This window comes from Solenopsis invicta, chromosome 1, assembly GCF_016802725.1.
Source record: "Solenopsis invicta isolate M01_SB chromosome 1, UNIL_Sinv_3.0, whole genome shotgun sequence".
Lineage (NCBI taxonomy): Eukaryota > Metazoa > Arthropoda > Insecta > Hymenoptera > Formicidae > Solenopsis > Solenopsis invicta.
In genome coordinates, this window is record NC_052664.1 from 1,982,599 (window position 1) to 2,054,687 (window position 72,089).

General features: G+C 30.6%; 3 protein-coding genes and 1 pseudogene across 3 annotated transcripts; all 4 read right to left on the bottom strand.

Annotated features, from left to right (window-relative positions):
• Positions 1-4,488: 4,488 nt before the first annotated feature.
• On the bottom strand, positions 4,489-42,853 carry LOC105199688 (fatty acid synthase). Its single transcript, XM_039447343.1, has 8 exons — positions 42,832-42,853; positions 12,802-12,948; positions 12,371-12,724; positions 8,431-11,606; positions 7,744-8,212; positions 7,249-7,588; positions 5,650-7,148; positions 4,489-5,081 (listed from the first exon to the last, which is right to left on the bottom strand). Exons 2-8 carry the CDS (start codon positions 12,905-12,907, stop codon positions 4,708-4,710), a joined length of 6,318 nt encoding a protein of 2,105 aa, XP_039303277.1. The 5' UTR covers positions 12,908-12,948; positions 42,832-42,853; the 3' UTR covers positions 4,489-4,707.
• Positions 34,012-35,165, bottom strand: LOC113005386 (annotated as a pseudogene).
• LOC120358707 (NADH-ubiquinone oxidoreductase chain 1-like) lies at positions 35,484-39,381 on the bottom strand. Its single transcript, XM_039453750.1, has 3 exons — positions 39,242-39,381; positions 36,776-36,847; positions 35,484-35,508 (listed from the first exon to the last, which is right to left on the bottom strand). Exons 1-3 carry the CDS (start codon positions 39,379-39,381, stop codon positions 35,484-35,486), a joined length of 237 nt encoding a protein of 78 aa, XP_039309684.1.
• A 5,302-nt stretch (positions 42,854-48,155) lies between the features above and the next one.
• On the bottom strand, positions 48,156-53,316 carry LOC113005388. The gene is made up of 3 exons (XM_039447429.1): positions 52,634-53,316; positions 51,620-52,551; positions 48,156-49,895 (listed from the first exon to the last, which is right to left on the bottom strand). The coding sequence occupies exon 3, from the start codon at positions 49,878-49,880 to the stop codon at positions 48,894-48,896; it is 987 nt and encodes a 328-aa protein (XP_039303363.1). The 5' UTR covers positions 49,881-49,895; positions 51,620-52,551; positions 52,634-53,316; the 3' UTR covers positions 48,156-48,893.
• Positions 53,317-72,089: the final 18,773 nt, after the last annotated feature.

Sequence of the window (72,089 nt, forward strand, 5' to 3'; positions counted from 1 at the left end):
ATCGTGGCGGAATTATTCTAAATATCTCGTGACAGCTTTGCGTCCCAGAAACACAACAAAAACCGACCGCGCTTCTTCTGTCTAGTCGATGTTCCTTCGGCCAGCTTCTCAAGCTGAAAAACGGGCATAACAATATAATACATACGTTTGCATTATTTAAAAAAGAGATAAAATCCCTTCTTGTTATATCAATTTAAGGCGATGCTGGAGTGACGGTCGAACTCCAACGGTCCTACGCCATCTACTAAGTGGAACTAAAAATGTCAATAATATCGATATTTTTAATTCCATTACCGTTTGAGTTCTATATACTGTCCTTATCTTTTCAACAAGCGAAATCACCCAACTCAGTACCGAATACTTCGAAAGGCATCCTCGGGCCGTCTTGTAGGCAAATGAGTTTGCGCGAAACAATTTTTTATTCGACCTGTTGGGTTTCTGCTATTAAATAAGGACGTAATTTGTTGGCAATATACATTGCACTTTGACAAGTCTCTTTTCGTTGCATGTAACAAAAAAAGATTGACGTTAGACTAAATGTTTAGCACACTTATAGACATGTCGTAAAAAAATTATGTATATAATACATAATATTAAAATTATATTTTCATGTCGAACATGAATATAGCAATATTTTGTAGATAATATGGATTGAATTCTTTATTCCCATCGCCCATTCCCATAAAACGCAAAAATTTTTCATAGCTTTTCCATTCTCGTTTGCTTATGTTTGCCTATTAGATAGGCAAATACAAACTTAAAATATAGTCAGCACACGATAAACGCCTCTGCTATTTAATTAATAATAGTCAGCACGGGAGGGTTTCGATAGCGCACATCCCGATAGCCCATCAACGTCACACATCTCCCCTTTCCCCCACCACTAAGTGGTCCAGAAACCGCCTATAATATCTACTGCAGCGGCAACGTGACGAGGAAATGCAGGCGCTGCTTCGGGAGCGCGACGAGAGACTTTAGTTGTATTTTTGTAGAGCATTAGTGCACGAATACGAGACGATCTTCTCGGTCGTAACAATATGTTATAAGAATAAATTGCACATAATTCTAGCTTTAGCAGCATATAATCCAAGATAGCCATGCTAAGAAATCAAGTTTAAATTGTTAGGGAACTGTAAGTGCTTATAAGTCCTTGAGACCACAACAACAAGCATGACAGTGCCTTATGAGGGAGGTGTTACGTTATATGCCACGTGCAGTACATTATATTATGCAGATGTTCCCAAAATAAAGTTTAAATTATAAACATAGAAACACTCAAAAGGAAGAAAAGTCTTACACCAATTTAAGATATTTGCTATTTTTATTGCTATATTTATTTGCTATAAATTATTGACTCAAAAAATAAAACATTTGAACTAATGTGCGTTAACGCCTCATAAAATCTAGCACTTAAAATTAGGGAGCCTCACAGGAAGAGTGGCAAATTATGTTCATTTCTATCAATGCAGATTAACTTTAATCGTAGTTTAATTAACTTTTTATCTTTTTCTAGTTTTAAGGATTAGACAATGACAAATAGTAGGGGAGTTTGAGGAGTTGTGAGCCGGGTTTTGTTTTTGAACGATAACTACTACAAAAGTTGATATTTTACGCACCTGAAAAGTTGGATTCTCTAGTACACCTCAAAAGGCAACTACTGGCTTAAGAAGTTTATTGAAAAGCATAACAGTTGTAAAATTTTGATGTGTTTGAAAAGAGATGTATTTTTTAAATTTTCAAAAATTTTGGGGAGTTATAAGCCACAACTTAAAATGAAAGATAATGACATATTTTGGTGATTATTTTTTATTTAAATTGAAGAAAAAAGAAAATCAAAGTAATTCTGATAAAAAAATAAAGTCCGTATAATCTGATTAGTCCGATTCGCAGTGAACACAGGTATAATAGTCGGTTTTTAAATTGGCACATATTTCAAACAACTCGATCGCATTCATTACAATGTATGGAATTGTTTTTGTTTAATTTCTTCCCGCCAGTGTGGCCACTTAGCGATGAAACAAAATCGCCCAATTTTGCATTTAAAGCGGTTGAAGAATCTGGTTTGCTTCATTTAGTTTCAAAATATAGCGGGTCAATTTGCACCTATCGATGTTATATGCTCGACCAACGGACTGCACCGCTTTCTTCTCAATCGTCACCTCTTTGATGGCAGCGACTATGGCATTAATATCGATCGCTGGCTTACTAGATTCACTTGTATACTTATGATGCGGCATGATGACTACAATTAAAACATGAAGAAATTACGAAAACTACTAAATTCACTATAAAATTGCACATCCAAATTATGCATGAATTTTGCGAAATAAGCATGAAAGATGTTAACTTAAGTTAAAAAAATGGCAAAAATATAGTGGCTCACAACACCCAAAAGTGGTGGCTCACAATTCCCCAAATGCTGCGTTATCAAAATAGTCACATAATAATTAACACGTCGAATGTTCATGCAAAATTCCTTTTGTGCATTGAAACGGTAGTACACCAGTAATAATTTTGTAATATATTTATTTTTGCAATCAGCTCAAAAAAATAAGTAATATTACGAATACATATAATCAAAAAAACTTTATAAAAAAAATTAAAAATAAAAATCTGGAGAGAAAATTAGATTGTGTGTTGACGCGACGAGTGCTAGTCAAAAAGTAAGATTGCATGAAGAAAAAAATTTTACCGTAGATGAAACATATTAAAATTTTATTTATGGCCGACTTTGATTGCAGGCTCACAACTCCCCATGGCTCACAACTCCCTAAACTCCCTTAAGTTAAACGTAAATTAACTTTAATCTCGGTTTAACTTATTCTTTACCTTTTTCCAATTCTTATAATTAAAGAAAGATAAAGAGTAAGTTAAACTGATTGTGAAATTAAAGTTAATTTGTGTTAGTAAAAATAGGCATAATTTCTGCAAAAATGCGGCACGCAATTTCAAGGAACATGTAAATTTTTCTAAATTTATCTAGAACATTATTATAGAACTAATTGTTAGTTTTATCTTGAAAAAATGGCATATTATTCTGTCAAAAAGTGATAACTTTCGATCCCGAAATCATACATATTTAGGAGAAGATAATAGTGAAGACGATATGAGATTGTAAATTATGAATTAAAAAGATAAATCTTTGGAGTCAAATGTCTTTTTTTTTATTACAAACGCTTATACTTATACTCATACAGCACAGAAAATTTCAGCAACATTGCAGCAACGTTGCAATGTTGCAGATTGCAATGCAATGTTATGGAGACATTGCAGAAACATAAATTAACAATATGCTTGCAACATCGCATGGCATATGTCAGTAATATTCCGGAAACATTGCAATATCATAATTTTTTAATAAAGTAGTGGCAATAAAGAGCCAAAGTAGAATATTCGCGTATAATAATATATTAATTTAACTCATCCATAATTATTCATCCGCATATAGCAAACTAAGGTCGGGCAACGTTACTAAATTTTCCGCTGAATTTCTACATTCCTTAAGAATACAACCGTCCATATATCGACTGTATGTCGACTCATCCAAGTCAGGTTTTCAAAGTTGATTGCAAATCGACTTTGCATAGACGTCTGCAGACATCCTTCAAATGTTGACTCTAAGACGTCTAGAAAAAGGCATGCGGTCCTGTAGTGCTGTGTGCATCATAGTATTGTTAAGAAACATCAATATTTATATCAATAAATGAAATAGGTCCTTATATGAAGAAACCTCGATCTACACTCCAATGAACAAACAATATTTTTTAATTGTTTTTTTAATAAAATTTGTTTATATTTAATTTAATTATTGTATTATATTGATATATATTTTATAATTGTATCTTATTTAAATAAATAAGAGACAAGTTATGCCAGATGCTATTCTGCATTTGCAAAACTAGTAAAAAAAGCTATAATTTTATATTTGTTTATATAAATATTGTGCTTTAATTATATATTTTTTATTTTTTTGATAACGTATATTGACCTGATCTATCAGTTATATACACATATCAGCATAAAGTGTTCACAGGTCATCATGAGGAATCAGTTTTCCAATTCTTATAATTAAAGAAAGATAAAGAGTAAGTTAAACTGATTTTGAAATTAAAGTTAATTTGTGTTAGTAAAAATAGGCATAATTTCTGCAAAAATGCGGCACGCAATTTCGAGGAACATGTAAACTTTTCTAAATTTATCTAGAAAATTATTATAGAACTAATTGTTAGTTTTATCTTGAAAAAATGGCATATTATTCTGTCAAAAAGTGATAACTTTCGATCCCGAAATCATACATATTTAGGAGAAGATAATAGTGAAGACGATATGAGATTGTAAATTATGAATAAAAAAGATAAATCTTTGGAGTCAAATGTCTTTTTTTTTACAGCAAGTTCAAAATTGTAAGACTTTATGTCCCGAAGTAAAGCAATTAAATTTTAAAAAATTTGCTGGCATTGTTTTCTTATTAAAATATAAATATTAAACTTTATTTCCTAATAAAGGTTTTTTAAATTTTATTGATTTGTTCAAAAGTTACAAATATTTGAATATATCACTACCACACCCGCAATTTGGATTATATTATTTTTTTTATACTTTCTAATTTGCAAGAATAAACTAGTAAAAATGTGTAGTTTTACAACATAATGTATAGCTTTACAGTATAATATTTAGTTTTCATATTTTTGTTATATCAAGCAAAACTTATGCGCTATCTGTCGAAGATAATTCTCGCAGTTTTGTAATGGTTAAGGCACGGATCTCTTGCGCTGATAATACGATGTTATAATTCTCCTCAAGAGTCTGTTTTATCTCTGTGCCCATTAGCGAATCCATACCTAAGTCGGTTAAGGTAATATTGGGATTAATCGAAACAACGTCTTTGATGCCTAAAACATTGACAATGGTTGCGACAAGATCGACATTGTTGCCATCGTCGGGTTTATATTTTTCAGCTAAAACCGAAGAAGCCAGTACTGGATGCGGTTGTTGAAGAAATACGTCAATCGTTGCGAGACAACTCGATATGCGTTGTGGTATAGTACCGAACACTTTGGCGTCGTTACCTCCCATCATTTCTGAAAAATTAAAAATGTATAAGAGAAATTGTGTATATATAAAATCAATAAACTTCAAACGTTATATACATTAGGTATCGTGTCATTATAATTTTATAAATTATATTTGGAAAGTACATAAAATAAAGATTGAAATTTTATAAAACAAAGAAAAGGCAAAAGAAAGATTTGGAAACGATTTATTCAAGAATTTTATTAATCCTCAGCTGACACACTGTATTGGATTTGATATTTTGCCACACATGGGTGTACGTCACACGACCATCTTTAATTGCATATAATATATTTTGATATCTAATGCATAGAATTTGGACAATTTTTTCTTTAATCGAGACGCCAGAAGATTAAGTAAAAGTCTAAATAGGTGCGAAAATCGAGAAATTGAACATATTCAAAATATTTAGAAGAGCAGGAGTGAACGATTTATGAATGCCAAGCATTTTTGTAAAGCAGCTTTGTTGTACGACACCCAGTATATTAGCTGAGGGTTAAAGCAGAGAAGATTCCTGTTTTCTCGAAACAGGTATCTTCTATCATTTAACAAAATTTTCATATATTATTATATTACCAAAGACTAAGCCAACGTCTCCAATGGCACCCCATTGAATGGCAAGACCAGGTAAACCATTAGCCTGTCTCTTTTCCATTATTCTCTCCATGGCTGAGTTTGCAAAACCGTAGTTGGTTTGACCAATGTTACCGCGACTGCCTGACAAAGATGAAAACACCACAAAATAATCTAGCGATGGGCAGAACATTCTCGATATTGCGTCTAAATTTTTTGTAATGTTGACTTTTGGTGAAATAACCGCTTTGAAATCGGCTTCTTCCAGGTTTTCGAATAGAGCATCACGTATTACGACTGCCAGATTAAATACACCACCTACCGGAGCCAACCGATTGCTTTCTTGGATCAAGCGTTTAGTACCTGATAATGTCGTAACATCTTCTGTGAAAATAATGATTTTTACGCCGTTTTCGCGCCAGCGACGCACACAAAATTCTTGATAACCGGTGCGTATGCCTGAGCGTGATACAAAAACAATGAATTTGGCGCCACGGCTGATCATCCAATCGGACAGTTCCAAACCAAACCCGCCAAGACCGCCGACCAAAATGTATGATTTCTCCGGATTCATGAAAGTACGCGGAATCGCTGTTACTGTCTTTGGCGTTGGTATTATGCACTTCTTCGGTTCCTCATCACGGATTTTCAGTAGCACTTTACCGAAATGCTGGCCCGTAGCCATAAATCTGAATCCCTGCTCAAGCTGTTGGTTTAAAAAGACAGTCGATTGGAGCGGACGTACCGCGCCATTCTTGATTCCTTCTGAAACGAGTTTTACTAGTTCATTCTTTATCACTTTGTCCTTTTCTCCCACGTCTTCTCCGAATAACGTGTCCAACAATATACTATGGAAAAAAATATTGTTTGAAAACATTGACATTCTTATATGGTCGTCATTCGACAAATACTTGCCGACTTCAAGGAAACGGCCATAACACGCGAGGCACCGAATGCCAGCTTGCCATTTCTCCTCTGGCAATGAATTCATTACAATGTCGACTCCACGTCCTTGTGTCTCAATACAAATAAATTGTTCAAAACTCCTATCTCTAGAATTGCCGATGTGTCTGTCGTTCAATCGCGGGAAGACTTTCTTGAGATATTCTCTCTTCTCCGGAGTATCGACCGTAGTGAAGACTATACAACCAGCATGCAGAGCAATGGCAATCGCTGCTTCACCGACACCGCAGTTACCAGCATGGATTAATACGCTTTCGCCTGCTTTTAACTGACCCCGTATAAATAGAGCATAGTAACTAGTAGCATAAGCGAAAGGTATTGTTGCCGCTTCTTCTAAAGTCCATTTTTCAGGTACATCCCAAAGAAAATCAAGATCCGCTACTACAGTGGTCGCTAATCCTTTAGCTTTAACTATGCCCATTACGCGATGACCGTCAACGTCTCTCCCGGAGAATTCAAATCCCAATACGCACTCTTTCGTAGCCACATTCCGTGGCAAGACGTCTGGTGGTAGTTTGCCACTCGCCAACATGATATCCCTAACATTTGTATAATTTATTTTTTTTTATTTTAGTAGAAATTCCGCATTACCTAAATTTTCAATAAATTATTTCTAAAGAATACTAAGTTGAAACTTACCTGACGTTTATTGGAGCATAGTATACGTAACAAAGTTTCTTATTAAGAAAATTTTGATTTAATGGGCTTTTAATCCATTTCAAGGTGCTGAGGTCACCCCTCTTCAACGTATTGGCATATACATGATGCACCTTTAAATAAGATACATCCAAAGGTACGTGTCGATAACTGCCCCATTGTCCTCCTTTTAGCACATTGGCAGTCAATCCTTTGTTTAACTGTTCTGTGTAAAACTTCTCAGATAAGTCAAATTTGGGAGCATTCTTGTCCTGGATAAAAACGTAGCGCGCATTTGCATTGCCTGCTTCGCGTCGTATGCAAGACATGAGTCCGACTAAACCTATGAATAAAAAAAGATTTTGATTCAATTGCTTTGATCTTATTTGAAAACTTAGCATTACAAGGCACTTGAAAAAAGGTTTAAAGGTTTAAAATAATTTTTTATTGATAATATTTTATAACATTTTATCTATAATATTTTATAATAACGCTTACCAAGCGTTTCTTCATCCTGGGATACAAAGAGCACTTCTTGATTTTTGCTATTACATTTCTTTAACGTTGTTTTTACATCCTCTAACCACGAGAGATTTTTGTCTGTGATTTGTATTACCATCGGTTCTCTCTTTTTTTCCCGTTTCTTTAGCAACAAGTAAGTTTTTCCTACCGGATCAGTTTGTTTCCCAGCCAACGATAGATCATTTTCTTCCAACGCAGTCTTCAAATTCAAGTGCACAGCATTTTCTTCCAGAAGAATGAAACAACCAGGTTTTAAAGCAGCCACCAAATTTTTGAGAATAACGTAAGACTTATTCGACAGAACATCCGCCGCTATAACAAAGTGCACATCCTGAGCAGGAGGTACGTTTTTCACATCGCGCATTACGACGTTAGCATTCACGTTTATTTCATTTAAATCCTGTATGTAATTGTCGACAGAAGCTGCGATTACTTGTAAATCAACCTGTAACAAAGTGATTTTGTAGTAATTTCAAATACTGAAGAGAAGATGTCTTGAGAAATTACAAGTTACAAACAAGAAATCACAAACAGAAATAAATGTTATTAAAAATATGTTAAAATTAATGGAATAATTTTGTACGTGACACTAGAAATTTTGAATTGAAAAGTATTTTTTTTGAATAACATAAACAATACATTAAAATTTTGCAATACACTTACGATAGGCGATATCAGTTCATTATTGAAAATATCGAATATGATGGGCGCCAAAAGATCTTTCGCAACTCGTTTGCCCGCAACTTCTACGGTTTTCAGTTTCAATGTCATCATGTTTTCACACATTATTTGCAAAAGGACAGTGAGTGCCTGTATTTTTCCTCGTTTTAGATCGTCTAGACTATGCTCATTTTCATAAGGCACAAAAGTGTATCGCTTATATTTAAGATTAGCTTGAGTATGTTGTCGTTGAGGTGCCAAAGAAAGTTTTAATCCTCTGAGTTCGATACCACCCGATTTAATAATTTCGATGTCCTTATAGTGATACACTGGTAATCCACCGTCTTTTGGTAATTCTTCCACCAATTGTTTGTGAAGAATAGGATCAATCGCAACATATTGGATACGCCTCGGTACATACATTAGTCTATGACTAGCAGATAAAATGCTAAACTGAAGCATAGTATCTATGTACGGAATCCACTGATTAAACCAGTACAATTGACCAGCAACGACGTAGTTATCGCAAGATTTAATTCCTTGAAAGATATCGCGATATTCTAACCCGCGTAATCTCAATTCCTTATAAATATCTTTGGAGGTCAATGGTAAAATCTCGTCGTCAGTAAGCGTTATTGATGGTGGCGGCAAATTCAATTGATCTTTTGCAATAGCCTCGGACACGTGGACGCTTCCGCTGACGACGATTGTACCAGCTTCACAGATTTCAAAGTCGCCCGTTCCCTCAAAAATGGTTATCGAAAATTTCACCGTTTCCTCCTTTGGCACAATAGTGGCTCGTTGAATGCGTATGTCCTCGAATACTACTGGCAATCTTTCAAAATCGGTACCACGTTGTTCCGCCAAAGTTTTCCATACTAGCAGAATATGCCCAGAAACTGGAAAATATACTTGTCCGTCTACCTGATGTCCAGCTAGATATGTATTTGTTTCTTTTGACATATTTATTTCGACTATATGCTCTCCCGAGTGGCTTGATGTTTGATTGAAATTAGGCACATCCCACACGGTGGAATGGTCCCACTTGACTAGAGGGCCGATCATCGGTGTTCCTCTACCGACCGGAAAACTTATTGGCGGATATAATTTTGCGATATCAGGTTGCGCACCTGCATTATACATCTCACCCACATTAGACAGCAGAAAGGCCAGATTGTCCGAATGATTCCGTTTGTGAAGACAAATACAGTTTACCGTTGGTGGTAACGATTTGCGCATAATAGCTTGCAGCAAACAGTGCGGCGCAATTTCGATTGTTATTGCGTTCTTTGGAATATGCGCAATCGCTTCTTGGAAGAGTACAGGAGAGAGAAAATTATTTACGTGATACGCAGACGAGCTAGTCTGCGCGAGTGAACTGCCCCATGCAGACTCGGGGATGGAACTAGAAATCCATCTGGCTGACCTTTGCTTCGGATTCGGGATTATTTTGTCAAGAGACGCACGTAGCTTAGACCCGGCCGAGGCGATATACTCGCTATGGAATGCAAAGCCGGAACTTTTCACCATCTTTACGAAGATATCTTTGCTCCTGAGCGTTTCTGCAAACTTATGCACAGACTCAGTCGGACCGGAAATTGTGACCAAGTCCTTGGCGTTGTGACAAGCTGGAATGATATTTGATGGGCATATCTTTTTGGCCTCCTCCCAACTCAAACCAACTGCCGCCATAGCGCCCGATTCCAACTTGGACTCCACAATCGCCTTACCTTTAGAATAAGCCGCTAAGACAGTTTGTTCTAATGTAAACGCACCGTCAGCATATGCACACGCTATTTCTCCAGTGGAATGTCCGATTATACCATCCGGCAATATACCTATTGATGTTAAAACATCTACAAGAGCAACCTGCATAGCCGCGATAGTCACGAAAGAATTTATTACGTCTTCGAACATTTCGTCAGTGGCGTTCATGATAATATTCATGAGGTCGATGCCATGGGGTGCTAACGCGTCCGCGCATCGTTGCAAACTACGTTGAAAAGTTTCAATGCCGAACAATTGACGTCCCATACCCGCCCATTGCGTGCCCATACCGGAAAATACGAACCAAATTGGACGCCTCTCTTTGGAGCTCGTTATCTCAGTCACTTCACGTGTGCCATCAATGTTAAGTATTTCGTAGCCGCGAATCTCATGGCCGGAAATATCATTATTATGAATCATTCTTAACAATGAGAGAAACTCATCGTCATTACGATGCTCTTTTACTTTATCCAGTAAGGTGTGCACCGCTTCCGTGGTTCGACCCGATACAACAATCAATTTCGGCAACAATTCGATGATGTTCAATGTCGATGTCAGTTTTGGTTTGCTTTTTGGATTGCTCTTTAGAATAATGTGTGCATTTGTGCCACCAAAACCAAACGAGTTAATACTCATAAGACCACCGTTCCACGGTGTGGCCTTGTCGACCACTCGAATGCGTCCTTCCTTTAAGGCAGGAATGTTTGGATTCGGTGTTCTAAAGTGCAAATTGGCCGGTATCACGCCTGTTTCCATCGCGATTAATACCTTGGCAATCGAGCATAATCCACTGGCCGGTTCTGAGTGACCCATGTTGGATTTAACCGAGCCTATTAGTAAGGGAGTCTTCCGATCTTTGCAGAACAGTTTGTCGATGGAAGTTACCTCCACCCTATCTCCTACCTTAGTACCGGTGCCGTGAGCCTCCACATAACTCACGTCCGCGGGATTAATTCCTGCCTCGGTATAAATATCACGTATTAATTCATACTGCTTTTCAGCATTGGGATACGTAATACCTTCGGATTTGTAGCCGTCTGTATTTGTCTTTGTTCGAACTACTGTCGCGTACACTCGACGCGCATCCTTTGCTTTCTGCAAATATATTGCCACCACCGCCTCAGACCTCACGATACCGTCAGCCAAAATGTCAAATGTTTTACATTTGCCATCTTGGGACAGCATATTTAATTTTAGACACTGCAGTGAGACGTTCGGTCTCAAAACGAGATTCAATCCACCGACAATTGCAGCATCGCACTCGCCGGCACGTATTGCAGTTACAGCTTGATGTGTTGCATACAAGGAGGAGGAACAAGCTGTATCTAATGCGTGACTAGGTCCAGTAAAGTCAAATGCATAGGAAATTCTGTTGGCGAACATAGATCTGGAACTGCCGAGCAGATTGTATCCTAGAAGCAAGTGCAAATGTCTCAATTTATTTTTAGCAAATCGTGTCATCTTTCTAATGCTATAAGATATTTATAATAAATATTGAAATATGAACATAACAATTATTTACACGTAAACTCAAAGAAAAATTATGTTAAAAAGAAAGAAATTGCTTCTTTACTAGATTTTTTTCAAATTAAAATGAAAGTATTTTTGAACAGAATAAAAATTTATTTGGTTTCAAAAAATAACGTTATTGGTTTTTTTGTAATAATTAAATTATTTATTTAATTTATTAATTTATTTTGAACAAATAATTTTTTAATTCAAAGAAAATATTGATAAGTAATGTAAGAAATAATTTAGTTCTGATTATTTTAATATATATCTTTCATTAAAAATAGATTTGCGTTGTACAACTGAACTATTTCTTTTATTATTCTATTAAAAAAAAAAAATAACCAAGAAATTTCTTCAAATTATAGAAACTTTTTTTTAACCGTATTGTAATGCTATACTGTTTTAATCATAACAATCAATTTCTTTGATTCAAATTTTTTTTAAGAAACTTTTCTTTGTGTAATATAATGCATCGGTACCATCATAGTTATTTTCGTATTTTTAAATAAATTTTTAGATTTCTAGAATCTATAATTGTAATAATTTCTTAGTTTTCTTTACGTTTACATGAAACTTGAACAAATATCGTGCTCCGCGACAGATAGGAAAAATTAAAACAGTTGACTGAGAAAATATTTCGACATCATTTTTCATAGTTACGCACCATTTATGTTTTCTGGATCCCTCAACCAAAATTCATCCGATTCCGAGATAGAGGTACCGACGAATACACCGGTACGCGATCCTCTCGCGGTCGTAGGATTAATACCAGCGTCAATTATGGCTTCATAGGTTGCTTCCAACATTAAACGAAGCTGCGGGTCCATTGCATGTGCCTGTTTGGAATGTATTTTAAAAAAAGTGGCATCAAAGTGACTGAGGTCTTTTATCTTGCCAGATCTGGCTGGAAGCCCATAAAGTCCTCTTGTCCAACGCCGCTCGTCATCTGTCACCATATCTATTTCGTTCATTAAATTTTTTTTAAACTCATCGATATTAGTTGATTCGGGTACGCGGCCTGGAAAAAGTGTTTATTTAGCCGATACGTCACGCTCTCATAACGTTCCAGCAAGTCGTGCCATAATGGACAATTACCTGATATTCCCGTAATAACAATGTCACTATCGGAATACGGTATTTCATTTTTGATCACGGACTCCTGCGTCTTGGGACTATTGACACTTTCTGAATGAGCAACCATTGCCTTGTCGTAGAAGAATCGTATTAATTTTTATTCTGGCTCTGCAAAAATAAAACCAATTTGACCTTTTTACGTCTATTAACACAACTACCGAGTCAACAAAGTGCTAGCAATTTGCTTATATATTGCTACAATATCGCCGGATTTATAATACTGCTAAAAAAATTTCTTTAGTTTTTCAGGATTAGGGACAGTACAAGCATCAAATTAATAATTAAATCGATTAACAATTTCTAATTTTAAAAAATTACATTTTTATTTAAAACAATACAAATAATACTTTTAAGAATTAACTTTTAATTTAATTTAATTTAATTTAATCTCTTTTAATGCAATTTTTAATTAATTAATTTTTTTATTCAATTAAAAAATTTTTTTTAATTAAAATTTTTTTATCGGTATTATTTAACTAAACTTATCAAAAATTGTAAATGTTGTTGATGTTTGATTGCTATCGATGATCGACGTCAAATTGTTGGAAAACTTCCACGTCAAATTGACGTCGATGTCTCGACTTGGAAACGTTTTAGATGCTATCGACGTCAAATTGACGTCGATTTGACCTATCATTTCTCCCTGGGAATAAATTACAAATTCATAATGTATCTACGAAACTGATTTATTAATTAACAAATTTACCACATTTACATGTTTTGGACTTACTTATCTCTCGTTAATATGTTACAATTCAAAATACTATAATAAACCACGTACGTAATTAAAAGATGCTCATAGATTAAAAAGAGTCCGCGTTAACAAATGATCTTGCAAGGCATTGATTGTGTCATTGAATTTATATCATTCTGCACATCACAAATGTAATTTATAAATACTTTTGTTTAACTGAACGCGGTTAAAAAAATTTTTCGAAACTGTAACTTTCCAGAGCAAAGATTGTACGAATGCTGAATCGAGGTAACGCAATAACATTGTATACAATCTTAACACATCTCGATTAAATGTTTGTCTCAAATATAACAAGCCTAAAGGCAAAAAAACTTATATACAAACACAATTTCTATACTTAAACAAATTTGTTATTTTAACGAATCTAGAATATTTGAGTAAGTATCGTTCAATTAAGATCTGTGTCTTTTTTTAGATTAATACCATATTTTTGTTCTTTAATATGGATCATCTTCGACACTAATCTTTTTTAATAGTTAGATTCTCTGTCCAATATTTCTACTTTCCGCCTTGCATAATCATGTGTTAACGTGGACTCTTTTCGACCTAACAGTAATTTTTAATTAAGTACATGATTTATTATAGTATTTTGAATTTTAATGTACTGATAATAGACAAGTAAGTCCAAAAAAGAAAAAAAAAAATACGTATATATTGTATATGTGGTAAATTTGTTAATTAGTAAATTTGTTAATCAGTTTTGTAGATACATTATAAATTTGTGATTTATTAGATATGTAAAAAGATTTGACTCGACATTGTTTACTCTTTAAATTTGATTGTTAAATATTTCGAGTTTGATTATATTTATTGTATTTATATTTTTAGTTTAAGAAGTTTAATTTTGAATATTTTGATTTATAAAGGATAAAAGAGAAGAATAGAGTAAGGCAAAATAATAGAAAAAAAATTAAAAGAAGAAAGTAAAAAATAAATTAATTTAGAAAAAGGAAGAAAAATGAAAAGAGTTCAAAAAAACTAAATTACATTTTTATGAATTTTCTTATTATTTACTTATTCGTACTTTGTGATATCACAACCTCATATTTTCTCATTCTCTAACACTGTCTCACTCTTATAGTCTCATTCTTTTGTAACTTTGTGTTCTCGCTCACTTTTTCGCTCTTTTACAAATTGATTCTTTTGTGTCCTTTTAGTTTAAAAAAAAAAACTAAAAAGAAATAAAAGCTTTGAATAGTTGTATAAATAAAAACATTTATTTTATATAATTAAAATTAAAATTTCGATTTATATTACCATTGAATAACGTTCCTTTTTTAAATTAAATCATTGCATAATTTAATAATTCAGTCTACATTTAATGTCCAAAATAATTAATAATTTTATTAAAATATTATCACTTAAAATTAAAGTACTAATAATAACATTTTTTCATATAATACAAAAAGTATTAAAAAAAATTATATCTTGTATTTCTGTTAATTTACTCATATTTTTTTTACTTATTATTCTATTTTTTTATTTTATCATTTATCTTTCATGTTTCTCATGCAACATTAGATTTTCACACACACAGACACACACATACATACACACTCTCTTTCTTTCTCTTTTTTCTCTTTGTAATTATTTATATATTTTTAGATAAAAAAGTTAAATATTCAATATTTTGTTTTTAAAAGAGAATAAGGAAAGAAGGGAATAAGGCAGAATAGAAGAAAAAGAGGAAGAAAAAAGAAAAAAATTTATTTAAAAAATTAAAAGAGCGAAAGAAGAAAAAAGAAGTTTGCAAAGAAGTAGAATAAAATTTTTTTAAATCTTATTATTTGCTTTCTCGCACCTATTAATTTTTCTTTTTTTCTTTTAATCATTCTACTTTGATTCTCTTATGCATCTTTGTGTCATTTTCTCAGTTACCTCTCTTTTCTGTATTTCTCTTTCTCTTTCTTTATATAGTAATATAGCCTCTTAAAAGAAAATTTGTTGGTTTTGAAATTTCTTATAAATATTATAAATACAAACACGTAATTGTTTCTTCTAATTATTATAAATAATTTGGAGATATACTTTGCACATAAAAACACAGCTAAAATTTTTTACAAATAAATATTAACATTTATTGTTATTATATGTTTCAAGAAAGAATCGAAGAAGCCATTCCTGAAGATTTAAATTTTATTATGTTTTTATAAGTGTAAAAATATTATTTATATATATTATATGTAATATCATATATAAGATATTTTATTTAATAACATTATATATAAGAATTTTATGTATATATGATATATAAATAAAGTTTTACAGCGTTAATGATAATATTAATGATTTAAATAAAATATGATGATAACAATGATAACGATGATGATTATGATCAGGGGCGGCGTTTTGTATGTGGAATGATGGAGTACTCCACGTAAATTTTTAGCATGTGGAATTTCCACACATGTATATTTGGCATGTCGAGCTACATATAATATAAATTTTTAACGAATAATTTAGATTTTTTTATGGGTGATATCTTAATGAACAATACTGTACACTCTGATTGGCTCTTGGAGAAATGTTTTTTCTTTTGGACCAATCAAATGTGACAAAAGTTCTAGTCATGCGTACGGGGGAGTCCCGATAGCGCACAAGACCGATAGCACACAACCACTTACAGCGGCCGATGCCTAGAGTTTTTCTCTAGGTTAGATAAGTCCCCTGGGTTAGATAAGTCAAGATGATTGGTTGGTGGGCTATCGCACCGTACGCTTTTAAAACCTGTCCCATGCGCACACTCAGCGCAGCGCTACGAACCACGAGTGTAGCTAAAACGTACTTGAAAGATACAAAAGAATAGGGCTTTACATATATATACATATGCTCAATGCATACAGCACGCGTCAACGCGTTACGCGTGGCGAGGTAGCCAATCATATTTTTGCTTTTATGGAAATAAATAAAAAAGCAAAAGAATGATTGGCTATCCGCCACGCGTAACGCGTTGAAGCGTCCTGTGTGCATTGAGTCATATGTGTTATGTGTACAGTCGTGTTCATTATAGTTGCGACACTTTTTCTTTGATGGTTTTTGGAATGTAGCCTTGCTCATCGAGCGGCGAACCTAATTGGCTGGATCCACAAGTAAGAACCAATCATGTCCTCAGCTCTCGTTATAGTTGCGCGTTCAGAAACGTATCTAAGAAAAAGTGTCGCAACTATAATGAACACGACTGTACAGTCGTAGTCATTATATTTGCGACACTTTTTCTTCGATGGTTTTTGGAATGTAGCCTTGCCCATCAAGCGGCGAACGTAATTGGTTGGATCCACAAGTAAGAACCAATCATGTTCTCAGTTCTCGTTATAGTTGCGCGTTCAGAAACGCATCTAAAAAATAGTGTCGCAACCTTAATGAACACGACTGTACGTGAATTCTGACCTGCTCAATGTGTGCATGCTATTCAATAATGAATAAGTTTCTTACTGTGGGACCCAAAAGGCTCAAAAGAAAGGAAGAAGAAGAGAGCGATAGAATGATGATGACCGTAGAGTCACATTCGCAGTCTACTATGAGAAGAGATACTGAACGCAATGTTCTAACCTCTATTTGTCCATTAAGATCGGATCAAAATATTGAAAAAAGTCTACAACACAACAGTAAGTTTATTTTATTTTTCAGAATGTTGAAGACATTTATTCTATTAAAGTTAATAATTTTTAAATATGTATGGTTGAGTCTCGTCATAAAATAAAATCATATATGATACATAATTTAAAATATTTTGGAATATAATTTAAAAAAAAATGTTTTAAATTAAATTTGAAGATTTTTATATATATTATTTACACATTATATTTATTTATCGTTAGTATCATTTAAGATTCACGTGAGACATTTTATTCAAATTTATATAATTTTTTTTTTTTTTTTAATTGATGTTTAGCAGGGGTGTATGGGGATACACCGTAGAGGTAGTACCCTTTCACCACAACGGTCGCATCAAGCATAGATGGTTGCTGGTGACTAGTACTCACGGGGTACCCAACTCTCACTTATGGCTTCAAGCGCCACACCCCGGTAAGCTGCATCGTCCTGCAGACTAAACTAAGTGAGGGTAGTCAGATATGACGAGATTAGTAACGTCTGACCCATAACAAGCGGCTACGAACAGCGTCTGTTCTCGGAGTTAGGGGCGGCTGAAAGGATATCGAAGAAGGCCACTTCGGTGTATTTAATTTCCCAGGATATCACTATGGCGAGGAAACCAATAAAAACGGCCCTTAGTCCCGGGCAGCCCTTAGATGGGCAAGGGGTGCGAAGAATCTCCCGGCTCAAAATACTAAAGTCCAATCTGCGTATATCCACTTGGAACGTTAAAAGTCTCTTCGCTGCGAGGAAAGGGATGAAAATCAAGTTTATGGGAATAAGTGAGCTAAGATGGCCAGGAGGAGGCACATGTGCCCACGAAGGTGGAACCCTTTACTTCTCGGGAAGTGCTGAAGACGACCGACGACACAGCAATGGTGTTGGAATTCTAGTTGACTCGGAATTTGTCAAATAAGTGAAAGGATTCGTACCCATCTTGGACAGAGTCATGCTGCTCTAACTGCATAGGCAGCCATTTGATATTAATCTTATACAGATCTACGCTCCTACCTCGGAAAAAAGATACGATGACGATGTAGAAGTCTTGTATGACACTATCAAGGACACACTTCAGGACCTACAAAGTGACAACGTCAACCTAGTCATGGGGAACTTTAATGCCAAAATAGGGCAAGGAAGAAGAGCCGATATCGTTAGGGGAAAGTAACGAGAGAGGCGATAGACTTTTCGAATTTTGTCAAGAGACAGAAATGGTAGTGACCAATACATGGTACAAATTACCAAAACGTCGCCTCTACACCTGGAAATCGCCTCTCGATGGGGGGAGCAACCCGGAGCCAGTGAAGAACCAGATTGATTATGTCTTGATAAACAAACGCTTCAGAAATATGGTAAAAAGTATCAAGGCGTACCGGAGCAGATATTGGATCGTAACCCGTTTGGTCACGGACCTGACGCTAAGGCTGAAGTGTGTCAGGAGTGGAACTGCCGTCAAAAGAATCGATGTCTCGAAGCTGCGAAACATTGAAACGAGAGAGAGCGCCACACTTGACCTCAATAGGAAACTGATCCGAATAAAGGAAATAAACCCCACGGACGTAAATACACAGTGGAGCGAAGTAAAGCGGGCTCTCCTTGAGACCAGCGAACAACATCTGAAACCATCAAGACATACGAAGAAGAAATCGTGGATGACGGACGGAATCATGGACCGAATGGAGAGGCAACTGCTGCTCAAGAATATACAGGAAGAATACAGGAGAGTACAAACCCTGATCAAAAAGGAAATCAGGATAGCAAAACGAAAGAGAAGTGCGAAGAACTAGAGTGGCTTATATCGAGGTACGACTCGTTTAATATACACAGAAAGGTGAAGAAAGTGGCGAGTTTATATAAAAGACGTGTACCCGTGTCTATATGCGATAAGCAGAACAAGGTCATCTTAGAGGAGCGCGAGATTAAACGTACTTGGCAAGAGTACGTGGCCGGGCTTTTCGAAGACACCAGATCGGACATCCAAGCTGGAGCGGAGGAGCCGGAGGGCCGTGTTATACTCTAATCGGAGCTGCTGCATGCCATCACATCCGCCAGGAGTGGGAAAGCCGCGGGTCCATATGAGATTCCAATGGAACTAATAAAATTAATAGACGAGGACAACATAGAGACGATACTAGGACTATTCAATAGGATATACAACACCGGAGTAATACCAGAAGAATGGCTGATACCAACGTTTGTTATCATTCCGAAGAAGCAAAGGCCAAAAAGGTGCGCGGATTTCCGTCTGATCAGCCTCATGAGCCATATGCTGAAAACATTCCTCCGCATAATCCACGCTCGCATAAGGTCAAAGTGTGAATGGGACTTGGATGACTCGCAATTTGGGTTCAGAAGTGCCTTCGGCACACGTAAAGCAATCTTTAGGACAAATGTCCTCCTACAAAAATGCCGAGACCACCAGAAAAATGTCTTTGCATTTTTCATATATTACGAGAAGGCATTCGACCGGGTCCTGCATAACAAACTTATTGTGCTTTTCCGTCAAGCTGGAGTGGACGAAAAGGATGTCCGGGTGATAAAAAACCTATACTGGCAGCAAAAAGCTGAAATAAAGATTAGAAACTTGACAACCTCAAGGGTGGACATACAAAGAGGTGTTAGGCAGGGGTGTATTCTTTCCCCCCTTTTGTTGAATCTCTATGCAGACAAGATCTTCAAGGAAGCTATAGGTGACACAGAGCTCAGAATCAAGGTAAATGGAGTATACATCAACACCATAAAATACACAGACAAGGGTTGGTGCCGATAGCGCCCATCCCGATAGCCCACCAACCAATCATATTGACTTATCTAACCCACCCTACGGAAAATCTCTAGGGATCTGCCATTGTGAGTGGTTTGTGTGCTATCGGGATGTGCGCTATCGGGACCCACCCCGCAGACAACACGGTCATTATCGCCGATAGCATAGAGAACTTTCAACTACTTCTAAATAGGATCTCAGAAGCTGGACAAAGAATGGGATTAAATATCAACACAAACAAGACGAAGTTGATGGTCTTCAGCCGCGATAGCCATGAGAACGCCCTACTACACCTTGATGATGTAAGGATAGAGCGTGTCGCGTCGATCATGTACTTGTCTGATTACAGAGTACCAGGACCCCGATCGGGGGGTTAGGCGTAGGTTAGAGATTGGTCGCGGCGTTTTTAATAAGATGAGGGCTCTTTTTTGCGAAGACAACCTTAATCTGAGGCTAAGACGGAGAATGGTCAAGTGTTATGTTTGGTCGGTATTGTTATACGGTGTGAAGGCATGGACCCTCAAAACGAGCACGCTGAACCGTCTGGAAGCCTTCGAAATGTGGGTCATAAGACGTATGCTAAGAATCTCCTGGGTTGATAGAGTCACAAATGCTGATGTTTGGAGAAGATCAGGTGCGCGACGAGAGTTGCTAATAACGGTCAAATGCAGGAAGATAGAATATCTTGGTCACGTCTTGAGAGGGGAGAAATACCGCCTCCTCCAACTGATACTAAAGGGAAGGATTGAGGGCCGACGTGGAATCGGAAGGAAGAAACTCTCGTGGCTAAGAAATACTAGAGCATGGACTAGGGTGCGAAGGGCGGAGAAGCTCTTTCGTATGGCGGTGGACAGAATCACCATGGCCAGAGTGATCACCAACGTCCGGGGGACCGGGCAGGGCACGTGAAGAAGAAGAAGATGTTTAGCAGTAATTTCAAATTGTTTTCAACGTTGGCAAACTACTTATACCTGGCTGAAACTTTATTCAAACAAAGCATTTTGTTCCATTTGTATTGATGTACATGAGAAACAGTTACCAAAAATAAATAGTAGAAATACTCAAAATTCTCAAAACGCTTTTGTTACAAATGAATTTTGTACTTGGAAAAACGCATCTATAAGACTGAAGAAGCACGATAATAGCGAATTTTACAAAAAATCTCTAATAGCATTAAACAATTACAAAAAAATACAAGCGTCATTGAACATATAAGCAATCAAAAACAGATTGAGATAATGTCGGCTCAAACAGCGTTATAGAAAATATTTAGCACAATACATACTCTAGCTCAACAAGGATTAGCTATACGTGGAAACCAGGATGAAAATTCTAATTTGCTACAGTTTTTACAAATGAGAGCAGAAGACTCAACTAAATTACAAGCTTGGCTAAATTGATCTACAAATTGCAAGTGGCTACATCATGTTATCATTAATGAGATATTACATTTAATAGCTAATAAAGTTTTAAAAGGAAAACTTAAATTAATTATGTCATTAAAAATATTTTCTATAATAATGGATGAGACCGCAGACAATTCTAGACTGGAACAAGTATCATTATGTGCGAGAATTGTTTTAGAAGATCTGACTATTCAAGAGATATTTTTGGGCTTTTATCAGACAGATAATACTAAGGCAGAAACATTATGTAAAATATTACAAGATGTTTTAATTTGATATGATCTAAGCATTAACAACTTGAGAGGGCAGTGTTATGATGGAGCGTCCAACATGAGTGGAAGAATAACAGGTTTTCAGACACGCGTACTCGAAGTTGAACCACGTGCTTTATATGTTCACTGCTCAGCGCATTCGCTAAATTTAGTTGTGAAAGATGCTTTAGAAAATGTAACGTCAGCAAGAAATTTCATTGGATTTGCTAAAAAAATAATTAATTTTATTAGAGATTCTCCAAAGCGATTATGTCAATTTAAAAGCCTACAATTGGATGGAAATCGAAATTTGACGCCTTACTGCCCCACAAGGAAAATTCTTTTTCAAAAAATTTTATTTACTTATTATTATTTTATTTGAGCTACATTTTTATTACAAAATTAAAGTTATTTATAATATTAAACTGTTTTAGATGGTGCATGAGAGTGAAATCATTAAAAACTCTCCGATTAAAGGAGAATTATTTAGCTGCGTTAGAATTATTTTATCAAGCGAGTTCAAACAAAGAAATTGATGCCAGTGCATCAACAAAAGCAAAAGGACTTTTACACTATGTGCAATCATTTGAATTTTTCTTTTTATTAAATACTAAAATTGCAATTTTCGAGAGAATTGAAATATTGAATAAAGAGCTACAAGGGCACGAATTATGCATTAATGAATCGTACGAGAAAGTAGAACTAGTCACGAGCAGTTTAAAGCAAATGCGAAAAACAAAATTCGATTCTGTCTGGGATAATATTAATGTAGAAAAAACAGAATTTGGAATTGAGGAACCAGAAATTAAAAAGCCAAGAAAGAATCCTAGGCGATATAAATTTCAAAATTCTTATAATGAAGTTAATTTCCAGCAGCCTAAAGATTATTACAGAAAAATGTTTTTTGAAATTATGAACCAAACTCTTTGTTCTTTGAAAGACAGATTTGAAAATACAACACTGTCGTTTGTAAGAAAATGTGAGCGTTATATAATTGGTAGCAAATTAGACAATGCGTTCATAATTAGTTTTTATAATAGAGGTACTGACAAAGAAAATCATTTCGATTCTAATAGATTAAAATTGCACCGTGAAATCTGTTTGGACATTATGCGTAATCGCAAAATTAAAGCCAGTAGTTTGAAGGAGTTAACTTTTTAAAGTAGTTAACTTTTTAAAATGTAGTTTATTAATTTTAAACATTACGCCGGAGTTTATAAAATTAATTAAATTATTATTGGTTATACCAGGATCAGCTTGTACCTGCAAACGATCGTTTTCAGCATAAAGACGATTAAAAAATTACTTACGTTCGACAATGCTTCAAAATCGTTTAAATAGCATTGACACAATTTATATTTTTAAAAAAGAGGCTAAATCAATAAATTTAGAAGAACTTGTAAACGAATTCATATGTAAAAATAATGTTCGAAAAGCTACATTTGCATTGAATAAAAAATTATAAAAGAATGTGTACTTTATTTTGTACATAATATATAAATTTTTTTTTTAAATTTAAATTTAACTTTAATCAGATTTCCCCCCCCCTTTTCCCCCACCAACCGTTAATTATTCCACACATGCAAAAAATTTACGCCGGCCCTGACCCCGCCAACTCTAAGTATCATTTATATGTTATTCATATAATAAAATTATCCCATTTATTAAGCTATTCAATAATTATTTTATTAATAATTCTTTTCTTTATTAATATAAAATCTATCCATCCTATCTCCTTAATTATTTCTCTAATCATCTATGCTCTAATAATTTGTTTAACTTTATCTGTCCAATCTTACAACTTTATATTTTCCATTATATTTTTTATAATTAGAGGACTATTAATTATTTTTCTTTATTTCGCTAGTTTAATCTCCAATGAACAAAATAAATTCATTTTTTCCTTCTCCCTAACTATTAATAAATTTTTAAATACACTAATCCTATTAATTTTCTTCTTACATTTATTTAAATACAATTTTTACTATACATTTGAAACAAATAATCTCTTTCTAATCAATTCCCCATTATTTCAAAATATCTTCAATATTTTTAACTATCCCTTTAACAATTTTACTCTTTTAAGTAATAATTTACCTACTTATTACCCTATTCTCTATTATTAAAATCTGCTCTACCAAATCCTCTTTCCTTCGAAAACTTAATTAATCCTATCTTTGCTCGTCCGCCCCTACTTATTTATATGAACAAAATTATAGATTTAATAAAATCTTCACTCTTAAAACTCCCCACCCCAACAAATATTTCTTACTGATAAAATTACGGATCTTTACTAGGATTATTTCTATTTATTCAAATTACTATATTAGAGGTTTCTTTTTATCCATTCACTATTGCCCCAATACCCTAAAGGCATGAAGCCTTTAACAGTATTATTCATATTATACAAAATATTTCAAATGGATGACTTATACATAATATCCATATTAATAGAGCAAAATTTTTTTTTCATTTGTATATACACCCACATTGCCCGAGGCATATATTACTCTTCCATTAAATTAATTCACACATGAATAATTGGAGTAACCATTTCTTTATTTTGATAGCAACAGCATTCTTAAGTTATGTCTTACCCTAAGGACAAATATCTTTTTGAGGAGCCACAGTTATTACTATAGTAATAACTATTACTATTAGATTATAATCTAATTTCCACCATCCCATACTTAGGAACAATAATTGTTGAATGAATCTGAGGAGGATTTTCAATTCATAATGCAACACTTAATCGATTTTTTTTCTTTTCATTTTATCCTCCCATTTAATATCCTATTTATAGTAATCATACACCTTTTTTTCTCCATGAAACAGGATTATCTAACTCCCTAGGAACAAATAGAAATCTTTATAAATTCCTCTTTCATATTTACTTTTCATTTAAAGATCTTCTAGGTTTTATTCTATGTCTTATTATCTTTACTTTAATTATTCTCTAATACCCATATCCCAGTGAGGAATGATACATCGAACCGATGTTGAATCGATATCGATTTGATCAAATTTCATCGATGTGATTTTTCCGGGTTATTGAACATCAAAATCTCAAATATTTTGTGATTATTTCGATGTCATGATATTCGTATTGGTTGGTAGCAGTAATAATACAACCCAGCAAACATCACGTTACATGTAACGTAAATGTTAGTTGTAATTTCCCACTCAACAATGTAACTGTTATATAACAAGTGTTATATAACAGTTATATTGTTGAGTGGGAAATTACAACTAACATTTACGTTACATCCCTGTCTGCACCGGACGTAACAGAGACGTGCTGTTTTGATCACAAAGTCGCAGAAAATATGATACGTCTTGTGCACGTCGCTGCGACGTAACTAAATAATTTGAATGTTTTAATTAATTAGCTATTTGTTGAATTTTCTTTTGTATTATGATTTATATTTTAAAGATAAATAACATTTCATTTTTAAAAAATGATGTTTTTCATTTAATGTAATTATATTTAATACGTAATTGTGAAAACGTTACGTAGAGTAATGTACAGTTGGGAAATACTATCGCGGTATCCGGCTATCTGGTAAAAATTACTATCCGATGCATCTCTCATAATAATTTCCTTAACCATGCAATTATAGTCACAAATACTTTTTTCTCTGCGTATAGTAGTACACGAAACCGTCACTAGATGGTTATTATGGCATTTTCTTGTAAGAAAGAAAACACGTAAATGGTATAAAAGGCGGAGCATTATAAGATTTTTCACCGATGTTCTATTAGAGTAGAATAATTTTTCTGATGAATTCCCTTGAAAATGAAATCAAGTGGAAGATGTTTTAATTTACTATGTGATTAAAACTAACCTTTTTAAACTTCCAATATTTGGAACCATTATAAACATAATAGATGTAACCATACATAAAAAGTAGAATATTATAATTCAGAATTACTATAATTTATTTATAGATTGCACCCAAAACCACTATAAATTACAGTTGAATTATGGTAATTGCAATCATTCTCTTCTCTCAGTGTAAAACTATTATACATTTTATCTAGCACGTATTTTACGTACATAATGCAGTAAAAACCAACCTTAATTTTTCAAAATTCGTCGATAATTTTCAGGTCACAATTAGTGCATAAGTCACAAAATACACGTCATTACAACGTCGCTGTCACCAGAAATGGGGATGTTAGTTACGTCTCAGCGACGTCTCAATTACGTTTCAAACACCAGTTGAGACGTCGCTGAGACGTAACATGCGACGAGTTAGCACGTCACAGCGACGTGTTTGTTACGTTTGGTGCAGGCAGGAATGTAACGTTGTGTTTGGTAGGAATATAATGTTTCTTTCAAGATTTTCAATGTTTTTCCTTGTTTTTATTGAATATCCATTTGTTGTCAATTTGATACCAATTCGATACTCGCGAGAGTTGCAGTGAAAAGCGCCGCGGTGCGGTACGTCGCCACACCGCGGTATGCTCTTTTAACCTCTTTTCGTCTTTCGTCCCTACCTTGGTACCGGCCGGCTAAAGTGGACAAAAGTGTACAACGTGTATCATCGCTTTATATAGGTAATCCTCCTTTTTTTTATCATAAATTATATATTATAGCAAAATAAATTAATTAAATTATTACTTTTTAAACATATTTTTAATATATGATTGTTCTGCATCTCATCAATAATTGTTACTATTGTGCACATATTTAAGGTTATGTGTTTTCTATTCCAATGTGAAATTATTATTTTGTTGCAGACTATTATTATTGTTTCCTGTAAAAAAGAAAGTTTCGAAACGTAGTCGCAACTATAAGGAGCTGGCTAAAGTATACCACGTGTGTCTGCATCACAGGTAATTTATATCACAGGTAATTCTTTTTTATTATAAATTATATATTATGACAAAATAAATCAATTAAATTATTACTATTTAAACATATCTGTAATACATTATTGTTCTGTATCTCTTCAATCGTTGTTACTATCTGAAATTGTTATTCTGTTGTAGACTATTATTATTGTTTCCTGTAAAAAAGAAATTGAAATTAAGTTGTATGTTTCGAAACGTAGTCGCAACTATAAGAAGCTGGCTAAAGTATACCACGTGTATCTGCATATATTGCTTTATATCACAGGTAATCTCTTGTTTTATCATAAATTATATATTGTAATAGAATAAATAAATTAAATTATTACTTTTTGAGCATATTTTTAATATGTGATTGTTCTGTATCTCTTCAATAATTGTTACTATTATGCACATATTTAAGGTAATGTGTTTTCTATTCTAATGTGAAATTATTATTCTGTTGCAGACTATTGTTTCTTGTAAAAAAGGAATTGAAGTAAAATTGTACGTTTCGAAAGATAGCCACAGCTATAAAAGAAGCTGGCTAAAGTATATAACGTGTGTGCCTGCATATAAGTGCACGATGTCAGAGAATAGGCCTGTACGTATTTTTTCCAAAATTACCATTATTAATTTTATTATCATGATTCTACTCAAAAGGTTCTCTCAAGTGGTTTCTAATGGCCGTTTTACAATGAGTACTTTAGTCGTAATTCAACAGTATGGCTATTTGGGAGTCATGAATCGTTAATCGTAGCAAATTTATATCTAAAATGAAATAATATAGTTTATAATTACAAATAACACAGTTGTATTTGCCTTATAACACGATTATAACTTAATTCCGTTTCCAATATCTGATCAACGACTAACAACTCATTGCAAAACGACTATATATATTTTGATTTGCGCTTGCTGTGTCATTGTCGATTCTTGATCCTTGATACAAATGCCCTATTGTTTTAGGATTTTAAGAAAAAGTTATATTCCTTAAGACAAGAATTGTGTGTCATTCTTTGCTAAACATACCTGGCATGTTTGCGATGTAAAATAACTTGGCTAAAAATTTGCTGTTTTATTAGCTGTTTTATCTGACGCTACGAGATCGAAAGCTTTCGAATCCTGAGAACTTATTTTCTTCCCCTTAATTTTAAGGATAACTGTTAAAAATAAGTCATGTACAATTTAAACAAATCGTCCCAAACTATTTTATTCTATTTTGGATCTGAATACTAGTACAGATCCGATAGTCTGATACTCTTTTTTTTTGTCATTTTCTTCTATATCTAATATATAGTTCTATAGTTATTTTTCATACATTTAAAGAATTCGTTTTTCTTTGTTGCATTTTTAAAAATGTATTTTTTATTATAATAAATATTTTATTTTGTTAAATATCTCTTTAGTCTTTTGTGCAATCTTTATTTTATTATGTTTAATATAATACATATAATATTTATCTAATAAAACTGCAACAAAAATGTATTGTGTGCTGCAACCTTTCTTCCGTTGACCGTACAACCTGCTAATTTAATCTAACTGTAATTGGTAATGTATACCTGATGGTTAGTTAACGTTATTTGTCGTCGATATTTTGACGTCAAAAACGACGATAAACAACGTCAGCTTGTTACTTAGAATATTTATGATTTCGGTGTCAATTTCATTATTATTTTTTGGGTAGTGATCATGTAATTTTCCTTAGAACGGAAATGTAAAAAGTGAAAAATTTTGCCATTAACTTCAATGGCGAAAAATTTCACCTTTCCGCCCTAGGGAAAGTTACATGATCGATACCTGGCGGATACAATGAAACATTTTGTTGAATTGACATCGACACATTAACTAAAATAATCTATTTGTTCTTTTAATTTCAAGAAAATTTTTATATAAAATTACTACTTTAATAATCCCTGATACAAAGGTAAAATAATTAAAATTTCCTTATCTTCATATTACCCCTTTCATTTACATTACCTTCTCTCTAATTTAATTTAATTATGTAATTTTTTATAATATAACCTATATACTTAATACATAATTTTAATTATTAAACAATCCTACTTTCTTAAATCTTATAATCAATTAGATATTCAATTTCTTCAAATATTAAATAACCCTAATCCTACCTAATTAACCACATAATAAATTTAATCTAAATACATATTCCTATACACTTACTTTGTTACGACTTTTTTCACTTACATTACTAATGAAAATGACGGGCAATTTGTACATATTTTATTTAAATTTCAACTCATTAAATTTAATAAATTTATTATTAAATCCTTTTTTATTATAATTATTAAAATCATAATATTATTTTATTATTAATAAAATGTAATTCATTATACTCCTGACAACTCTACATTTTGATTTGAATTTCAATTTTACTTAAATTTATCAATTATATAATTTCTATTAAAATAATTTTAAAACAACAATATATAAAATCTTTTATCAGGCCCCTCCTAATAGTAGATTACCAATTATCTAACAAATTCCTCTAACTAGTTAAAATACCGCCAAATTATTTAAATTTCTTTAATTTAATTTTTAATCTCTAATTTACTTAGTTTAATATAATAGTTAATATAATAGGGTATCTAATCCTAATTTATATACTTAATTTTTTAAACCTCATCTATTTAAATTTTTATATAATCCCTACTTAATCTTAATATTTCACCATTCAAAATTAAATTTAATTATTTAAAAACCTTAAATTTATATATAATTCAAAATTACAAACAATTTATGTATAACCGCAATTCCTGGCACTAAGTTTATTATTATTCTTATAAATTACTATTTTTCATTTTCATGATTATAATTAATATAAATATTAATAATATGATTTGATTATTTAAATAAATTTCTCTTAAAATTTTATTTATATTATAATTATAAAATAAACTTTTTAAATAAAAATTAAATTTTATAAATTTAATTTTTACTAACTAACTTTTATTCAAATATTTTAATTATATTAAAATATTTTATTATTAATAAAATTATTAAAATTACAATTAAAATAAAAAATTAAAATAAGATTATATAAATTTTAAAAAAATAAAATACAAAAACCCTCTAATTATTAAGTATTAATAATTCCTCTTTTTGATTTTTAATCTATCTTAATAACCTTTCTATTTTTATTTATAGATAAATAAAACTTAATGTCTTAAGTTATATAAAAAATTTTTGTAATTAAAATTAATATATTAATCAATAAACTTAATGAATTAAAAAAAAATTAACAAAATCCATTTTTAATTTTATATATATATTTTTTTATTAACTAAAAACAATCTTCAACTTTTTATCTAAAATTTTTACTTTTTTCTCAAATCTTTTCAATGTAAATGAAACATTTTTCTTTAAACTAGAATGTTTCTTACGTATCCATTAATAATAACTTCTTAATTATATATTTTAAATCTATAAAATTTTTTAAAAATATAAGTAAGCTAAAAAAAAAACTTTTTGGTTCATACCCTAAATATAGAGTCTATACTCTCTTATTTACACTATATATAAAATAAACTTTTAATGATATGCCTGAATAAAGGACTACTTTGATAAAATAAATTATGTATAATATTTATACTTTTATTATTTAACATATTTATATCTAATAGAATGAAACTATTTCTAAAAATTTCAAAAATGTTTATGCCTCTTACATTAAAATATATTATATATATTTTAAACTAAAAATTATATTATTTTTAATATTGATTTTTCAAATTAATTAATTATTCTTTATATTATTATTATTTTTATTTTATTTTCTAAATATTTTATTCCTACTAATTTATTTATTTCATCCATCCTACCCTTATTTTCCACTGATTTATTAATAATTTGATTTTTTATAGAAATCAATAATTTTCTCTTTATCTTTATTCTTAACTTCTCCATTAAAAATAAAAAAATAATTTTTTTTTATTTCTTTATCCAAACTATCATCTCCTTTTTAATTATTTATTCTCTAATCTTAAATAATCTATTTATATATCCCAATATCAACAACTTTTTTCTCATTATAGCCCTTCTAATAAAATTAAGGATTCCCCAATTTCATCTTTGATTACCCCTAATTTCTAAATTCATAAACTGACACTCCCTATTTCTTTTTCTAACAATAATAAAAAATTATCCCCTTTTATATAATTTCTCTAATTAAATTAAATCTAATTTTAATTTACACTATTATCATCATATGCTCTATCTTACCCCCTTACTTAATAATCAACCTAACTAATTTTAAAATACTTCCCTCATACTCCTCCATTAACCAATCAGGTTGAATAATATTTCTAATCTATTTTAAAATTTTCATCTGATTTAAATGTTTTATCTTTTACTCTTTTATTACATTAAGTTTATTTAACCTAATTTATTACTTTAAAATATTTTTTCATAATAATTTCCTCTCTCATAATTATTACCAAACATATTTAAATTTCCTACCCTTAATTTTTATATTCAATATAGCAGGACTGCCTCCCTTTTCCTTTTTTCTTATAAAATGATACAAAATTTTTTTATTTTCTTACACCTCAGACTATCTTATTAATCTAATTATATTAATACTTAGATCTCTTACTATACTTTATATTTTATACTAATATAATAATCTCTTCCATCTTCTTTTACCAATTTAAATCAAAATTACATAACTTTAAATTTTTTATTAATCATCCTAAATCTTCTATTATCTACAGAACTTTATTTATTTCATTAATCTTATTTTTATTCTAAAATTTTAAGTTAAACTAAACTATAAACCTTCAAAGTTTAATACATATACTTATTGATATATAAATTTTATATGTCAATAAAATTTTATAACTTTAAATTTGCAATTTAATATTTTCTTTAAACTATAATATATAATGTTAGAAAATATAATTTAGAAAATCTTATTTTCTTAAATAAATTTACAATTTATTACTTAAATCAGACATAACATTCTATTTTATTTTATGAACAAATAACTTTTCTCAACTAATTACAAAGATATTGGAATTTTATACTTTATTCTTGCGATTTGAGCAGGAATAATTGGCTCATCTATAAGAATAATAATTCGATTAGAATTAGGGTCTTGTAACTCACTAATTAATAATGATCAAATTTATAACTCCTTAGTTACTAGATATGCTTTTATTATAATTTTTTTCATAGTTATACCTTTCATAATTGGAGGATTTGGAAATTTTTTAGTTTCCTTAATACTAGGATCACCCGATATAGCTTACCCCCGAATAAATAACATAAGATTTTGACTCCTACCCCCATCTCTAACTCTTTTAATTATTAGAAGATTCATTAATATGGGCGTTAGAAATGGATGAACTATCTACCCCATTAGCCTCCAATATTTTTCACAGTGGAGCCTCTATCGACCTATCTATTTTTTCCCTACAAATTGCCGGAATATCATCAATTTTAGGAGCTATTAATTTTATTTCTACAATCATTAACATACACCATAAAAACTTTACCATAGACAAAATCCCTCTTCTAGTCTGATCCATTCTTATTACTGCTATTCTTCGTCTTTTATCTCTCCCTATCTTGCTGGAGCTATTACAATATTATTAACTGACCGTAATTTAAATACTTCTTTCTTTGGAATTGGAACCCTCAGGAGAGGGCGATCCAATTCTTTACCAACACTTATTTTGATTCTTTGGGCACCCTGAAGTTTATATTCTAATTCTCCCCGGATTAATCCCCCACATTATTATAAGTGAAAGAGGAAAAAAAGAAACTTTCGGATCTTTAGGAATGATTTATGCTATAATCGCTATTGGTTTTTCAGGATTTATTGTATGGGCCCATCATATATTTACTATTGGCCTAGATGTAGATACACAAGCATATTTTACTTCTGCAACTATAGTTATTGCTATTCCTACAGGGATTAAAATCTTCAGATGAATTTCTACTCTCCATGGTATAAAAATTAACTATAATCCCACACTTTGATTATCTATAGGATTTATCTTCTTATTTACTGTAGGCGGTTTAACAGGTATTATGCTCTCTAACTCATCAATTGATATTAGCAGATTCCATTTATGGATCAACCTTCTTTATTGCAACAGGCTTTCACGGACTTCACGTAATCATTGGAACCTTATTCTTACTTACCTGTTTTATACGCATAAAATATTCCCACTTTACTAATCACCATCACTTTGGCTTTGAAGCAACAGTATTATATTGACATTTTGTAGATGTAGTATGATTATTTTTATATATCTCTATCTACTGATGAAGATATTAAACTTTTATTTATATAATATAACTTATTACATTTAACTTCCAATTAAAATATTTAAATATAGTGTATTTAATACAAATAATTATTCAAATAATTTATCTCTTACTAATTTTATTATTAATCTCTACCCTACTAATTAGATAAATTTTCTAATTTAAAAAAAATCTTTTCAAGATCGAAAAAAAATTTCACCTTTTGATGAATGTAGATTTGACCCAATTTCAAAAAATCGCCTTCCTTTCAGAATTCAATTTTTTTTTAATTAGACTAATTTTTCTAATTTTTGAAATTACTTTATTAATTCCTCTAATTTTCTTATTCAAATTCTTTAATCTTCCCATAATCATATCCTCATTTTTCATTCGTCTCATACTACTACTAGGACTTTATTTTGAGTATTCAGAAAAATCCATTGATTGAAAAATTTAAATATACCCAGAATATTAGTTAAAATTATAACATTTAAATTGCATTTAAAAATTATATTAATTATATATATTTTAATCCCCCGACCACCTTTTTTATTTAATTAACTATCGTTTTTAATTCTTTTTCTTCTTTCAGAAATTATTATCACTTATTTTCTTAAAGTAAACTTTTACATTTAATTTCGCCTTAAAAATTGATTAAATTATAATTTAAGAAATTCATTAACTAAAACCAAATACAGGTAAATTATTGTTAATAATTTAATTCAAATTTAAACATTTAGTTAAAGTAAATTAATATAAACTTCTGATTCATATATTATGATAAACTCATATTACTTCTTTTAAATGTAGTTTAACTAAAACATTATATTTTCATTATAAATATAATTTCTTTAAATTTGTTTAAAAATTAATCTAATTTTCTTAATATCTTCAATATTATGCTTTATCGATAAGCTATTTAAATTAAATTAATAATTTCATTATTAAACTGAAATAAATAAGAACAAAACCAAATATATAAATTTTATAGTTAAATATAAATTTTTTATACTGAACAATATAAAAACTTATATTTTTTCTTATAAATTCAATTCAAACTTTGTCAACATAATACATCCCCACCCCTAACTTGTTCACTGGCTTATAGCCCCATATATACATATAATTTAAAAATCATATTAATCTTAAAAAATAAACCAAATTAAAACCCTTAATTAAATACTTCCTAACGACTCTAATTATAAGCCCAAAAGAAATTCTCATAATTCAAACAACTAAAGTAATAATTTTAACTCTAAAATCTAAATGAACAATATATAAATTATTAAAAAATATTCAATTTATTAAAGATCCAATTAAAATTCTTATTATTACTAACCTAATTATAGATATATTTATTATTTTTCTGTCCCTAAAATTATATTATCTGCGAAATTTAAAATTATTAAAAAATAAATAATAAAATAATCGAGATGAATAAGAAACTGTAAACATTAAAGAAACTACAATCAACATTAGTATCAACACATTAACTTTATACCTATAAATTAGCTCTATAAACAAATCCTTAGAATAAAATCCTGAAATAAAAGGCATCCCGCATAAAGCTAAATTAAAAATATAAAATCTTATTATAGTAAAAGAAATAATTTCATTTAGGTTCCCTAATAAACAAATATCTTGATTATTTATTATAGAATGAATTATAATCCCCGCCCATATAAACAATAAAGATTTAAAAATAGCATGTGTCAATAAATGATAAAAAACTACTATTCTAAATCCTAAACTCAAAATTATTATTATTAATCCCAACTGTCTTAAAGTTGATAGCAATAATTTTCTTCAAATCATTCTCCACATTAGCTACAATTCCCGCTATTAATATTGTCAATACAGATAAAAAAAATAAATAAACTCCTACCCCCCCCCTCTCCAATAAAAATTTATTAAAGCGAATCATCAAATAAACTCCCGCAGTTACTAATGTTGAGGAATGAACTAAAGCTGATACAGGAGTAGGAGCTGCTATTGCTATTGGTAATCAAGTTAAAAAAGGAATTTGAGCCCTCTTTCTAATTGCCGCTAAGGATATTATAAATAATAATAATTTTCCCATCCTTAATGATCAAATATTTCACCTTCCTCTAACCAATATTAAACCAATTATTATTAAGATCCCCACATCTCCTACTCGATTACATAAAACCGTTACTATTCCTGAATTATAGGATACGTAATTTTGATAATAAATTACTAGCCAGTAAGAAACTAATCCTAACCCATCCCACCCAAATAAAATCCTAATAATATTAGGTCTGATAATTATTAAAACTATTGAAAAAATAAATAATACAACTAAATAATTAAATCGCTTTAAAAACATTTCCCCCTCTATATACCCTATCCCATAAATCATAATTATTGAGGAAATTAAAAAAATTACCCTAATAAATATTCTTCTATCCCAATCTAATAAAAAAATTAACTCTATATTTATAGATCTAAAACTTAAAAATATTCACTCTATCATCATCCTAAAATCATAATAATATAATAAAATCCTTAAGTTAAATATAAAAACAAAACCTAAAACTATGAAAATACAATATATATAAATATTAATTATAATAATTTAAGATACTAAATAAGTATATCGTTATTTCCACAAAATAATATTTTCTTTAAAACTACCTAAATTCTCTAATTTTACATCAATATAACTAAATTTAATATTAATATTAATAATGGGTAAAAATGTATAATTAATACTACAAATTCTTTTACTAATCTCATATTAAATTTTACTAGTCCATATCTTTTTCCCCCATGCTGAACATAAAAAAATAAATATAAAGAATAAGCCCTTATAAAACAAATTATTATTAAATAAATAATTATATACAAATTTCAATTTAAAATAACCATTAAAATTATTAATTCCCTAAAAAAATTTAATGAAAAAGGAAAAGAAAAGTTAGCAACACATAATAAAAGTCACCACAACATCACTGAAGATAATTTACTCATTATTCCCTTATTAAAAATTAATAATCGCCTCTCCCTTCGCTCATAAAATACATTTACCATATAAAATAAGCCCGAGGAACATAATCCATGAGAAATTATTATAATATATCTCCCCAAAACTCCTAATTTATGTATAGTTATTAAAACACATAATATCATATTCATATTTACTACTGAAAAATAAGCTACTAATCTTTTTATATCTACCTGAACCAAACATAAAATTCTTACTATTACCCTCCCAATAATTCTTAACCTTGAAATAAAATAAGTAAATTTTATTCTTATATAAACAAATACTTCTAACAATCGAATTAAACCATATCTTCCCATCTTCAATAACACTACTGCTAAAATTATAGACCCATAAACAGGAGCCTCCACATGGGCCTTAAGCAATCAAATATGAACTACATACATAGGTATTTTAATATAAAAAACTATATAACTTATTAAAAATCCCCCTAATCTATAATTATATATATACAAAATACCCCTTAATAATCTAAATGTTAACCTCAACCTATATGAATATATAAATTTTTATAATATAAATTAATAAAAGAAAGGAAATTAATAACATATATATTATCAAATAATAGGAAGCCCTAAGTCGTTCCATATTTCCCTCCCAATAAATAATTAAAAAAAAAGTAGGAATTAACCTAATTTCAAATAATAAATAAAATATCAATAAATCTAGAGATAAAAAAATATCATTAATAATACTAACAGATTAATAAATATAAATATTAATTTACTATTTCATTTACTCAGACATATCATTATTAACCCTACAATCCAAATTCTTAAAATTACTAATCAAATCGAATAATACTCAACCCCAATATATAAAAATAGTTTATATAGAATACCGCCTCAAACCAAATCCTTGAATATATAAGTAAATAATATTATAAAACAAACCAAAAATTTAAATTTTAATAAAATATACCTATTTTATTTTTAATTATTATAAAATTTATAAAAAAAATTATTACAAAAAATTTGAACATATGTTTAAAATTTCCTAATATTAAATATATAATATAAATCCCTCCCACAAAACCGAACAATAATTACTAATAATCTCAAACCTAGGACCCCCTCACAAATTCTAAATACTAAATAATAAATCAAATAAAACTCCAAATTAATTATTCTAAAAACTAAAATATTAATAAAAATATTAATAAAAAAATTCTTATAACTATCAATTCAATTAACATTAATAAATAACATATATTTATATATAAAAATAACAAATAATATTACTAAAATTATCAATTGCCCATAAAATAATATATCAATAAAAATTAGTTTTTTAGTTTAAAAAAAAACATTAATTTTGTAAATTAAAAATATATATTTATCTATTAAAACTTCAAAAAAATAATTTTTAAATTTATCATATCTTTAACCTCCAAAATTAATATTCTATATAAACTATTTTTTGTAAATAAAAATTTTTATTTATTTACTTTAATATACTTTTATTATAATCTCTATTTCAAAAAATTACATCAAACCCAACCCCCCGGCCCCGCTAACTCTAAGTATCATTTATATATTACTCATATGATAAAATTATCCCATTTATTAAACTATTCAATAATTATATTTTTAATAATTCTTTTCTTTATTAATATAAAATCTATCCATCATACCTATCCATCCTTAATTATTTCTCTAATCATCTATGCCCTCATAATTTGTTTAACTTTATCTATCCAATCCTATAACTTTATGTTTTCCATTATATTTTTTATAATAATAATTAGAGGACTATTAATTTGTTTTCTTTATTTCGCTGGTTTAATCTCCAATGAACAAAATAAATTCATTTTTTTCTTCTCCCTAACTATTAATAAATTTTTAAATACACTAATCCTATTAATTTTCTTCTTAAATTTATTTAAATACAATTTTTACTATACATATAAAACAAATAATCTCTTTTTAATCGATTCCCCATTATTTCAAAGTATCTTCAATATTTTTAACTATCCCTTTAACAATTTTACTCTTTTAAGTATAATTTACTTTCTTATTATCCTATTCTTTGTTATTAAAAGCTGCTCTACCAAATCCTCTTCCCTTCGAAAACTTAATTATTTCTATCTTTGCCCGTCCGCCGCTACTTATTTATATGAACAATATTATAGATTTAATAAAATCTTTACTCTTAAAACTCCCCACTCCAAACAAACATTTCTTACTGATGAAATTACGGATTTTTACTAGAATTATTTCTATTTATTCAAATTATTAAAGGTTTTTTTTTATCCATTCACTATTGCCCCAATATCTTTCATGCCTTTAACAGTATTATTCATATTATACAAAATATTTCAAATGGATGACTTATACATAATATCCATATTAATGGAGCAACATTTTTTTTCATTTGTATATATACACCCACATTGCCCGAGGCATATATTACTCTTCCTTTAAATTAATTCACACATGAATAATTGGAGTAACCATTTTCTTTATTTCCATAGCAACAGCACTCCTAGGTTATGTCTTACCCTGAGGACAAATATCTTTTTGAGGAGCCACAGTTATCACTAATCTAGTTTCCACCATCCCATACTTAGGAACAATAATTGTTGAATGAATCTGAGGAGAATTTTCAATTAATAATGCAACACTTAATCGATTTTTTTTTCTTTTCATTTCTTCCTCCCATTTATTATCCTATTTATAGTAATATTATCATACACCTTTTCTTTCTCCATGAAACAGGATCATCTAACCCCCTAGGAACAAATAGAAATCTTTATAAAATCCCTTTTTATATTTACTTTTCATTTAAAAATCTCCTAGGATTTATTTTATGTCTTATTATCTTTACTCTAATTATTCTCCAATACTCATATATATTTAGAGACCCTGACAATTTTATTCCTGCCAACCCTATAATTGCCCTTATTCACATTCAACCTGAATGATACTTTCTTTTTGCCTATGCCATCTTACGATCTATCCCTAACAAACTAGGGGGTGTAATTGCCCTCCTAACTTCAATTTTAATTCTATATACTCTACTCCCCTGCAAAAAATTTATATGCCATTTTTTTCCTTTTTACCCCTTAATCATCTATTGTTTTGAATATTCATTAATGCCTTTATCCTTTTAACTTGAGCAGGGGCGCAACCTATCAAAGCGCCATTTGTCACAATCAGTCAATATATTAATTCACCATACCGTATACGAGGCAACATGCCTCGTATAAAAATAATTAAAAACAATATGACATTAATATATATATATATAATGAATACATTAAATCAGTAAATATAACTAAAATTAAATACCTAAAAAAAACAATGATACCATATTCCGCTATAAAACTTAATGCAAATCCCCCCCCTAAAATATTCAATATTAAATCCCGAAACTAATTCAGACTCACCCTCAACAAAATCTATAGGGGTCCGATTTAATTCAGCTAATATTCTAATAAAAAATACTGAAAATAAAGGAACTAATATTAATATATATCAAAAATAACTTTGTCATTTAATAAAATCCACAAAAGAATACCTGTCTCTTAAAATTATTAAAATCAAAATAATTATAATAAACCTAACCTCATATGATAAAACTTGAGAAATAACTCGAATAGAGCCAATTAATGAATATATTGAACTGGATGACCTGTCCATTATTAAAAACATATATCCTATAATAGTTATTATCAAACTAATATAAATTATTAAAATTTTTCTATAAAATTAAAATATTTCTAATATTATTATAATTTTTATAAATCTCTAACTCAATTACACTTAACTTTTTAAAATTTAAATTATAGTTTATCCCATAATTTATTTGAATAATTTATTATATTAATTTTATTCACTATTAATAATTTTTATCAAATAAACAATATAAATAATTAATTATAAATTTAATTTAATTTAAAAAAACTTGATATTATTAAAATTGAATAAAACATTTTCTCTAATAAACTATTTTTAATAATAATTCCACATTAACTAAAATAATCTATTCGCTCTTTTAATTTCAAGAAAATTTTTATATAAAATTACTACTTTAAGAATCCCTGATACAAAAGGTACAATAATTAAAATTTCCTTTTCTTCATATTACCCTTTTCATTTACATTACCTTCTCTCTAATTTAATTTAATTACTTAATTTTTTGTAATATAACCTATATACTTAATATATAATTTTAATTATTAAACAATCCTATTTTCTTAAATCTTATAATCAATTAGATATTCAATTTCTTCAAATATTAAATAACCCCAATCTCACCTAATTAACCACATAATAAATTTACTCTAAATACATATTCCTATACACTTACTTTGTTACGACTTTTTTCACTTACATTACTAATGAAAATGACGGGCAATTTGTACATATTTTATTTAAATTTCAACTCATTAAATTTAATAAATTTACTATTAAATCCTTTTTTATTATAATTATTAAAATTATAATATTATTTTATTATTAATAAAATGTAATTCATTATACTCCTGACAACTCTACATTTCGATTTGAATTTTAATTTTACTTAAATTTATCAATTATATAATTTCTATTAAAATAATTTTAAAACAATATATAAAATCTTTTACCAGGCCCCTCCTAACATGGGGCCCCTTACCAATTATCTAACAAATTCCTCTAACTATTTAAAATACCGCCAAATTATTTAAATTTCTTTAATTTAACAACTATTCTGGTAAGCTCGTATGCAATTTAACAATTAATTGAAAAGGCCAGTGAGACGAGCAAAAAGGTGTAGATGTTCGTATAGCTAATAATACATGTTTATTCGTATATAAAGAACACAAACGTTCCGACTCTACGGAGTCTTCTTCAGTGTGTGTATTCTTAGGCTGAAATCACACGATGCGTAATAGAGCTGCGGGATAGAGAATGCGTCATTGAAGCGACCAATCAGCGCTATTCCGCTCTTTTCTATTACGCGAGTTTTGTCCGCTATGTTCACATGGTGCGTCAAAGAGATGCAAAGACACATCCAGGATAAATATAATTTAGAAATTATTATCTTTTTGTTAATAATTTGCTTATTAAAATAAAATATAATTTCTTAAATTGTAAAAACAATTATCATTGTTATAGTATTTAATATTTTGTAATAAATACTTATAAATTTAAAATGATTTTTTGACTGCTTTCACGCATTTATAGTCATTTTTCCGCATTATGTGAACAGTGCACACTGAAATCATGCGTAATGCGTATTGCGTCATTGCTTCAAAACTTTATCTTGACAGCTGTACTCGCACATTTTTATTTAATTATTAGTTTGTATCCACGAGTTTATAATTAATTTTTATTATGGATAAAAAGTTAAAATTGGTGACTGAATCTATTACACATTTATTGCAAATATAATTAATTAACTTAACAATAATCTAACCTTGAAATACGACGGTTTAGGACGTAATAGAACGCTATGACCGCTATGACGCACATCAACGCACACTCTATTCCGCTCTTTTCTATCACGCAAGCTCAAAGAGCGGAATAGCGCTGATTGGTGGCTTCAATGACGCATTCTCTATTCCGCAGCTCTATTACGCATCGTGTGATTTCAGCCTTACATTACAAACGCAGAGCGCAAACAAATCTTCATAACAGCCTTTTAAGTACAGTTGTCCGGGATTTAAAGCCCATAGTCATGAAATTTCTATTCTTGCTTCGTCGTGAGAGAAATTTCGTGACCATGAGCTTTAAATCCCGGACAACTGTACTTAAAAGGCTGTTATGAAGATTTGTTTGCGTTCTGCGTTTGTAATGTAAGAATACACACACTGAAGAAGACTCCGTAGAGTCGGAACGTTTGTGTTCTTTATATACGAATAAACATGTATTATTAGCTATACGAACATCTACACCTTTTTGCTCGTCTCACTGGCCTTTTCAATTAATTCTTTCTTTAATTTAATTTTTAATCTCTAATTTACTTAGTTTAATATAATAGTTAATATAATAGGGTATCTAATCTTAATTTATATACTTAATTTTTTAAACCTCATCTATTTAAATTTTTATGTAATCCCTACTTAATCTTAATATTTCACCATTCAAAATTAAACTTAATTATTTCAAAACCTTAAATTTATATATAATTCAAAATTATAAACAATTTATTTATAACCTTAGTATAACCGGAATTGCTGGCACTGTTTATTATTATTCTTATAAATTATTATTTTTCATTTTCATGAATATAATTAATATAAATATTATTTATATGATTTTATTATTTAAATAAATTTCTCTTAAAATTTTATTAATATTATAATTATAAAATAAATTTTTTAAATAAAAATTAAATTTTATAAATTTAATTTTTACTTACTAACTTTTATTCAAATATTTTAATTATATTTTAATTATATTTTAATTATATTAAAATATTTTATTATTAAAAAAATTATTAAAATTACAATTAAAATAAAAAATTAAAATAAAATTATATAAATTTTAATAAAATAAAATACAAAAACCCTATAATTATTAAGTATTAATATTTCCTCTTTTTGATTTTCAATCTATCTTTTTAACCTTTCTATTTTTATTTATAGATAAATAAAATTTAATGTCTTAAATTATATAAAATATTCTTGTAATTAAAATTAATATATTAATCAATAAAATTAATGAATTTAAAGAAAAAAATTAACAAAATCTTACCATTTTTAATTTTGTATATATTTTTTTTTATTAACTAAAAACAATCTTCTTGAAATATTATTATAATATTTCATATATATAATATTGAAATATTATATAAAGTAATAAAATATCGCACTCAGCGCAACTTAAATATTTTATCGTTACTCTGTTGAATTATTCACTTTTTAACAGCAGAATTATTTTTAACATACTTTGTTCGACTCTAACAACTTTTACAGATGCAGCTTGTTTTATTAAACGTACCGATTTAATATTTGGGAATTTAACAACGTAAATATATAAAGTCCTTAAACTTGTCCGTTAAATACTTGCGTCAATATTAAAATACATAAAATAATTTCAAACATTTTCACTCTAATTATTGTAATTAAAGTCTGACAGAAAAAAGGAGAAAAGTGCTGTACTTACCTTAAATGCTGTCCTACACCTTTACAATCAACTGACAAACTGATTCAAATTCTTTCATCACACTGCTTATATTAGCTTAGTTACCCCTACCCATGGTGGATCCACCATGCCCCTAACATGCATCGTTACATACGTGTATATTTCTCACATAACCAATCAGTTATCTAAAAAGACTCAACAAAAGACGCGGAACGGTTCTGATTGGTTAGACTTTTCCGCTCGCGGATATTGATCAATATTTGCAGACGGCGATTCAATTGAATAAATTAAAACTAAATTGAAGCTAAAGTCCGCTTCTTTGTAGCTTCTTTCATTTCTTCTTTAAATTTAGTTTTTATTTATTATATTACAAATGTGCTAAAATATTATCTTTTTCTTGAACGATATTTATTATAAAAATGTACAACTTGTCAAAGTTTTTATAAAATTTTGACAAGTTATAATATTTGATGTACGTAAAATGTAAGTAATAAGAATACAAAATTCTACAAGTTTATAAAATTATTACACCAAATATTATAATCTGATATCCACATGTTACACGTCAACCGCAAAAACGGGAGTCGGAAGTTAGCCACACCGCAGGGGCAAAACTGAAATGATATTAGTCGCCCGCGAAACTTTAAACCGACATAACTTTTATAATTTGTAAAATAATTTTGATAAATTATACGTCATTGTATTCATTAAAAAAAACGCTACAACTTTTATCATATAAAAATATTCACTTTACCATGCAAAAGTTGTGCATGTCTCTTCGCTCTTTAACACAAATAATTTCTTTAAATAACCATTGTGCTCACAAGAAAGTTTAGTTCAAACCATTTAATTTTATATTATGTTTATTGGGTCTATCTGCTTCGAAATAAAAAAGGGTAGCCACTTATATTAGGACACCCTGTATATATATATATATATATATATATATATATATATATATATATATATATATAATAGAGCAAAGTATATGCAAAGTGTCAGAAGTTAAAATAGAAGAGATTATGACAAAATTGGGTACAAAGTGCAAGAGCGTATTTCGACGCGCGGCGCAGCATTGAGCGCTTTTCTTTCGATTTTCACACCGTACATAATTTAGAGCATTTCTGACAATTTCCCTTATTAATTAAGGGGAACTTAAGAAAATATTATTAAAATGTCAAAAGTCAATGAAGAAGAATTCATAAATTAAATTAATAATTTATTGTAACGTTTGCAACATTCTGCGTGATTTTTATTATGTTTAAACAAAGCATATTGTAATGTTTAAATATAAGTGAAAACTAAATGTCTGAATTTTCGAGTTTTCGAGAAAAGTACGAAATAGTTGAATAAAAAGTTTTATGAAGGGATCGTTATAAGAAAGATATGTATTAGCTTTAAATGTCGTTCGGCCATTAATCTGCGTTTCAGGTATACGAATTGCGGGCCGCTTCACGAAAGAGCGAACATCTGCTCGCTTCAGTACTTCCGTGTTTGGATTCTCGAATAATTTCCTTTCCATGATCATAACTTTAATTGTTTGCTGTCTCTCTTCTTTCCTTTTTGTTTCGATCCTTCGCTTCGAAATGACGGTTTGCTATTTGAAAAGAGAAACCAAGGGCAGGGGAAAGCACACTTTCGTAGGGAATCGAGCCGGCAGTTTGACTTATAACTCGGAGCCAAGGGTGGTCGCTCGAGAATTTCCGAAAAAAGATACCTGAGAATTTTTTTTTACAAAAAATGTTTTTTAAAATATTACAAAAATATTGTTTTGTTCATTGAGATGTGCTGCAATAATATAATAGTTATACAGATATTTCCAAGAAATTATTTATAGAAGACGTCTAATAGTTGTCTAATTTTGATAACACAAAAACGTCAAATTGACCAAATTTTCGACGTCTATATCAACTGGTTTTTTAAACGTTGATTTGACGATTATTCAACCTGTTATTTCTCACTGGGGATATGGTGTAATAATATAATATTTATGCGGATATTTCGAAGAAATTCACAGAAGAATTCAAAACATCGATTATATTTTGAGGTGGATTCGAGTACCGTTTTTGAATGGACCATCTTGGTTACGTAGATTCCACTTGAATGATTCTGAAATAGAACCTGTTCTCATCGGGTATCCCGGTGTAAGGGGTATTCCTCTCCAACCCTTGCTTTGCAGGTTCCAGTGCAGGGTCTTTTGTGGTAGTCTTTCTTCACCTATTTTTCTCACGTGAGATGTATATCCTCTTTCAATACCGGTTGCTTTTCAATTAACATCTTTAGACAGAAAATAAATAATATTGTCAGTGCAAGATCTTCTTGCTCTAAATTCACACTATTTTTCTTTTTCTTAATCTTTATACTCTTCTTCTATCAGATCTCTTATTATTCTCCCGTACACTCTACTAACTGTACTCGAACTGTAATCGAAATTTCTCTGGGTGCTTTCCAGCTACGACACAAATCGACACTGTGTAACACAGTGTCCATTAGTGTAAGAGAGAAAATTTTAGTTGTTTCACTCACACTAATGGACACTGTGTTACACAGTGTCGACTTGTGTCGTAGCTGGAAAGCACCCTCTGTAATTTGTGCATTGTGTTTTGTCTTCTTTTTTTTTAGATTAGCGTTATATTATGTGCTAACCTTCATTTATCCTCTAATAGAAGACAAATGAAGAAATGATTCTTCTATTAAATAGGGGTGAGTGGGATAAATTGAACTTATTTGCCATTGTTGCTCTCTATAAAGTGCAAATAAATAAATTATAGACTTTTAAAAGACCTAAATATATTGTACCGCCAAATGCAACAAGATAAAATATTCGGGATTCGGTCCGTCTTAAGCAGAGATGACGACCCATGGTTCGTAACTTCCGCAGTATTTTATGACTCCAAACCCTCTCTGCTGTGTGTGTGTGTGTGTGTATTTTTTAAAAATAATATAGTATTTAAGTATTAATTTAAAAACAGATATATAATAAAAGTCGCAGTTAGGTATTATTAGAATAATAAAAATAGAATATTTGAAAAAAATATTTATTAATTTTTATAATAATATGAAATTATCTAAACATACAGTAGTATTAGATATATCAGAAATATTATATTAGATATCTTTATTTATGTTTTGAAATTATTATAAATTATTTCTCTGTATTCATATTGACAAAAACTGTCCACATTTAATAATTTGGAAGATAAAACATCATCTGACCCGTGTTAATTATATGTAAATTAAATGGAAAAAGATAACTTAATTCATTAATATAATAAAACGTAAAATATTTTTGTTTATTATTAATTACTTCATAAGCATGAAAGTGTTTATTATAATTTAATGTTATTAATTTTTTATAATACAAGTGTAACAACTATTATAAGTTTTTTTTCAAAACGTATTTTATTTTATTGAATTGTAGTAAAATATTATCTGTAATTCTAATCACGGAAGAAGTTTATAACAAATGCTATTTTCTTCGTAGTATGTAGTTAATAAAAAAATCTTTAAATTTTTGGATGTTTGATTCAAATCTAAAATTTTTTATATGACCCCACTGTATGTTATAAGAAAATCTTTTCTTATTCAAATATCGATACGTAGATTTAAATTGGGTTCGATTAAAAAGTGTAAAAGGCAAATTCACGTAACTTCTTCAATTTTAGACATTTAATTCTAAATCTTTATGTTTCGCTTCAAATCTCACAAATGATAAATAATGAGAAAGTTCAATATTTTTCAATAATGCGTGGATAATGTGTTAAAAAGTGGTATTTAGGTTTAATATAAAGAGAGATAATATAAAGAGATAAACCATAAAGAGATATGTATAATTTGTTGTGTTCAAAAATATAAAAACTTAGTTGTTGATTTGCTGTTTTAGATAGATAGACTGGAACAAATTTCTGCTATTTTCAAAGCTAATAAATAAAATTTCCAAATTTTATTGCTTTGAGGAACAGTATCACCAGCTATAAAGTGATTTACCAATGCATTCATTTCAGCAGCTGAACAGATTATACTTCTATTTTTTTAGATGATTTCTTTAGTAACGGTATGTTTTTTTTTATGTAAATCATATAAGTTGTATTTGATTTTGAAATTAAGAGATTCCAATGTAAAAAATTTGAATATATTAATTTTGATATAATATTTGCCACATCTTATCTTAAAACACCTTCATACAAATCGGGCATAATATCTAAGCATTGATTTTCATAAATATGAAAATATTTCTAATTGTTAAAGATACACGTGTTTTTTACTCTGAAATCTTTGTTTTCCAAATGAAATACATATTGATCTTGTGATCTTATTAAACTTGATTGCTTTGTGATCTTGTTTTGTTACATTTTGATTTGCTAAGTTAATCTGCTAAAATTTGCAATAATAATTAGAAAAAAAAACTTTTGGGATCAACCCAAGTATTGAGTGAATTGTTAAATTATTGCCTATTACAAAAGATAATGCAAAATATGGACGGGTTCTGATAGCGCACGATAACCAACCAACCAATCATCTTGACTTATTTAACCAATCTACGGAAAATCTTTAAGCATCTGCCATTGTGAGTGCTATCGGGACCCGCCGGCAAAATATACATGCTTTTTATAATTTTCTATATATAAACCATCTTTCTCCAGAACTTTCAATTCATTTAACAAATGCTTTTAAAAAAGCACAATTTCCATAAAAGGATCAGTCTGAACTATAAAAATAAATATATTTTCTAAGCGACTGCTATATTTTGATGGGATGATTGGGATACTATAGTAAAAACATTCAATTTTATAATAACCATCATGACTTCCAAGTGGATTACTAACTTCAAAATTATTAAAATATATAATTAACGGTAAAATTATCTTATTAGAAGTTGTAATTGTTTTTATGGATTTCCACAAAGAGCCATGTACCATATTTTTATAAGATTCTGAATCATTAATCTTCAAATGTTTCTGATAATCCAAAATTTGTTGTAAAATATTGGGCAGTGTAAAAAGTTGTTATAATTGATTTTGGATAAGAACATAACAACAAGTTCTACCTTATATTTTATTATGCTGCCTTGATTTATCAGATGCAGTGCCTATGACAGTCTATGATAGCTTAATAAAATACTTCGAATTAAAAAAAAAATATTTTCTTTTATACTCTGTATTAAAGTTATTAAAATATTCAGAAATTATTTTAAAAGAACTTACAACTTCATTTAAATCACAATTTAAAATAACTTGTTCAAGTCGATTTAATAATTCCAAACAAAAATTTTGAATTATTTCTATAATTTTTTGAATATCAGTTTTTGTTAAAGAAAAATTATCATATACATAATTGAGCAACTAAATGTTAAATTGTTATAGCAATTTGTTTAAAGAACGATACAATATTAGGAATAGAAGTATTAGGAATGGAAATAATGGACACTTGTATTGTGTTTGGAATAGCAACATCAACAAGTTTTTTTACAGATGTAACAAATTTATGAGTTAAAATATGTTTTTTAAAACTGTCTTTTCTATAAAATGATCTAAGACAATTGATAAATCAAACGAACTTGGCAAGTGAAGTTCGATTTGAATTATGCCGGGTGTCTCGTCCGGATGGACAATAATGTAGTCATGTCTCTGCGTGCGCTACGTCCAACAGTTTTAGATCTGCCTAAAAATTTCAAAAAAGGCAGAGAGGTCGTGACTCGTGACTCTGCGCCGTGCGCCGGCGCCGCTCCTGGCGCTAACTTCATTAGTTCAGAATTGCAAATCACCTGAAAAAAAATCTACCGGGTGGGAGAAAGGCTCCTAGTTGCAGGGTGGGAAGTCCATCCGGCATAATTCAAATCGAACTTCACTTGCCAAGTTCGTTTGATTTATCAATTATGACTAGGGTGTCTCGTCCGGATGGACAATAATGTAGTTGTTTAGATCCCGGTGATTTGCACTTTATTAAATTGTAATATTGTGTTTTTGTTGTAAAAAACCGTAATATTATGTTCTTGATATAAACCTTAATTTATGAAAAGACTTAAATAACTTGTAAGTTCTTACAATAATATAATGCAACGCATAGGAAACAATGGGGTAATTTTATCGGGCTAACACTGTTTTTGAAAACTCTTCGGGGTCTATTAGAGGACGGTTGTAAAAGGAAGCGAACACTCGCGATTGACCTGTCCATCCTGCCGCGTGTTTAATAGTCTCTAAAGATACCCCTTTCTGTGCCGCAGATGAGGTGGAAGTATGACGTGTGCTATGTGCGGAAAAAAAATCAGACCTCACTCCACACTCTTCTAGGCTCGATCTTATCCATCGACTAACCGTTTGATGGCCTACTGCTTTATGTGGCCTTGACCAGGAGATAAATAACTTGTCACAGGAAGATGCTCGAAAGCTTTTTGTAGCTTCTAAATAGGTTTTCATTAGAGTAAAAATGCACAAGGCTTCGTTATCTCTAAATGGAGAAAAAATGAATAGGGGTTGAGATCGACCTGGTGCAGATGTTTTTATTTTATCTGGCACCTTGATTATGAGTTTATCTGAGATAGAGATTTGTGAAACTTTGATTGACGTGAGCGTCTGTACTCTGTGGCCTGTACCCAAAGCGAGGAGGAAGGCTAACTTCTTTGTGATTACGTCTAGAAGTAGTGTGTCATACGGGTATAAAGTCGCAAGTTTTTCTAGGACTGGGGCCGGGTTCCATACGTAATCATATTGAGGACGAGGGGGTTTAAGAACCCCTACTCCCTTACAGAATCGCTTAATTAACTTATGGTTTCCAATCTCGTTGTCTGAGATTAAAGATATTGCGGATCGGGTGTTATTAATTACCGAGTAAGAGTTCGCTTGGTTTAATTCCTGCGCTAGGAATTGGAGGAGCTGTGTCGGGGTTGGTGACCATATAGAGGCAGATGCCGCTTTACAAAACAGCCACCAACTACAAAGAGGTTTAGTATATTGTTTGATAGTTGACTCTGATAAAGATGCCATAGTGGTATCTATTGCTCCCGGTGGCACTCCTCGGGTCGTGAATGCCTGCCTGATAAGAGCCCTGCTGCCAGGGAAAGTGTCCTCCATGCTGGGTGGAACTGCCTGAAAGGTAAAGAGAGGAGGTTATAAGCTGGATTGAGAATTAGAGGGTCTTCTATCAGGAGGCGGCGGAATAATGGAAACCACGCTTGAGAAGGCCACCAGGGAACGACAACAACTCCTATTGCTTGATCGTTCAGAATTTTCCTGAGTACGCGAGGCAAAAGAATGAACGGGGGAAAAGCGAAGAATTTTACATTCGACCATGATAATGTAAATGCATCAATTGCAATAGCACCTGAATCCGGAAACCAGGATACGTAATTTGTACATTTTGCGTTGATGATTGAGGCAAAGAGGTCAATATCGAAAGGGCCAAACTCGGAAAATATCCGAAGGAAGGCATCCGCTGAAAGGGACCATTCTGTGTCTATACTAATTAATCTGGATTCTCGATCAGCTATGATGTTATCAACGGAAGCAATGTATGAGGCAAAAATCATGATATTCCGACTTTCGCACCAGGACCAGATCTGTCTCGCCATTGATAAAAAATGCGGGTACTGGATGGATCTAAAACGATTTATATTTGCGATAGCTGTCGTGTTATCTACCCTGAGGAGAATCTGGCAATCTCGCTGATCCGATGCGAAACACTGCAGGGCATAATAAACGGCTTTAAGTTCTAGAAAGTTGTGAAAAGTTTTGTCCTTTTCTGACCACCATCCATGGGTACGGCTAGTACCACAAGAAGCTCCCCATCCTGATAGGGATGCATCGGAGAATATTTCTAAGATCGCTACATCTGATCGGATAAAGTTCGCCTGTTCTGAATCTGAGAATATCTTTATCCACCAATCAAAGTCTTCTTTTAGATGATCTGGAATGTGCATCTTGGCTGAGTAGTTATCATTAGAGTTAGATAAAGCTAGAAACTTGGTTCTCTCAAATGCTCTGGTATGAAAGGGGCCATATTGGACCGCCGGACAAACCGAAATTAGTGATCCGAGCATGCGTGCGAAATCTCGAAATATGCATTCTTTTTTCTTTGAAAAACCTAATATCAAATTATATAAATTTTTGCGGCGCTCTGGGGGAATCGTCACAGATTGATGCACTGAGTCAAAGATGAAGCCTAGATATTTGCACTTGTGTGGGTGACAGTTGCGACTTAGAGTAATTAATAAGGAGTCCCAGCGAAGATAGCAGTTCAATTGAGGCGTCTAGATTGTCTATACAGTCTTTCCTTGAGGCGTCTATGATCAGGAGATCATCCAAATAAATAACTGAACAGTATCCTCTTGCCCTTAAATAAGCAACTACTGGACGTAGAATTTTTGTAAAAATGAAATGGGCTGTAGATAAGCCAAAAGGAAGACACGTAAATTCGTAGATTGTCTTCCGCCATTTGAAACGGAGAAAATGACGATATTCCTGAGCTACAGGGACTAGCAGATAAGCGTCTTCTAGATCAATTGTACTCATCCAGGACTCCTGGATCATAAGTTGGACTACTGTACGCCAGTCTTCTAGTTGAAAATGCTGTGGACAAAGGAAGGTATTGAGATCCTTAAGATTTAGTATAAATCTCATTCCTTCTGACGATTTTTTGATTAGGAAAAAATTGGATAAAAATTGATTTTCAGATGGAGACGTAGCCACTATAGCTCCTTTATCTATTAGTCGCGAAATTTCCTTGTCGCATGATTCCGCCATAGCAGATGAGAAGTTAGGTTCTTACAAATACACGCGGGGTGGTGGGGGGTAGGCAAACGGAATGTGATAACCTTTAATGGCTCGAAGAACCTCGGGGTCTTTTGTTATCTCCTTCCATTTATGAAGGAACAAGGACAAACGTCCTGCCGATCTTACTTGTACTAACGGCGCGTTTGGGACCGGGATCTCGAACGGCGAGTTCGGCTGTGGCTCATTGGTCGCTTTGCCCCTGTCCGGCGAGCCGAAGATGAGATCCGTTGCACAGGGGCTTTGTAGTTTGACGGCTTCTGCTGGGGAACGTGTTGCCGTATTGGTTGATTGCTAGCTTTAACTGTCTTTGGCTGGGCAAAGGTAGACCTTGATATTAACCGGCCTGTTTTTTCACATGTTTGAAGTGTCTTCAAGTCTTCTGCAAAATTAGCTCCAAAGAGCCAGTCGTCGACCTTGGATGAATCGGCTGCCGATTTACCAACAAAAGTCAGACACGGTTTTATATACGCCTGGCTAGGAATAAACGGAACTGTAAATCCGCCATAAGGTTAAGTCCGTCTGCTAACCTAGAAATTACATTTTTCAACTGATCGTCGTGGGAAGCAGCTTGATGAAGTTTCAGAAGGTCGGTTATACTGGAACCTAGAGCATTCAAGCAGGCTCCAAGCTGGACTTGCCTGTTGACCTGATACTCGTCTCTTTTTAAAAGAGACTGTTGCTTACCGATGGCTGCCTTTAGCTCGTTGTTGATTTTTGGCGGGCCTAGACTCAGAAGGTCGCCCTTAAGCTCAAATTTTGACAGCAAGCGTTGACGCAGCTCTTCTTTGAGCCCTAAGCGAGTCTCAGATTTTGTAGACGTAAGGATCCCATTCTGAATTACCTGTCGAGTCCTGCTCCTCGCCAAACAATTCACTAACCAGGGAGGTTATTTCCCCTTCCTCCAGATTGGCTGCCCTCTGAGGCTCCTCCGGGATGGAAAAGACAACTCTGTGCCTGTCCGGCACCTGAGCTTCTAGAAAGAGGAAAGAAAAGCGAATGAGGTTTAGATGAGACATTCGGCTATATTTTCTCTTTGCCTTGATGAGAAAATATACCTGGTCCAACGCCCCGGCTTCCGCAAGCCGTTTGCTCATCTATTGCATATTCAAGCTCTTGAGGAATGCTTTCCTCTGAGGGAGGGAAAACCTCGCCTACAGGTTGTGGCACGGGGGGGAACCTGTTTCCTTCGTGCCTGTCTCGTTCTGCGTGGTATGGCGTTTCATAAAATTCAGGATCTCTCTTAGGGTTTCAGTCAGGATTTTACCGGATGTTTCCTGCCGAAGGGGTGTGTACCTCGAAGATCCGGACGAAGATGATCGCTGACAAGAGTGTCGCGCACTCTCTCGCAAGCGCGGCGTGGGCGACCTAACCTCCATTTCTCGAGCTCGGGACTTTTCCCTATTCCTATGCTTTTTCTTATAGGGGGGATAGTCTGAGTGACTCCTGCGACGATAAAGATGTTTCTCCTTCGGCATCCTGTGCCGGGAAGTGTAACTCTATTAACTAGGATTGAAAAACCTTGGTGCTCGTACTGTTGGTTGTTGCGCAACAGAAACAGAATTGAAGTTAGCGCCAGGAGCGGCGCCGGAATCGGTGCACGGCGCAGAGTCACGAGTCACGTGACCTCTCTGCCTTTTTTGAAATTTTTAGGCAGATCTAAAACTGTTGGGCGTAGCGCACGCAGAGACATGACTACATTATTGTCCATCCGGACGAGACACCCTAGGCATAATTACTGTTATGACAAATAAAAATATCTTTTTTGTGAACATATTTTAAATTAAATATATATTTTTCAATATGATTAAAATTAATACCACAATTAGGACAATTTATTTTTAATATTGCAATTTCGTGGCTGTTTACATCAAAATAACAATCAAAATCAAATTATTAATCAAATTTTATTTTTAGATTAATATCTTGAATGTTAGGATACTTTTTTTAAACCTTTTCTTTGGCTGTTAAAGATCAGTATTTCTATAAGTTCATAAATATGTTCGCTTTGTGGAGGATAACTTGTGCCCATAACGTGAAAATTTTTTAACAATAAATCTAATGCTTTAAAACAATTTTTGTATTTGTACTTTACTTTATTTATGACAATAAAACTTGTATAAATATCAATGTATGTTGGACGTTCGACTAAAAGAAATGGTTGTAAACATAGGTTCCATTTTTTTGTTCGTTCCTTTTGCAAATTTGGTTTTAAATCAATTTTGGCTTTAATATCAGCTGCTCTCTAATACAAAACATTCAAATATTCACTTAAAGATGAGATTCAGAGATCAAAATAATTTTTTGTAATATTTGACAGTACTCACAGGTGCGTGAATTATAATAGAATTTATATATTCTTGGATCGTAATTTCCAATACGTTTTGTTTATTACAAGTCTTCCTTTTGGAGGTAAAATATGACACAATAGTATAATTTGTTTTATTACTTTGGAATCTAGAATAAAAAATAAATATTTCACTGTACATAGTTAAATTCGATGATGATTTTTTTGATATATGTAAAGATCATGAAGCAAATAACTTTCTAAATTTTTTTATTACTGTAATTAATAATCAATTAAATAATTATTATAAAAAATGTTTTTATAATACTTATTTTTTTTATACTTTTATAATTATTTTTTTTATTTTTTATATAAAAATTGTAATATTTGACATATTAAAATTGTTTTTTTATAGAATGAAAGTGCAGAAAGATTAAAGTTATAAAAAATCAAAGTGATAAATTAAATTAAAATAATTTACTTATTAAAATATTAATTAAAGTTACTTAAAAAATTAAAATTTATTTTATCATAACTTTTGTATAAAACTTTTCACAAATTTTTATCCATGAGATAAAGAAGCAAACAATTTTATACAGAATGTTTTCTGTATCTTTTTTCATATTACACTATAAAATAACATTTATTAATTTGTATTTATATAATTTAACTAAAGACATATACTTACTTTCAGAAAGTAATTCCAAATCATCAATGTTGATTTTTAGATTATTTTTGTTGCAACTTTGTTTATAATGAACAATTTTATCAAAGAATAAGTTCCATTATTTGAGTATGTTTAAATTGCGGTTCGGAAATAATACCTCAAAATCAATGATTATCTGTAAGAGAATCAAATTTAAAAGAGAATATTTAAAAGAGGAAAAGAGGAAAGAAAGAGAGACGAAAATAAAAATTATATTAATTAAAAACTAACAAGACTGTCTACTTTTGATTGTTTTAAAATAAACCATTGCTCTATAAAATCAAATGCAGAAGTCGCTTCTGATTGTTGTCTCAAATAAAAAGTATTTTTTCAATGAATGTGAACCTCTTCCCAAAGTTTGTTTCAAGAACTTAACCATACGTAGGAATCATTCATAGACAAATCAGAAAATTATAAATTTATACTATACATAATATATATGTCTATTTCTAAATTTTTGTTTTACCTATTTTTTGTTTGCTTGCTGTTTCATTGACTTTTTCTGTTGCTTTCTTTTCTTTTTGTAGATTTTGCATAACCACCTTGGTAAATAAAATTTTAAACTTTTACAATTAATTTTCGTTTAGCTAGAATACTTTTTTCATTTGGAGAATCTTATTTTTGTATTGCACGGTATACAGTAAATCGTTAAAGATTCATTAGGAAATACGTTTTTTTTATTTTAGCTACTATTAACTGATAATTATTATGAGTTAATTGATTGCAAAATAAAACATAAATTGCATAAAAAAACATAAAAATGTATTTAATTGCAAATTAATTTTGTAAGCACTATAACTTATTACATAATTGATATGTTTTAAGATGTCTCACTGTTTGCAATGAAATGAGAATAAATGTCTCATTATTATATCTACAAGCTTATTTCTAAGGCTGTCATTTAAACAATTGTTATTATAGAAAAAAATAACAGCTTTTCCCATTAGAGCTAACTCAAGTAGTTCAGTTAAATTAAAGTCAGGCATTTCGGTTTTTATAAAAAAATTTTCATAAGAATGACATGATATCTGTCCATGTTCGTTTTCGGAAATTATAACAATGCTATCACTTTCTGAAGTGTCCGTAGCGTTACAAAATATTGCTTCTTTTTTTTGTAAAATAACATTTTTTTCTTCTAAAATAACATCATTAATCTTGTAAAATCGGAATTAATAATCCATTTTTTTCCACTTGAAGAATACAAATAGCCTAATCATAATAAAATATGTAAGTAAAATATATAAGTATACATAATTGAAAAATGGTTTTACAAATATTTGAACAAATTAGCCCAAGATCTTACGTTTTCTTTCTTTTTTTGGTAAATTAAACTCTTCATATTTTTCAATAAAGTTTAATCTATCTCCAATATTTGGGATAAGTTCATTTATATTTTTCTTTGTTAATAATTTTGATACATAATGTTAATTGAATGTTGTGTTCTATAATAAAAAGACAAAAACGAGAATCATATTTATGTAAAGTTATGTTGGCAAGAATATCGTTAGATTATTTTATCTCGAAATCAATATTGGCCAATATATTTACTTCTTTTAACTTTGTCATTACGATAATCGTAGAAAATAGAATTACTAACAGTCATTATCCAGCAACAGGACAAGACATGCGAATAATTATCGAACACACAAGAAATTGTATATTTTATTCAATTTTATTAACGTTAACTATTTTTAAGAAAAATTGTGGATCAGAGTTATTTCTATTACCAATTCTATACAAACTACGTAAAACTGTCTTCATTATATCATTGATGTATTATCTCATATTATTTCAATATTGGAATAATCATATATTTACCTTGAAACGTGATATTAAATGGTCACAACCAATCTTTTTTAACAAACTTGCAATGCTGCTTACAGTATTTTCGATATTTTTCGTAGTATCACAAACATGATTCAAATCACACAATCACAATCGCTTTTTCGCACTAATATAAATCGTTTCGTGATTTATTATAAATACTAACATATAATATTAATTTTATATTTTCCATAAAGTCGGTGAGTGACGCAATATACACAGTAACGTACATATGTATACATACGTGCATGCACAAACATGAAAAACAAAAGCGAGAGATAAACGATATAGCAGCCGCGCATACGTGAATCGTAAATGAAACAAACTGCAAAAGAGAAATATGTTCAATTTCTTATAGATTCCGGCATAAGTTAGCGGTTACGGCCTAGAGTAAACCAACCTAGAGTAAGAACATTCAACGTCAGAGCGCGCGAGCCGCAAAAGCGTTCCCGATTTGTGACGCCCGTTCGTCAGCTTTTTTGGATCAATGATCGTCATTTTAACGACCAACTCGATCCAACTCAATCCCCCTATTTTATACATTTATAGTTTACATCAACATGGCATATTGGATACGTGGATGTACCACCAAAGGAAAAAAAATGCAGAGAAAAGAAGCCTTTTTAAAGCTCACACGGAAAAAATATTTAATAATTGGCGTGATAACGGAATTATTGCAAAAGGCAATAAAGAATTCATTCAAAAAAACCGCATGTGTAAATTAAATTTTTTGAAAGATGATATTTTATGAGATGTTTTTCATATGACAAATGAAAAAAATGCCGCGCCTGAGCTGGTCGAGTTGGATCATGTTGGTCGTTAAGTCCAGTTTAATTCATCCATAAGTGCATCGATATCTAAAGTTTTTAATTTTAGTTTTTTTTTTCATGTGTGGAATTCCACACATAAAACATTCTTATGCGTGGAGTACTCCACACACACCCCAAAGTCGCCGCCATGTTAAGTCGTAAGAAACTGATCAACTATGGTCGATTATTCTTCTCATATTTAATTATGATTAGTCAATTTCTTACGGCTTAAGGTTTATACTTATTATAGACCGGGACTTACGGCACGTGAATTCGAATTATAAAAAGTCCGTGCCACCATACGAGAGAGTGTGCGTGAGACAGACGCCGAGTCAATTTGTATTATAACAAATCGTCAGCAGGGAGGACAGCTCTTCTGTCTCCCTCAAGCTATCTCTCTTCCTCTCGACGTATCCTCTTCTTTCTCAAATTTCCCCCTTTTCGCTAATTACAGCCTCAAGATTATGGCACCGGGGGTGAGGCAGGGTTTCCTCATCTTCGAATCTAAGCCCAGTCAACGGGTTAGCAGGCGGTGTTCCTCAAGCTTGTTCTACAATAGCATAAACACAAGACAGTAAGGTTGTAGGACATGGTTTTAAAAGCTCGTAAGCAAATGAAAAATTTTTATTTCTTACGTTACAACCTTACGGTCTTGTGTTTACTGCTATTGTAAAACAGGCTTAATCCTTGATACGTCCAGAGAATGGAAGCGCTTTGCGCCAAGCCTGGGGAGGTCCCGGAAGCAATGTCAACGGTGATTACCGGGGGCCCCCTGTCAAAGACCAGATCAGGGTGCGGGCCTCTCTCCAATTAGCAGGGAGAAGTCAGAGCTCACTCCTAGTCCCACATAACTGACCACCGGTCTCTCCCCGAGAATCGGTGATATGCGTAATGCATTTTCCCCGTCTCCTCCTATCTGAAAAAGTCCATGTTAAATCAATAGTCGAAGTTTATTGTTGACGCTTTTCCGTAATGCTGATTGGTTCTCCCGCTGTGCTTATGGTGGAAATCGCGTTTTGACAGTTATCAAGAATTATGTATGTATCAAGTAAATCTGTAATGTATCAAAAATTGTGTATCGCGCGCGTAGCGCGCGCCTGTTTTGCTAGTGTAATAAAAAGAAAGCTCTAAGATTATATATCGATTTGCAAGATTATCGATTTGCCAAGCCGATCGAATTAACGATGCGCAATTCATTATTGTCACTTTTCCTACTAATTATAAATTTATATACATATATGAATAAATTTAGAAAAAAATTATTCATGATACATACATGTGCATAATTATTAATACACGTATAATTATTTATATATATAAATATAATTATTTATATATAAAAGTGAATAGAAAAACTTCGATAGAACATTTTTTAAATTATATGACGAAATCTAGGATAAAAACTTTAATCAAGAATTATATAGGTCTATTTACAAACATAGATATAGAAATGTTGACCTTTCGTAAAATATTGATAACTCTTCCAATGTACTCAGAAAGAGTATTTCAAAAAAAATAAATATTTATAAAATATTATTATAAAAAAGTGAGAAAATTATTGCAGTAAACATTTTGTAAATGTTTATTTAATATTTGAACTATTTAGTTTTCAATTATTATTAATTTTAAAATTTATTTAAAAATTGTTTTAGTTTTTATTTGTTGTATATAATTATTTAGAATAACGATTTAGAATAAAATAATAAGAATTTTTTGATATTTAATTCAATTATTGTACCATATTGATTTTTTTTACAGTTGTATTCTTATTTAAAATGTAAATTTTAAACCCTTATTATACATATATAAATTCTTGAACGTTTCAATTCTCTTTGGAGTCATCTAATATCTCCTCTAATATTGCATGTTACAATTGAAGGATGTCATTTCAGCAACCCGTTAGTGGCTTAACCGTTATCTGAGGACGATTAATATATGAAATTCTGTAATATGATACGCTAAGGATGACTACAAAGGAAGTTAAAACGTTTAAAGTCATATACAATAAAAGATTTAAAGTTTCTGCAATTTAATTAATTTGCAGCATCTAAAAAAATCTATAGGAAGAAACCTATCCAATCTTCACATAATATTTCACTGATATAGAAAACTTTTTTGAGGCCGCACGAGTTTTGTTTTTTTAGAAGGCGCACACACATACACATCGTGAGTGAATTTAGTAAATTTTTACTTGAAAACATAAAATCAAAAATTCGTCAAAATAATTATTGCACTCTGTTTAAACTACAAACTTTCAGATTCACTTTGTATACAAAATAATTTTTATTTAAATATATATATTACTATATGATAACTTAATTTTTTTTTTAAACTACAAACCTTCTTCACTCTGAGGAAATCTTCAGTATGAGGAAATCTTCACGCTGAAGAAATCTTTATTTAAGAAATGTTTTCGAACGGTTTCAATTTCTAACAATTGCAAAATAGATTTTTGCAACGTGCTTTTTACGTTAATGTTTTTTCTAGCTCCAGTACTATTTCCAATTGATATTTTTTTACTATTTTTACTGGTTTGGCCATGGGCAAAAACAGGTTTTAATTATTTATATAGATTATATATAGTTTATTTTTAAAATATCTAAAGCTAACAGTCGAAGGGCTAGTGAGAGTGTTCGCGCAATACTCAACACACAAGTTTCTTCTTATTCAAATCAGCTTTACTTCAAATATAACTTTTTATTAACGATATCACAAGTGCAATGTACGACGAAGCTCAGTGTTAGCATATTAGGTTATTGTTCCGAAGGTCTTAGATTCGAATCCCGCCGATGCGTTTTTAAAAGTTGTAAATTATGCGCAATTGTAATTAATGAAATGGAATCTTACATGCGAAATAGTAAATATAGATTAAGCTATACGAATAGTAAGATCTGTTCAAAAAACTAAAAGAAAGTTTTTTATTTTTTTAAGTAAAAGAAAAAATGGGCCCAGACTAAAATTTTTGTATTGGCCGAAGTTTGCGAAAGTTGTATTAACGTCTATGGTATTTAAAACGGTTATTGAAACGTTATGTCATGACTATTAACGGTCGGTTGTAAAACAGTTGTATTACGAGTTTTAATGTCGTTAATGCGACGTTAGAAATCCGTCGTATAGATTCCCCACTTAGATGACATAAACATTTCAACGACGTTACTATCTGTATTTTTTAGTTGCAGTAGGGTTGTAAGAAAAGTTACAAAGATTTAAAGAAAATTATATAAACATTTTTATAACTATTATATTACTAGATTGTGCTCCTTGGAGAAGTACATTGGCCAAAGTTTGCCAATTTAAAGCAAATATTGGTTATAAAAAAAAAACATTAATGTGCTGCCAATGTTACGAGCTAATTGCTAATTGTATTGTAAATATTATCAATAGATGAAATAAGTCCATAAATGAAAATACCTCAATCTACATTCCAATGAACAAAGTCTTTTAATTATTAAAAAAATTTTTTTATAAAAATTTTTTCATATTTAGTTTATTATTGTATTATATTGACATATTTTCTAATTGCATTCTTATTTAAACAAATAACAGAAAAGTTATTCCAGACGCTATTCCGCATTTGTGAAATTAGTGAAAAAACTATAATTTTATATTTGTTTATATAAATAATGTGCTTTACTTATGCATATTTCATTTTTTCCATAACATATATTGACTTGATCTACCAGTTATATACATGTATCAGCACAAAGTGTTCACAGGTCATCACAAAGGATCAATTCGCAGCGATTACAGAAGTTAAGCAATGTTCATCGGAGTTGCGACTTGGATGGGTAACCGCTTAAAAATTTCCGAAAAAAATTCAACCAATATTGCAATTCCAATATTGGTTAAATAAGACAAAGTGTCAACCTTTTAATATTGAACCAATGTTAAAAATCCAATGCATAACCAATATATAATATCGTGTTTATATTATTTTTCAATATTGGACCAATGTTATTGGACCCATATTGCAACTCTAATATTGGTTAAATAAGAGTCGATACCTTTTAATAAGGACTTATATTGCAAATCAATTCACACCCAATATATAATATTAGGTTTACATTATTTCCCAATATTGGATTAATATTTTGTTCTACTAGGAGACCTTGTCGGTGATTTTTAGAATCATATTCGTAATCAGCGCAACAAAATACAGTAGTGTACCAATTTGCAACCAAATCGGAGAGTTTACCTTTTCGGAAATGCACTCTTCTTTTTAAAAGATAATAATTCATTAGAGACTTCTTCAATTAAAAATGTATAATAAGAGATAGTCACGTGAGAAAGAGAGAGAAAGACAAAGAGAGAGAATACTTTATTTTAGTTTTTTAGATTTTAAAACAAATGTTAAAAATTATCTTTATTAATAATAATGTTGTAAGCTTGATATAATTTATATAGTATTTAGTTGTAGAATTTCATTATACTAATTTACACAAAATTAGTGAAAGAAATAATAAAAATAATTCATATTCTTAGCCAGAAATTTGTGTCATATCTTCCAGTAATGTCGTGTTTTTATGGATATAATCAATGTAGACCTAGTGTGTCTTTTTAGGTCTTGTCGGATCGATATGTGATATGAAATTATCATTAGGCAAAAATAAAACGTGATATCTTTTGAAGAGATAATCGAATAAACAAAAATTTACATAATTTAGCATAAATTAGAAAGCGAGAATTAGCTTCTCGCTTGAGAAGTATAGATTTCTAATTTATGTTAAATTTTGACTAAGAAAAACGTCCGATTGTAAACTCGGAATCAATTCGCAAATATTTGGATGTCCGTTGACATTATTTTCTAAGCGAATTGTCGAAAATTACAATTAACGTAGGAATTCGGTTTTCTGGGTTAAAAAAAATCAATTTTTTTTACGGAACATTTTAGTTTAACATCTCAGGAATATTTTCAGAAAATTTTATTTCAAAATTCGTAAAACTTCCTGAATCGGCCTTAATTGGCCCGAGCGCAAGTCTTGAATTTGATCATGAACTGCCACTATTATACATTAAGATATTCAGCAAGCCAATTTTCAAAAATCTATCATTAAGAAAATTATTATTATAGAAAGATGTTTGGGTGGTAAAACTCAAAATCATAACGAAAGTTTTTACTCTACCTGCGATTCGCGACTAAACACCTTTATTGTAAATCCGAAATAATTGAAATCACGGCTTATTTAGCAACCGAAATTTTCAATAAAGGTTTTTATACTGTCCTTAAAACTATGACATCGATAGGAAGAGTTATGAGAAAAAAAGCCAAAATATATTCCAAAGAGCGAGATCAATGCCGGATTGAAAGATTAGCGCGACGAAGCCTCGAGGCACAAAAAAAGCTCGGATAGAACGTAGAAGTAAATAAATGGATCAAAATTAATTCTACGAAGAAGAGGAAGGACTACTATATGAGAGGCCCTGAAATAGTTGAGTAACAGAAAAATGATATAAGTACTTGATATATTTATATAAACAAAACTTAAAACTTTAAACGCTGTTTTCTCTAAACAGCATTTTTGCGGATGGTGTGCATGATATTTTTGTAATCATTGAACCAATTACCTTCAAACTTGTACCTACATGTTCAGTAAACATTACTTTATCATTTGATGAACCAGAATATTGATAAGTTAGATAATTTTTTTTTTACATAATAGAAATGGACAAATTTTTATAATAAAAACATAGTTGTGATTTGGAAATTAATAACTTCCGCAATAATCATTTTTTAAAAATCTGGTTCATCAAACTGAAACTATAAGTGTATAAAGTAAAATGCCGTTTTATTTCTTTGTTTCAGATTATTTGGAAGATCAATAACGTGCACGCCAGTAGATGAAGAACTTTGCGCAGCGTGATATTTAATCATATATAACTACTCTATTTATAATTAAAAATTAACGAAAGAATTTTATGTTCTAAACATGGATAAAAACATGATGCAAATTTTAAATTAATTAAATAGTTAGTTTCTGAAAAAAAAATCCTAAATTTTACTGTGTTTTTGATTAAAAAAATCGAATTTCCCGTTAAAGATTATTTAATAATTATGCCCTTTGCTATTGCGGTGCTGTCAAAACAAATAAATACATATAAAGCAGACACATCATTATATGTATGTATCTACATGAAATCATTACTGTTTATTCCCGTGATTATCTGTTAGCTGCAAGGATCCTGCCCGAAATAAAATTTCGGTCAGGTTACGGTGACGGTCAGAGATTACTTCCAATTTTGGGTTTCGGTTTTGGTGACGATCATGTTACTAATAACAGTAACGGTAACCGTTTCGATTTTGGTCTTTTTCGGTTACGATTACGGTTATAGATGTACAATTACCTATTGTAAAATTTAATAATGTATAAAATAATAATGTATAAAAATATATAAATATCATATTATAAAAAATTCCTGTTTATTAGAACGTTTTTTTAATATAAAAATGTTTAAAAATCAATAAAGGTTCCGGGTCTTTCAAAATCTTTTTTTTTTGTTTTACTTCATTTTTAGCAACTTGCAGCATTACTTGCCGTTTTCTTGGTTTAACGTTTCTCTATAAAATAATATATTAATTTTATTCAAATTATCATAACAAAAGCAAAGAAATAAAAAAATAACCCTCCGTAGACACCCTGTAATATCGCTATTTATCAAAAACCTATAAATATCTACGGTCTTAAAAGTTCAATTAAAATTGTCAAACTTTGTTGGTACTCTAAAAGAGCCGGAAAAATTGCAATATAATTTCACTTTCATTAAAACTAAATTTAAAAATTTAAAAATTTAGTTTTAACATTACAAAGATCTTACCTAGATAGCAATGCATTCTTTGCACAAAAGAAGAAATATTTGCTAATTACAAGTTTTCCTTCTGTGGCAGTCACGTTGTTATATCGCAGCCGCAAATCTTTTTATATAAGACTATCTAAAAGTAATAGGAAGGAAACTGTTTCTCAGGCAACTGAAGGACAATAGTGTACGAAACTTATTAGTATAAAATTTCCAATAACTTGTTATAAATAGTTTTCGATAATTCTTTATTATAATATTTCCTCCAGATATAAAGAAATGTGTGTTAACATCATAATTAATAAAAATTATATATTTATGTATTTTAATATATTTCAATGAAATATGTATGTTATACCCAGATAGCATACAACATTTATGATAAATATTAATAAATAATTATCATAATTTTTTTTATAAATATTATAGAAATATTTCATATATATATTTTATATACTTGACAGAAAAAGATTATAAAAATATTTATCTTAAGTATTGTTAAAATATTTATTAAATATTTTCTAAAATATTTATGGTAAATGAAAAATAAATATTTACAAAAATATTAATATAAATATTTATAATAAATAAAAAAAATATTTGTAGTAATATTTTGTTAACATTTTTATAAATATTTTGTTCATTTATAGTAAATATAAAAAAATTTATTCTGTTTTAATAATATATATTATATGTTAATGATTTAATGATTTTTTATTTTTACTGCCACATATATTTTTCTTATAATAGAATACAAAATGGTACTGTGTATTTAATGTACATGTCATGTGATGACACATACGCGACAAACAAACAAAATAACTAGTGATATTGTTACATTATCGTTGCGCAGTTTTTTTTTATTCTTTTTATACTGTGCCGATATATAATCATATGAAATTATAGACGAAATAGGTTCATGAATGAAGAAACCTTGATCTACATCCTAATGAGCAGACCATATTTTTTTAATGTTTTTTAATAAAAATTTTGTATTTAATTTAATTATGATTATATATACAATATATTGTATTACATTAAAAAATATTTTCTAGTTGCATTCTTATTTAAACAAATAACAAAACTTATTCCAGATACTATTCCGTATTTGTGAAAACTATAATTTTATACATGTTTATATAAATGCAGGTAATATGCTTTAATTATACATATTTCACTTTTTCGATAAAGTATATTGATCTGATCTACCAGTTATATACACATACCAGCATAAAGTGTTCACAGGTCATCACGAGGGATCAGTTTGCAGCGATCACAAAGGTCAAGCAACGTTCAGCGAACTTGGATGGGTGATCGCTTGGAAATTTCCGAAAAAAATTCCTAAGAATGGAATTTTTTTTGCAAAAATTGTTTTCTAAAATATAAAAATATTGTTTTGCTCATTGGGATTACGAGGTGTAATATAATATAATAACTTAAGTTATTATAAAAATAGAATAATTATAAAATAGAAGAGGGATATGGTTTCTCTCCGATTGCGCACAATTGTTTCTGGCATACATTGCCGGCAAAATCATAAGCAAAAGCGGAAGCCACTTTCCTTAATAAAGGTGGAAACTTAGGCAATGTAATTTTTATCAAATTGATTGCAACATGAAGGAAACTTGTTATCTGGGTATTCTATTATATTTATGTTCAGAAATTGAAGAAAAAATTAATCTTTAAAATCAACTGCATATCTATGGAGCGTTAAAAATATTTAAAAGATGAAATATAGATGCCGTGTATATTTTTCTCTTATTCTTATTTTGTAGAGAGAAAAGTCTACACTGCACGTGCTTTTTCTTCTTTATTTACTTGATCTTCAGTATAATCTTTAACAACATTTCAAAAAATGTGACCAAAAATCTGACTGAAAAAACCGGAAAAGTATTTTCGGTCAGGTTACGGTTACGGTCAATTAGCCTAAACAATATTTTGGTTTTGGTTTCGGTCATAAAAAAAATCGATTAGGATACGATTATCGGTTTCAGTTCGGTCAGAGTCCCTGGTTAGATAAAACTTTGAAATCAAACCATTATCATTTTAAATATTATACAATATTTTTTATCTATTGCAATTAATATCGGAAAAAATTACTTTGATTAAATGCCTCTTCAGACTTGGAAATATATGTGGCAGAAAAATAATGCGACCAAATTCTTATCCAATGTGCCCAAAATGCGCATCGCCTATTGTGTGCGACAAACAAGTTTACAGAGACCTGATAATATAGCAACAGCACGAAAATTCGTATCAAATTCATATGAGAATCAGATTCTGACAATTGTTCAAGTAATTAAGTATTGTTTTATATGGTAATGAAAGTAAATTATAAAAAGTTAATTTTATACAACGTAGGAATTATTAATTGGCAAATACTAGTAATCTCGTAATCAAAATATAGATAAAAATAAATTATACTTACACGTTTGCAAGTTATCTCTGGACTTAGCTCCGAGAATGGCCAAATTGACTTTTGCTTTACAACAATCGATAATAAAATTGGAATCTTTGCATGCTCTCTTTGCGGCCAATCTGTCTCTCATGACGACCTACACATAGATTACATTCACCATTTATTGATAAGCTCGGATATGTATTCTATACGTAATTTCTAAATTGCTTAAATAGTTCATAAATGATTTTCATTTTCTATTCATCGAATATCTTGAAAAACAAAATAATTTATTTTAATTCTTACTCACATTTAGAAATAAGAGGGCTGACGGGGGCGAAGGGCGGTTACAAAATAATTAGTAACCAATTATTGTACAACTTGAAATGAAAATGTTACAGCTTTACTTTGACATTAATAAGGAACACAATTTATTAATAACTTTCGCTAAATCTAATCGGCTTTAGTAGTAGATCTATGCCGGTTCAAATCCAGGAGCAACAAAAGGGGGGGGGGGGTAAAGTGTGTGGGAGAATTGTGAATGCGGGGGAGTAGGTTGCGAGGTATGACTCACACGTGCTTGCACCGTTATCAGTTTTGATAAACAAGGGCAGTGTACCGGCGAATGTTTATCAAAACAGGAGTGCTTTGTCGACGGCGGCATACCTATACACGTGATCAGGTAACCGCCGTTGGGGGGGGGGGGGGAGAAAAACCCTCGGTGTCCGAATTTGAACCGGCCTATTATCATTCGCGGCGAATTTCGCGGACGCGCGAGGGTTTAACGTTTTTTTTATAAAAGCAATAGTTTTAAATGTGTTTTTTTATAGAAGCAGTAGTTAAAGAAGAATTTAAGATTGTTAACTCTTGCAAGTTGCAAATAAAGAATATTATTCTGTATGTTATTTTAGACTTGGTTTGTGATGAGTCACAAACCTAGGTGAATTTCAGCGTAACACTGTCGTGTTTTACGTTGCAGTATATTTGAATAAGATATAAATGTTATTGTGGAAAGTATTTCTTATCTTGGTTTGTTAAACCGTAGCGTTAAAGAAAAACGGCTGTTCGCGCAAATGTTTCGAATGATTCAACATGAGCTACAGGCGTCTAGGGCAGAGCGAAAGATGGTGAACGAGGAGAGGTCGGCGATGACAATACAACAATATAATTATACGACGTGCTGCACCGGTTTTTTTGCATCAGCTGCCATCGTTCGGGGAACCAATCTGGCCTGGCAACGGACGCCTCTTCAACCCTTTTTGACTCATTAAATTTTTTTCCGGGGTTTCGAGCTGCTGCAGAAAACCGGTGCAAAACGCCGTATAATCATATTGTTGTATTGCCATCGCCGACCTCTCCCCTATCATTCTGCCCTATCTTTTGTTCTGCCCTACACGTCCTGTAGCTCATGTTGAATCGTTTAAAATGTTTGCGCGAACAGCCGTTTTCTTTAACGCTACGGTTTAACAAACCACGATAAAAAATACTTTCAACAATAACATTTATATCTTATTTAAATGTACTGCAAATATACTGCAAAAATACTAAAACACGACTGTGTCATGCTAAAATTCAAAATCTAGGTTTGTGAATCATCGCAAACCAAGTCTAAAATAACATACAGAATAATATTCTTTATTTGCAACTTGCAAGAGTTAACAATCTTAAATTCTTCTTTAACTACTGCTTTTATAAAAAGAAACATTTCAAACAAGAATTGGTTCTGTTTAAAACGAAATTATGTCTCCTTTGACATTACGCAGTTTTCTTTTGAACTTTTTTCTTAACAAGTAATTCAAGATAATTTTAGCTTGTTAGATATATATCGGAATTTCCACATTAAGTGTCTGGAATGTTAATAACACAAATAATTTGCTAAGCAAGAAGTGTTGATAGCAGTAATTTTTAATGGGAGATTAATTTCACATTTGTCAGAAAAGGTTTCAACTAACAAAACTAACACAGAAATCTTACACTGAGAAAAAACTTTATTAAAAAATCAAAATATTTAATCCGATACAATCAATTAAACATTGAGTTGATTCAACATTTAGTTGTACAAAAAAAGATTTAGTTCATTCATGCCAACTATTTACATTTTTCACACTATGAATTAATTAAAGTACTTTTAGACTCACATTTTCGAGTTTTGCAGTCAGGCTATAAAAACGCACTGTCGGCCAGTATTGGCGTTAGGAAAAGCAGTTACAATCCTTCAGATAATAAGAAGTACAGCTTGCAGTAGGTAGAAACTGATCGTACAAGTCGGCTGGCTCGTAAGCCGGCGGAAGCATACGACGCGCGACGACAATTGAGATCCTTGACGATCGCGGAACACGAGAATTTCAATGAATTTCCAGCTATATTCACTGACCGTGTTCCGTGAAACGTCCATCGTTCCGGCAAGATGTACAAAGTTCCTCTGCGCGCAATAGGAACCGTTTCCGTCGAAACGAATAAGATCGCAGGGTGCTGTTTTGCGCACTAAAAGCTTGACGAAATGTTTAAAGAACACTCGAAAAATATGCTCGCTGAGAAGCACTGGTTTTTAATAGCTCACATGTGGTTCACGCGGTGCGTGAGAAGAATGTATGTAGCTCTTGGACACGTTGCGTTGCACTTATTGTTAGATGGACGGCGTTTGTAACTAACATTGACAATTAATGTAAAACTAATTTCATATCTCGAAAGTAATTTTTTGGTTTTCCTAATTATCAAAAAAAAAAATTAATTTTTACTAAAATTATACTAGAAATAAAATACATTAAAGGCACGCACAAATTAATAAAATTTTGTAAAATTAATGCACAAATATGCTACATTTTAAGACCTTTTTTCTTAAAGAAAGACTGATGATTAATGAAATGTAAAGTATATTTTATATATAGAAAGTATGTAAATATCTATAATGTGCAAAGAAAAGAACTTTAAGTATTACGTTTGTAATTGCGCTATGCTTCCGATTTCGGAGCAAGCAACAAATTTGGACGAGGAAGCGGACAATGCTCGGGATGATGATCAGGCGCGGAGGTCGGCGGACAGTCCATTAACGAGTGACAACATCGTCAAATAAAAAGTTCCTTGTGATATGACACTTTTTTGTGGGCATGCAGCGATAATTGATGGCTTAATAATAAAAATAACTGCAAATCGTTTCGGTAGACATGCGCAGTAATACTTTGTAATCGCCGAAGGTAATTTGTTCGTCAGCATATTAATTACATAACTGACAGCTGATTTGAATCTAAGGACGATCAATGTTTGTCATATCACTCATCAATTATTACAATTGGTAATAGCAAGTATCAAACGCACTTCAATTTTGACGTGCAATAAGTGCTAATTTCAAATGTGCCAAGAGCGAAATGATGTAACAGTTTTTGTTACGATGTGTGTATGTCAAACAAGCATTGAAATTTCCTTCAACAAAAATATCAATTATTAATAACAGGGTTGGATAAGTTAATAAATTTTTTTTAACTAAATTAAGTTAAAGTTGATGGCACATAAAATTAATTTAGTTACGTTAAAAGTTATATGAATAAAAATTAACTCAGTTAAAGTTACATTAAGATTAAATTAACGTAAGTTAAAATAAAAGTTAATTTTCGAAATCATTATTTACATAAAATTAGAATATTGTAATTTATAAAATTGCATTATTCTAAATAAGAAACAATTATAGTATAAATTAACAAATAAATTTTTTCTTTTATTTATAATTTAAGTTTATATGAAGTAAAGAAGAAATATTTTTTTTTATATATAGATATATATCCTTTTACAATTTTTTTACAATTAAATTATTAAAAATACGATTTCACGTATAAAATATAACCTTACGTATAATATATCGATAAAATATAATCCTATTAAAATTTATTATTATTAAAGTGATTATTAAATTTAAATAACAACGTTATTTAAAAATAACGATCGGTTACTTTCGTAGTAAGTCATCAAATAGCAAACCACCTGCACTAAACATTTATTTTACAAGTGCTGAGAATGGTACTAATGTATCATACTGTCATTTATAAAACAGATAAAAAAAATTAATGTAGAAAAAAGTTAATAAGTTAATGTTTAAAAACAACTAGTTAAAGTTAAAAATTAATGCATTTAATATTAATTAAATTAAGTTAAAAGTTATTAACTTTTTAACTTTTTGCTTAACTTTTAACTTTTTAACTAGTTACTACTCAAGCCTCATTAATAAGTGTTAAGAGGATGCTAAAGTAACAGAAGAACTTCCTCGACGTCGGTACTGCAGATCACTGCAGATTATTTTTCGAGCGAGACCAGGCTATCGCTCTTTGTTCATCGCATAGATCTGTCTTTGTTTTTCGATTATTTTACCATCTGCGGAAAAACCTGTCAACTACCGTTGGGTCCCATACTGCTTTGTTTATGACAGTTTAGCTTCGCTGAGCGAAACATGCATGTGGTAAAAGCACATTAGCATATCTTTTTTGTTAGGCGTTTAGTCGTAATTTCACACAGTCAGTGTTATTCGTGTATGTTTTTTGAAGTGCGCTTTACTATCATTTTGTACGAGCTACACAACTTCTGTATTAAGATAAAGTTAACCCGAGGTGACGGTTATACGAGTGAATTTTTAATGATTTATTAATTTTTGTTCGATTTTCTTGTAAAATTGACCGGAATGCGTCATCTTTTACACATATTTCAATCCTAAAAAAAAGTTTTTGTGATTTTGTAACGCCAATTCGAAGATATTTAGTGCACTGTAAATGTTGGTAATATGGTACTTTAGCATTCTCTAAAGAAATTTATTAAGATATGTATGTAAAAGAAATATATGTTTTTTATTTCTTATAAAAATGTTAAATAAAACTTTTCTTTTATGTGCAAAAAAACATGCATTTTTAATATAATTATAGATATAGATTTTCAAGTGTTTGCTATATTTTACATAGTCTTTTATTAGCATTCCATGCAACGTTCGCATGTTTGTGTTTTTTTTAAATAATAATTTTGTGAAAAGAGTCATATGTCATGCGCAAGTGGTTTCGATTTGCAAACGGTATTGCATCAAAATTGCATTTTTCATTTCTGGCAAATGAAGGACAATGAATGGAACAAATAAACAGAATAGGCTTTAACAACATAAAAAATTGTAAGGTACTTTGATATTTTATATGATATAAAAGTGAGAAAGACGACATACTCTACGCGTAAGTAAGCGCGGTATGAAACAGTAATTCCGTCGTAATTATCACGTCGTAAATCAAGACTGCGTTTACCATCAAAACGTAATTTTACACGTGCGAAATCTAAATGACACATTTAATAAAACTCATAAAAATAGTAACATCCCAGCAAACATCAATTAAGTTACATGTAACGCAAATGTTAGTTGTAATTTTCCACTCAACAATGTAACTGTTATACTATACATAACGAGTGTATTACATAACAATTACGTTGTTGAGTGAGAAATTGCAACTAATATTTTCATTACATGTAACTTGGTGTTACATTGGTTGATATTAGTTTTATTGGTACTAAGAATCAAAATCATTAATAATTTTTATTAATTTACGATTTATGAGGAATAGACACGAATGACATGTTTAAAAGTGATTTATAACTTCAAAAAATAGTATTAATTGCTGAAGCAGATTGATTTAGCATTACCAGAAGCACAGACAACATGATGTCATCTTTTAGTCGC

Coding starts and splice junctions, on each gene's coding strand:
- LOC113005388 (XM_039447429.1), bottom strand. CDS start 49,880: ATGGAGGACACTTTCCCTGGCAGCAGGGCTCTTATCAGGCAGGCATTC.
- LOC105199688 (XM_039447343.1), bottom strand. CDS start 12,907: ATGGTTGCTCATTCAGAAAGTGTCAATAGTCCCAAGACGCAGGAGTCC. Junction 12,725..12,801: donor TGTTATTACGGGAATATCAG/GTAATTGTCCAT, acceptor CACTTTTTCCAG/GCCGCGTACCCGAATCAACT. Junction 8,213..8,430: donor ATGAACTGATATCGCCTATC/GTAAGTGTATTG, acceptor ACTTTGTTACAG/GTTGATTTACAAGTAATCGC.
- LOC120358707 (XM_039453750.1), bottom strand. CDS start 39,381: ATGGACAGGTCATCCAGTTCAATATATTCATTAATTGGCTCTATTCGA. Junction 36,848..39,241: donor AGGTATTCTTTTGTGGATTT/TATTAAATGACA, acceptor TTTGGAGTTTTA/TTTGATTTATTATTTAGTAT. Junction 35,509..36,775: donor TTATTAGTAATTATTGTTCG/GTTTTGTGGGAG, acceptor TTTTATGTTCAG/CATGGGGGAAAAAGATATGG.